At 41.8% G+C, this 72089-nt stretch overlaps 1 pseudogene; it reads left to right on the top strand.

The window, feature by feature from the left end:
* The first annotated feature begins 29070 nt into the window (after positions 1-29070).
* Positions 29071-67901, top strand: LOC130021295 (60S ribosomal protein L5-like; annotated as a pseudogene).
* The last annotated feature ends 4188 nt before the right edge of the window (positions 67902-72089 follow it).

Here is a 72089-nt window from a genome sequence, read left to right as displayed (position 1 = left end):
AACTGGTGTTGGCAAGGATGTGGCGAGAAAGGGACCCTCCTTCACTGCTGGTGGGAATGCCGACTGGTTCAGCCCTTTTGGAAAACAGTATGGATGATTCTCAAAAAATTAGAAATTGAGCTCCCATTTGACCCAGCAATACCACTCCTGGCAATATATCCTGGAGAGGCAAAAAAGTATAGTCCAAATGACACCTGCAATTGTACATTCATTGCTGCACTGTTCACAATAGCCAAAATCTGGAAAAAACCCGAGTGCCCCAGAACAGATGACCAGTTAAAGAAACTTTGGTACATCTACACAATGGAATACTATGCAGCAGTTAGAAAGGATGAAGTCATGAAATCTGCAAACAAGTGGTTCTACATGGAAAATATGCAAGTGAAATGAGTCAGAAAGAGAGGGACAGACATAGAAAGACTGCACTCATCTGGGGAATATAAAGTAACAGATTGGGAGATGAACACCCAAGAATACTTGAGATAAGTACCAGGAGGTCTGCTCCATGGCTTGGAAGCCGGCTGCACATGCTGGGGGAAAACGCAGCTCAGATAGAGAAGAGAACACCAAGTAAAGGATGTTTAGAGGACTCCCTCGGAATGTGAGATGTATGCTGAATGTAGACAATAGATGGAACACGATAGCCACTCAATACCTCTATTGCAAACTACAATACCTTAAAGGAAAGAGTGAGCAAAAGGGAATGCCCTGCCACAGCGGTAGGATGGGATATGTGTGTGTGTGTGTGTGTGTGTGTGTGTGTGTGTGTTTGGGGGGGGGTAGGAGGGCTACTAGGATCATTGGTGGTGGAGAATGGGCACTTGGTGGAGGGATGGGTATTTGATCATTGTATAACTGAAACCCAAGCACGAAAGTATACAATTGTACCTCATGGTGTCTCACTAATAAAAAAATATATGAGAGAGGAGAGGGAGAGATAAAAAAAGTAGAGAGGGGCCAAAGTGATAGTACAGTGGGTAGGCCATTTGCCTTGCACGAGACAAGCATAGCTTCAATCCCCAGCACTCCATCTTGTCCCCTGAGTATACCAGGAGTGATCCCTGAGCACAAAGCCAGGAGTAAGCCCTGAGAACTGCTGGTTGGGGCCCCCAAACAAAAAAAAAAATAAAATAAATGAGAGGTATGTAACTTTACTTCTCTGAAAGAAAGAGAAGCAAAGCTACACACTCTGAGTGGGGATGCTGCTGAGTCCTTGTAAAGTAAAAGGATTTGATGGGGGTGGTGCCCTAGAGGTGGGTTGGAACAAGTTATCTCCCAGGCATTTTCTGTTCTTCAATTGTTCCTCAGGGATTATAGCCTAGAGCTTGGGTTATTCTTTCTTCTATTGTAACTTTTATCCATTTGGATGGTACAGGCTTCAAAACTCTAATGTTTCTTCACTAGCAGTGGTTAAAAAAATTATTTCCAAGTACTATGTGAAGTCACATGAGTGACTTACAAAAGGCACTGTGTCAAGACAGGCCATTCCGGGGACCAGATTCAGGATCTATAAGCAGAACAGAGGTGACTGACCTGTAGATGGTACCAGTTTCCCCTAATAATATGGAAGAATCAAAGACAAAGAATGCTAGTGTGGATATATAGCAATGTGGTTGTGTTTAGGATGGAAGTTACTGATTGCTGATTACTGATTCATTTGTAGAATCCATGTTAATTTTATTTTAATGTACATTGCTCAGTTTGTGGTAATGAATGATGCGAGCTTAGGTAATGTGAAAAGAAATTAATTCCTAAAAGGAGAAAATGTGGAGAAAGTTTGTACAGGATACACTTTTATTTTTACTGTCACTCTAATAAATCATTACACATGCCGCTGTTACTGATTCAATGGAGTAGCCATGGAATAGTACCACCACCCTCTCCAACAAGATGATAACAAACTTAGTTATTTGAAACAACACACATTTGGTGATTGGGCATTAGCGCGAAGACTGGAACACATGACTTGGAGCATATGACTTGCATGAACGAGGCCTGTGTTTGATCCCTGGCAAACAGAGTGTGGCCCTGGTGACTCCTGAGCATTGTGGAGCTGACTCTGGTGGCTTCCAGCACAGCGGGTCTAAGCAATGAACCATCTGATCTGCTGACCTCGTATCACAGGGACTGGAGCCCAACCCCCGCCCCCGAGAGGCAATGCCTGGGAATTTACCAAAACTAAGAAAAGAAGAAAGAAAATGAAAATGAAAAGCAAATTTGTTGTGCTGTATTTCTGTAGAGGTCAGAATTGAGCGTCACATGTTTGTAGAATCAAGGTCCCCATTTTCTTGCTGGATCTTGACCGAGAGTCCTTCTCAACCTTTAATGTTGTTTGGCTCCCATCTTCCATCTTCAAAGCCAGCAATGACTTTGGATTTCTCACTTAAAGTCCTCTAACCTCCTTTTCTGCCTCAGCTCTTTCATGGTATTGCTATTGTTTCCTAAAGTTATTTTATCCTTAATTTCTTTCTCTTTTTCTTTCTTTCTTTCTTTCTTTCTTTCTTTCTTTCTTTCTTTCTTTCTTTCTTTCTTTCTTTCTTTCTTTCTTTCTTCACTTTTTGGGTCACAACTGGCGGTGCACAGGGGTTACTCCTGGCTCTGCACTCAGGAATTACTCTTGGTGGTGCTCAGGGGATCGTATGGGATGCTGGGAATCGAACCCGGGTTGGCTGCGTGCAAGGCAAATTCCCTACTCGCTGTGCTATTGCTCCAGCCCCTACAGTTATTTTTAAAATAACGACTGACATATGTTTCTGGATATATTTTAGACTTACATGATGACTTGACTTACATACATTGTAAATAGTCACAACATTTATCTCATATAGGTAGCATGAAATAAGGAAGAAAGAAAAGGAAAAAATATTTGCCTTAAATGGTTAGAATTTCTCTCTTATTTATTTAATTTATTTAAGTTTTATTTAAGATTCCACATATAAATGAAATCATATAGTATTAATCATCACATGTTTTACTTCCCTCAAGTACTAGTAATGTTATCTAAGATGATAGGGGTTTCTCATTTTTAATGACTAGACAATATTATGTATTCTTTGACCACAATTCCTAATGTAAGAGCACTTACATTGTTTCCATTGTTTGGCTATTGTAAATAAAGCTACGATAATGGCACAGGTATCTTTTTTTGTTTTTGTTTTTGTGCCTCACCTGGCAATGCTCAGAGGTTATTCCTGACTTGTGCTCAGGGATCACTCCTGGTGATCGGCTAGGGAGAGCTGGTTATTGAACCTGTGTCAGCCTCATACAAGGCAAGCACTCTATCCACTCTAGCCCCAATTTATTTTTATTTATTTATGATATATATAATAAATGTGTTTTAAGGTTTGGTCACACATGTTGATGCTCAGGGGTTACTCCTGGGTCTGCACTCAGGAATGACTTCTGGCAGTGTTCAGGGGACCATATGGGATGCTGGAGATCGAATCTGGGTTGGCTGTGTTCAAGGCAAGCACCTTACCTGTACTATCTCTAGCTCCTTTATTTTTGATATCATTCTAATATAATCATATCTCATGGTAGCATTTTATTGTGCTTTTAATTAGCATTTCTAATAGTTTGTGAAGTTGATGATCTTTTTATCTACTCATTGGTCTTTCATATATATTCTTTGCAGATATATCTATCTATTCAGGTTCCTTCCATGTTTTAAAATTGGTTTATTTGCCATTGAATCATTTGGACTTTTAAAACATGCTTTAGATATTGACCCCTTATATGACATGATTTGCAGATATTTTTCCCTGTTCCACAGTTCGTCTTTTCACTATGTTTAGTTTCTTTTTCTGTATAGAAGATTTTCAGTTTGATGTAGATTCACATGTTTATTTCTTATTTTATTATTTGTTCTTTAGATGTCATATAAAAATCATTACCAAGGCACATGTCAAGTAAATTTGTTCCTCTATTTTCTTCTAGGAGTTTCATGGTTTCAGATCTTACATTTAAACCTATAATCCATTTTTGTAGCAGTTTTTGTGGGTAGTATAAGAAGTAGATCTAGGTTCTGTCTTTTAAATGTGAGCATCTAATTTTCTTTGATAGTTAAAAATTTTTTATTTTTTTATGAAGCAGGGGATCAAATCCAGGGCCCACAAAAGGAAGGAAATTGCTCTGTCTCTGAGATATATCCCTAGCATAATATCAAGTTTTCTCAGTGATTTTCTTTTTTATTAAAGAGGTTTTCTTTTCTCCACTGCATATACTCCAGTATTAGTTACCGGTCTATGTTTGAATTTATTTCTTAGCTTTTGATTCTGTTCTATTAACTTACCAATTTTTATGCCACTGCCAACATTTTTATACTTTTTTAAAAAAAATTTATTTTTAAAAATTTTGGGCTCACCAACTGTTCTAGATATGCTCAGGGGTTACTCCTGACTGGACTTGGGGTTCCTTTGGGGATTTTTATACCCATTTTTATGCCACTGCCAATATTTTTATACTTTTTTTTTAGATTTTATTTTAAAAAATTTTGGGCCCACCAACTGTTCTATGCTCAGGGGTCACTCCTGACTGGACTTGGGGTTCCTTTGGGATAGAACTCAGGCTTGCTGTGTGTGGGGGCAGGAGACTCTGAGATCTCCAAAGCCTGCTCGGATCGGGGCAGAGCATCCTCCACCCAGATCCTCCATCTTCCAGTAGGCAGGGGTCAAACCCACCAACTTGCCCCCTGGTGCCATGTAATCCCTTCAACGGCCAAGACCCAGAGACTAGAAAACCCAACTTCTGGAAGAGAATAATGCAGAGTCTCCTGCCCCCGTGCCTGGCTGTCCTCACTGGGACCCCTTGCAGGGGAGCGGGTTGAGTTTCCCTCCCCACCCCGAGCAGAGCTCTGGCAGCCGAAGACCTCAAGGACCAGCCACACAACCATGCTGAGACCACTCTCCACACGCATGAAGGTACTGGCAGAGGAACAAAGGCATGCAGGTCCCGGGGCTGAGATCTCCAAGCCTGGTTGGATTGGGGCTGAGCATCCTCCACCCAGATCCTCCATCTTCCAGTTGGCAGGGGTCACACCCACCAACTGGCCACCTGGTGCCGTGTAATCCCTTCAACGGCCAAGACCCAGAGACTATAAAACCCAGCTCCCAGAAGTGCAGGGCCGCATTTGTGGCCGCGCGATATCTTATTATCTTATTCTTACTTTGGACAACCTGGCAGGGTATGGAATGTAACCTGCCCACACGGCAGAGTCTGGCAAACTCCCCGTGGCGTACCCAATATGCCAAATACCAGTAACAATGATGGGTCTCATTCTCCTAACCCTGAAAGAGTCTTGAATATGGCACTTTTTAAAATCTCAGGGCTAGGACGAAGGAGCCTGCTTGAGGCAATTGACGAACAATAGGATGATCATGATTGTGATCGTGACCCCTGCCCTAATATTTTGATGACTATAGCTTTACAGTATTGCTTAAAATCAGAAATGTAATGTCTCCTGAATTTTTGTTCCTCTTGAAAATTCTTGGCAATCTTTGTGAGTCCATTTAAATTTTAAGAGATTTCTTTTTCACTTCAGCAAAAATGTCATATTTTTGATAGGAATGGCATTAAATTCTAGATAATGTTGGTAATAATATCTTATAGTTTTCATTTTTGGATTCTACCTGGCTGTGTTCAGGGCTCACTTCTGGCTCTCTGCTCAGTGATCATATCTGCCAGTGTTCAGCGGATTATCTTTGATGCTGGAACTTGAACCTGGGTTGGCCATGTGCATGACAGATGTCTTACCTATTGTACTATTTCTCCAGCCTCGCTATTAATATTTTATTAAAATTAATTCTTGTAATCCAAGAACACAGAGTGCCTTTCCATTTATTTGTGTTTCTTTGATTATTTCCATCTATGTTTTTATTTTTTTTTAAATTTTTATTGGTGAATCACCGTGAGTACAGTTACAGACTTACAAACTTTTGTGCTTGTGTTTCAGTCATACAATGCTCAAGTACCCATCCCTCCACCAGTGCCCATTCCACACCACCAATGATCCCAGTATCCCTCCCAACCCCCACCACATACCCCGACCCCATCCCACCTCTGTGGCAGGGCATTTCCTTTTCTCTCTCTCCTTTTGGGTATTGTGGTTTGCAATAGAGGTATTGAGTGACCATCGTGTTTGATCTATAGTCTACTTTCAGTGCGCATCTCCCATCCCAAGTGGGTCCTTCAACCACATTTTATCTGGTGTTCCCTTCTCTATCTGAGCTGCCTTTTCCTCCAGCATGTGAGGCCAGATTCCTAGCCATGGAGCAAACCTCCTGGTACTTATCTCTGTTTTTCTTGGGTGTTAGTTTTCCATTCTGTTACTTTATATTCCACAGATGAGTGCAATCTTTCTATGTCTCTCTCTCTCTCTTTGACTCTTAGCATGATACTTTCTATGTTAATCCAGTTAATATGCAAAGGTCATGACTTCAGCAGCACAGTATTCCATTGTGTAGATGCACCAAAGTTTCTTTAACCAATCATCTGTTCTTGGGCACTTGGGTGTTTTCCAGTTTCTGGCTATTATAAACAGTGCTGCAGTGAACATACGGGTGCAGATGTCATTTTGACTATACTTTTTTTAAAAAAAATTTTTATTAGTGAGACACAGTTGTAGACTTACAAATTTTTGTGCTTGGGTTTCAACTATGCAATGATCAAATACCCATCCCTCCACCAGTGCCCATTTCCCACAACCACGGTTCCCAGTATCCCTCCCACCTCCCATCTCCCCCCCCCCCCCCCCCCCCATCCCATCCTGCCTCTGTGGCAGGGCATTCCCTTTTGTTCTCTCTCTCTCCTATTCGGTGTTGTGGTTTGCAAAAGAGGCAATGGGTAGCAGTCATGTTTGGTCTATTGTCTACTTTCAGCATGCTTCTCCCATCCTGGGAGGATCCTTCCAACACCCTTTATTTGGTGCTCCCTTCTCTTTCTGAGCTCCCTTTTTCCCTAGCATGTGTGGCTGGCCTCCAAGCCATGGAGCAAAATTCCTGGTACTAATCTCGGGCTGGAGCGATAGCACAGCGGGTAGGGCGTTCGCCTTACAAGCGGCCAACATGGCCGACCCGAGTTCGATTCCTCCGCCCCTCTCGGAGAGCCCGGCAAGCTACCGAGAGTATTCGATATGCCAGACACAGTAACAACAAAGTCTCCAATGGAGACGTTACTGGGCCCGCTCGAGCAATCTCGGCTATTCTTGGGTGTTAGTCTCCTATTTTGTTACTTTATGTTCCCCAGATGAATGCAATCTTTCTCTGTCTATCCCTCTCTTTCTGAGTCATCTCGCTTAACATGATACTTTCCATGTAGTACCACTTGTATGTAAATTTCATGACTTCGTCTTTTCTAACAGCTACATAGTACTCCATTGTGTAAAGGTACCAAAGTTTCTTTAACCATCGACTATACTTTTTTGCCTCTCCTGGATATATTCCCAGGAGTGGTATTGTTGGGTCAAATGGGAGCTCAATTTCCATCTATGTTTTTAAACGAAATTAAAATCACTTTATTTTGAGGCTTTCCAAGTGGTGCTCAGGGGTTCTGGGGGATTTTCCTGATGATTCCCAACCAACTGGGCAGTATGGTTGATGTTAGGCCCATAAGATATGGTGCTGCTTGGACTATGAGGTGTTGGGAACCATCAAGACCATTCCAGCATTGCTGGGGGTAGGTGACATGTGGGACAGGGGACCTAACTGGGGTCAGGTCTATGCAAGGCAAGGATTCTAACCTCTGTGGTATCTCCCCAACCCCTCATCTATATTATTCCTGAAAGGTGGGGGGAGTGTTAGGGAGAGGGGGGGAGAAAGAGAGAGTGGGAGGGAGGGAGAGTTAGTTCTGTCTTTTTCCTCCTTTTGAAAAAACTTGTGTGATTATATTGGAACCATCTGGATTTCCCAGGATAGTCCATTTAAAAGTCAGTTAACATTGGTAACCTTAATTCTTTTTTGCAAAATTCCTTCAGAGTAGTACTGAGATCACCATATATTTGAATAAGCAAGTGTTGAAATTTTGAGGTGGGGGCATCTCTTTAGAACTTTGCCTGCTACAATGAGTAAATGGGATCATTAGAGCTTCCTCTTCAATGGATCTTCATGGGCATTTTAGAAGCTCTCATGGTTATTCAAGAACTTTGGAAATTCTGCTAATAGAATTGGAGAACGATAGTAGATCTGAAAGACAGTGAAAGAATACGAAAAAAAGAAAGAAAGAGCACATGAGAGAGAGCTTTCTTGGAGTGAGGCAGGAATTCTTACCATGACTCTGCATTGGTATTTTTAGCAAAGATGCATCCAAGAAGACTTCATATATTGGATTGGCCTTTCATCCCCCTGATGCCAGGGATTGCACCTTGCACTTTAAATCATGTGCTTTACTGTTGAGCCACATCCCCAGCCCCTAGGATATGTTTGGTTGGTTTGTTGATCTGTTCAGGAGGTGTCAGAGATGTTAGAGGCTGACTTCTCTCTCACCCCCTTTGTGTCAAGATCTCAGATAAGCTCTCTAAAAAGAAAATTACGTTAAAATGAAGTTATTAATGTCAGCTCTATTCCAAATGACTAACACTGTCCTCCCGTTGTTCATCGATTTGCTCGAGCGGGCCCAGTAACGTCTCCATTGTGAGACTTCTCGTTACTGTGTTTGGCATATCGAATATGTCATGGGTAGCTTGCCAAGCTGTCTGAGAAGGGCGGAGGAATCAAATCCGGCTCAGCCGGGCTGGCTGTGAGCAAGGCAGACACCCTACCGCTGTGCTATCACTCCAGTTCAAATGACTAAAGTTCTAAGAAAAAAGGGGTGGAACAGAAACATGTATAAAAGGAAGCTCATGTGAAAGCACAGAACAAAGCTAGCCATCTGCAAGCCCACGAGAGGGACCTCAGAAGGAACTGACTCTTGTTGACTCTTTGATACATCTGGTCTCCAGAATTGTGAATTTATGTTGCTTAAGCCACATAGTCTGTGGTACCCTGTTCTGGCAGCCCAGCACACTAGTAGAGAAGATTTCAGTTTCCTATTGGGGGCTGAAAGTCCTGGCAGAGAAAATCTGGTAGTTCCTCTTGCAGCAAATACCTTTCTTCCTTTGGTGGCTACCGGGGTTGCAAACATGGCCTTGAGGAGAGCTCTGTGGAAGCTGCTCACAGCTGCTCTGTCTTCCTGATGGTGGGCTCTGGCCCTTCCCACCCCACACATCCCTCACCAGTGTCTGGGGGGAGGGTTGTGAGGGCAGATGCTGACAGCTGAGTGGAAAATTGGAGCCCCTGTCCTGACTTTTCTCAGGGCCTACCCAGCGGAGGAAGGAGCACGAACAACTTGCTCTGCACATTCTATCCTCTTGGTTCCCCTTTCTTTGTGGCCCTGAAGTCTGTGTCTCAGTCTGCAGGAAGACTGTGCCACACATAGCGTTCAATTATAAACGCTGGCTTGGGGCAGGTATGGTGGAGCAACCCTGTATTCCTGAAACAGTCATATTAGTGTTGCTATAAATCATGGTGCTCACATTCAAAAGAAGGAAAAGAAAACCAAGAGCACAGGGTTAGAAGGTTAGGTTCTTGTACCAATATTGTAAAGAATTAAAAAGTTGACCTTGAGCATATTACTACTTCTCTTCATCTGTAAAATAAGACAATTGCAGCCCATAATTCACTCATTTTGTGGGTCTAGTAGGTATGGTATTATTGAGTATACTATAGAACCTTAGAAATACTGTCTTAGAATGGGAAGTTCAAGTTCTACTCAGTACATATGGAGAACTTTGTAATTTTATGGCTGGGGCACTTCTATTACTGAATTTCATTTAGCTCTTTTATTTTGGCTAAAAAGAAAGATTTTGCAATCAATTTTATTTGGATAAGATCAAAGTTCAACTCAGGAAATCCCAAAGATTGGCCATTAATTTGTTTTCTATTTTTAACTTCACTTCATTTTGGAGAATAATATTTTTCTTTGTGTTTGAGTGAGACTATAGAAACAGAATTTAGCAATGGAAACATGCTTCTTAAAAGTCCCACATTGCCTTAATGAGTACCTACCCTGGAGGGTATGGCCAAGTTCAAAACGTGGAACTCTGAGAATGTAAAATTTTCATCTGCTGTTAATTATTGCTGTATGCATCCAATTTCCTGAAGTCAGATGGTTTGTGTTAGAACATTGTATTTTCATGTCCAGTAAATATTTGTATGCACACGCCCTGAATGTGTAGAATAAACAGAATGATTTTCAACTTCCTGTAAATTAAACTTTTTTAAAAAATACTCAAGGTGGAAAAAAAAATCCCATCTAGGCAAATGATGAGATTCAGTTTGTATTCCTTTTCTTTAGGACTTATGTTAGAAAAAAATGATGGTGTGTATGTAGCACAGGGATTGGATATGAAATTCAGTGTCCTTGCGTGGGCTTTTCATGAGCTTTAGTCTGTTTTAATTACTAGAGTGGGAAAATATTTTTTTGATAAAAATCCAACCCAATTTATTAGTTTGGCAGACCATTTTACCCTGCTGGAAATTAAGCAAAATGTGTAATTTTGGACATCAAAAATGTTTTACCATGAATGTCTTTGAAAAGTTTCTTGGATGAGCTATACTTTGTAAATTTGAAATGCTCATTGACCCAAATATGTCATTTGTAGTTCCAGCTCTTCTAACTCCTTGTTTTTTTGTGTAATTAAATGGGTCTGACAGATTTTCAGGAAAGATTTAAGAGAAAGCTGTGATTTCCAGGGAATTAGAAAATGGACATTTGAAAAATAAAAAAAAATACATTAACAACAGTGTAACTAGGGGAAAAATAGAAGAACAGAGACATGAAGATGAACTAGCAATTTACTGCAACAGAAGTAAAAAAGGCAAAATGAAAAATTTTTACCAGTATTCCAACTGCTGTTGGTAGGTATGCAAGGTCTGAAGGCAGAGGAGTTGAACTTGTTCATAAGGTACTAAAATGAAACTTTTACCGGGAGTCCCATAGAGGTGTATGTGTGTGTGTGTGTGTGTGTGTATGTGTGTGTGTGTGTGTGTGTGTGTGTGTGTGTAAGAGAGAAACGGAAAAGCAGACAGAGAGAGAGAATGAGAAAGAGAAGAAATAGAAAAGAGGATTGTTTGGAAGGATGTGTATAGGAGGAAGTAATATGTGCAAAATAGAGTGAAAATGTCTTAATTTCAGCGCCAAATTTATTGGTGTGAGGTGAAAGGAAAAGTTGGTCGTTTTCCTTAAAGCAACTGAGAATGTTTTCATGGGGAGGAGCCATGAAAAGTGAATGAGTAGTTTTTAGATAGATAAATGTAAATTAAAAATATTAATGCCAGAACCTAAAACTGAGCCCAATAGGCATTGTGCTAAGCTTTTGCAAATATCACATCTCAAAAGAAATATATTTCTCCAGGGATCAAATCCAGCATTTTCTACATGCTAGGATTAAGCCATATACATACAAAACATAACCACTGAGCTATATCTCCAGCCCCACAAGTTATAGCCTCTGTTAAACCTGATAAAGCATCTAAGAGGGGGACAGTGTGTAGCTCATTGGTAAAGCTCTTGCCTTGCATGTGTGATATCCTGAGTTAAACCTCTGGTGCTATAAACAAATCATGACAATAAAAATCTAAGATGTACACAAAAGAGCCTCACACATGTGAGGTATGCATTCTACTACTGCCCACACCCCCAGTCAGGATTTATTTATTTTAAAATTTATTTTTGGGGGCTGGAGCGATAGCACAGTGGGTAGGGCGTTTGCTGTGCAGGCAGCCAAGATGGCCGATACAGGTTCGATTCCCAGCATCCCATATGGTCTCCTGAGCACCGCCAGGAGTGATTCCTGAGTGCATGAGCCAGGAGTAACCCCTGAGCATTGCCGGGTGTGACCCAAAAAGCAAAAAAAAATTATTTTTATTGAAGTAACATTGGTTTGAAACATTACATATGTTCCATCTATAGATTGCAATTGGGTATCATTATATACTATATTACCATTGCCATTTAAAGTCTAGTTTCCATCTATCACCATATAATGGATTTGTGTACCTGATTTACCCACCCCCTCTTTCCCTGTCTCCCTCTGGTAATCGTCATTTTGTTATTTCACTCTAAAACTTTGCTTTTAGTGTTTTTCTTTATTACTTACAAGTGAGTGAAATCATGTGTCTTTCTCTTTCAACAACACTGATGCTGTTGGTGGGCAGGGTAAGAGAATTTGGTAGACAAAACAGAGGCAAGCATTAAATACTTGGAACAGACTATTATTGAACAGAAGTGAGAAACACCAACGTTAGATTGCTAAAGAATATCTGGATTTAAAGGAGAATACTGATTTAAAGGTCAATCAGGAGGAGGGACTTAAAATTTAAAACTTGGAAAGGTCTTTCAGATCATCCTGGACCCCAAAGGAGAGACCTTCAGTTGGAACGAATGATCAAGAGGAAGAGACCAGTGTATAGCATAAACTCAGAGAAAAGGTCATTGGATCAGATCAGTGCTTCTCAAGCTTTTTAACATCAGGACCTTTTACTGATTAAGTCTCAGACTTAGTCTCAGCTTGGGCTGTTATGCATTTTAATAGGTGGGGTGACTTAAACTACAGAGATTTATTGCTCTCGTGTTTGGATGCGGGAAAAACAAGATCAAAGTCACAGTACATTTTGTTTCTGGGGAGAGCATGTTTCCTCTGTGTCCCTAGTGTTTGTTTTGTGACCTTACATGGCAGAGATCAATAGAAATATGTAAGATAATTTATATATATAAATAAAGTACACACAAATGTATATGCATATAGAGAATAAGGATAAAAAAGAGAAGAGTGGTAGAATGTTGGGTGTGAGAGAAGGGAAAAGGCAAAGGAGAAAGTGGTTGGCAGAGCAGAGGGAGAACCAGCTTTGGTTTCTTTCACATAAGAACACTAATCTCATTATAGGGTCTTACCCTCACTGGTTTTACTTAAACCTAGAAACACAAACACATGCTGTAGAGACCATATAGGTAGATGAAGCCACATTAGAGTAGAGTGAAATGAGGTTCACCCCTGGGTTATCCAGTAAGAACTTTCCTTCTATCTTCCCACTCCCGACTCTGAAGGACTTGTTCCGAAAGGAAAGAGTGGGTGAGGAGTGTATATGCCCCAGAATAAGAATTGGAGACATTCTCCTTCCGTGTGGGGCTGGAGCGATAGCACAGTGGTAGGGCGTTTGCCTTGCGCACAGCCCGGCAGAGCCGGGTTCGATTCCTCCGCCCCTCTTGGAGAGCCCGGCAAGCAAGAGAGAGTATCTCGTCGGCATGGCAAAGCAAATTGATGAACGACGGGGGAACAGTGCTACAGTGCTCCTTCCGTGGACCAGGGTGAAACTAAGAATAGAGAAACTATCATAACCTCTTCCTGACCAAGTGCCCAAGCCTCAACATGAAGGTGAAGTCTTGGAACTTTCAACTGAAATGGACTTTCAATAATTTTAAATGACCTCCGAGTATAAAATCTGTCCAAAATTTTATTTAGAGAAGGAGAGGAGGGGAGTATGGTTGAAGTTAGGAAATTGAGAAAAAAATAAGACAGTTTTATATTGTCTGACTAAATATGTGTTAAGGAACCAGGTATAATTTGTTCAGACAGGTTCTCTGAGCTTGTGAGAGCCCTGTGAGCAGTAACAATGCCTTAATCATTTGGGTCCTGGGCATCAGTGAAAGGTGAGTTATGTATAATGGGAGCCCCATGGGTTGCTGCACTGTATTGCATCGATCTGTTTCTGGCTCGGTGTCAAGGGTGTATAGATTCTTTTAGACTTAACCTTTAGTAACAGACCCAAGAATGACACAGTGAAAGACAAGTAGAGCTTACAGATAATTATATATTAAACTCATGATTTTGAATATTTCCCTTTGTGGACGCAATGATAGTAAAAATCAGAAGAAAGAGTACAAGCGTGTGGAGCCAAGATGGGAAACACACACAAATAGCCTGGTGAAAGCATCATACTTTAAGAAGCAATTGGGATGGCAAGGCAGGAAGGAGAAGAAAATTAAGATAATGATTAAGAAAGTCAGGATTCACTCCGTTTTTTTTTTTTCACATAAAAAGGAGAGATGGCATATAAAGCAAATGAGGGCTGGAGTGATAGCACAGTGGTAGGGCGTTTGCCTTGCACGAGGCCAACTTGGTAGACCTGAGTTCGATTTCTCTGCCCCTCTCGAAGAGCCCGGCAAGCTACCGAGAATATCTTGCCTGCACGGCAGAGCCTGGCAAGCTACCCATGACGTATTCGATATGCCAGACACAGTAACAGCAAGTCTCACAACAGAGAGTTACTGGGCCCGCTTGAGCAAATTGATGAACAATGGGAGGACAGTGCAGAAGTTTCAGAATGGGTTTATACTTTACACATGGTCTTTTTAATGAAGTTTACTTGAGAATTGTACTGCAAGTATTTATAAAAAAACTCGGAATGATGGCTATTATTTATTTATTTATTTATTTATTAGGACATGCCTGGTTATTCCTGGTTTTGTGCTCAGGGATCATGCATGTGGTGCTCTCGGGACCAGAAGGGATACCAAGGATCAAACCTGAGTAACGCAGGCAACTTACCTGCTGCACTATCTCTCCAGGCCCAATATATATTTATAATTTTTGGGGTAATTTTTTGGATGACCTCCAATACCTAGTAATGCCCAGACCTATTCCAGACTCTGTACTTGGGGATCACTCTTGGTGGCGATTGTACCAGGCTTGGCCACATGCAGACTCCCTAACTCCTTTACTATCTCTCTTGCACTGGGAAGATAGTTCTTGGAGTGGAGGAGTAGGGTTGGGTCACATCCAGTGATGCTCAGGGGTTACTCCTGACTTTGCACTAAGGGGTCATGACTGATAGTGCTCAGGGGACCACAGGGGATGCTGGGTATCAAACCTAAATTAACTGCATGCAAGGCATGCACCTTACCTACTATACTATCTCTCTGGACCCTGGAGAGATAGTCTTAAAGTGGCCTTCTTGTTGCAGTAAATCATCAGACATTTAGATAAGGAGAGCTAGAAATTCTGTGGTAAACAACTTTTCAAATGTGATATTTCTAAACCTAATGACCAATTAGGAAATCCTGATTCAATTGGCCAGCCTTCTCTATTCTCCAGACTTTGTGGAAAACTAAACTAATGGTGGCATGGAATAGTACTTAACCTCTAGGCTGAGGACAAGGGCTGAGATGTTGGAGTTGGGAGATATATTTACTATTGCATAATGTGGGGACATAACTGTGACCGGATTTGTGCCTCATTTTCTGCTTTCTGCACTAGAAGGATTGATAACAGCTTGATTCACATCTCGGTGCAGTAGACTATGATAGTGGCAGACTTTAAATTGAGCCAGCGATTAAAGGCAAGAGACAACATTATCAGTTAGGAACACTTTCACTCAGGTCTGTAGATGTCAGATAAAATACGAGATGCTAAGTTTTAACTTTAGGTAGAAAACAAAATCTTTTAAGTATATTTCATGCAATTTTGGGGGCATTCTAACACTGAAAACTTTATCATTTAAATGGATCAAATACTTTTTTTGTCAGGCCCCAAACGATAAAATCCAAGGAAGGAAAATAGTGTTCAATAGAACACTTCACATACTGGCTTTAGTGAAGTCTTTGGGGAATTCAGTCCCAAGGACAAGGGCAACAAAAGCAAAAAGAAACAAAAGGACTCTGTCAAACTAAAAAGTTTCTGCATAGTGAAAGAAACTGTCATCTAAACAAAAAGACATCCCATAGAATAGGACAAAATATCTACATGTCATCCATGTGACAGAGGGTTAATATCAAGAACCTATATAACCTTGCAATAAAACCCAAACAATTCTTCACCAATGGGCAGAAGAGCTGATTAGACACTTCACCGAAAAAGACATAGATGGTCAACAAGTATAAGAAACACGCCCCACCGAGGTCGCCAGCTGCCCCCCACGAGCGGCTCTCCGGCACGGCCACGGCCCCGGAGGCACAAGGACTTAGCACAGAGAACCAGCCGCTTGGAGCAGAAAGCAAATGGACTTGTGTTGATCCGCACCACCAAGCCTGCCCAGAGGGGGAAGGGCGTTGACCGGCCCGCCCGCTCCTCTCTGGAAAGAAAGATGGCGGCCGCACGGGAGCCTTGTGGAAAGCGGGTTTGAGCCGGACTCGGGGGAGCGGCGGGGACCTCATGGGAAGGGGGGCTTTGTGGGCCGTCCCCCACGCCCCACCGAGGTCGCCAGCTGCCCCCCACGAGCGGCTCTCCGGCACGGCCACGGCCCCGGAGGCACAAGGACTTAGCACAGAGAACCAGCCGCTTGGAGCAGAAAGCAAATGGACTTGTGTTGATCCGCGCCACCAAGCCTGCCCAGAGGGGGAAGGGCGTTGACCGGCCCGCCCGCTCCTCTCTGGAAAGAAAGATGGCGGCCGCACGGGAGCCTTGTGGAAAGCGGGTTTGAGCCGGACTCGGGGGAGCGGCGGGGACCTCATGGGAAGGGGGGCTTTGTGGGCCGTCCCCCACGCCCCACCGAGGTCGCCAGCTGCCCCCCACGAGCGGCTCTCCGGCACGGCCACGGCCCCGGAGGCACAAGGACTTAGCACAGAGAACCAGCCGCTTGGAGCAGAAAGCAAATGGACTTGTGTTGATCCGCGCCACCAAGCCTGCCCAGAGGGGGAAGGGTGTTGACCGGCCCGCCCGCTCCTCTCTGGAAAGAAAGATGGCGGCCGCACGGGAGCCTTGTGGAAAGCGGGTTTGAGCCGGACTCGGGGGAGCGGCGGGGACCTCATGGGAAGGGGGGCTTTGTGGGCCGTCCCCCACGCCCCACCGAGGTCGCCAGCTGCCCCCCACGAGCGGTTCTCCGGCACGGCCACGACTCCAGGGCACAGAAACCAATCTCTTAACTAGCTAACTTTTAATAGAAATTCTTCCAGGGTCAATAAGTAAAGTAGCAGAAATTCAAAACCGCGCGGCCGCTATCGCGGCTGCGCGACATCATTTTATTCTTAAACCAAGTTGTAGAAAGCAAATCATTTCACAACGCTGTTTCAGCATGTCTGATTGGGGGGGGGGGGGTGGGTCGTAAACTCTAAACAATAATTGTGCATCTTCTATCGAAATAATCTATCTAGTCAAAGTAGATAGAGTATTAACTAGAACTCATCTGCCTCACAAAGAATTGGGAGGGGTGGGAGGTGGGGGTCTATTGGGGTTCGGGGTTAAAAATGAGTATTGGTAAAGGGAAATGTGTTTGGTATCTACATGACTGAGACCTAAACCCGAATGCTCTGTAACTTTTCCCACAGTGATTCAATAAATAAATAAATTATAAAAAAAAAAAAAAAAAAAAAAAAGAAACAAATTCTTGTCATAACTTACTATCAGGGAAATGGTATTCCTCATCAGAAGGATCAGAAACACAAAGTCCCGTTAAAGGTGTGGAGAAATAGGAAACTTGTGTGCTGCTGTTTTAATGATATTAAAAATAAACCCACTTTGAGACCCAGCACTTCATGGTTCTGGTGTCAATTTAAAGTTGATAAAAATTAATTTGAAAAGATATATGCACACCTAAGTTCATTGTACTTCAATATACCATACTCAAGATGCAGAAATAATATGAGTACCCAGTGAAAGAGAAGTGAATAGAGAAGACATGTCATCTATACACAATGGAATACTACTTAACTATAAGAAAAGATAAAATCTTGCCATTTGGGAAAACATACATGAAACAGAAAGGAGGGTTCAGAAAGAACGAAGTATATCAGAGAGAGAAAAATAAATACTGGAAAATTTCACTCATGTGGCATAAAAAAAGTGAAAGAATCAGAGAGATGGCTCAATAGGCTACTTTGCACATGGGAGGACTGGGTTCAATTCCTATCACCATGTGATCCTCTGACCACTACTGGGAGCGACATCGAGAAAAGAGCCAGGAGCAGTCCCGGAGTACCACTGGGTGTGAACTGAAGACTAAAACAGCAGAAGAAAATAAAAGAAATGGACTAAAGAACCAAAGTAAACCAATACAAATCCTTAGAGCTTTACTGCAGAACTATGAGAGGGATCTGGGGAATGTGGAGTAGCTGCATGGACTGTGGTGGATGGATAATGATGGATAATGATAGTTTGGTATAGACATATATTTGAAGAGGTATGAAAGTATGCCATTAAAAATATTTAAGGCCAACATTACCTTGGCAAAATGTGTTAAAAATGTACAATATTTTGATGTTTATCTGAAATTCATACTTTAGGATATCCTACATTTTAATTTTCTAAGTCTGACAATTTTTCTTAGAGTGAATTTCAGCACTGAAAACTCTTCTCTTTTTGAAAGCCAGGATCTGGTTAACAATGATAGGACAATGATCTTAACGTTGACTAATTGGGTTAGTCTTGAGAGCTACTACGTGAACAAAGTGAACGAAGCTGTATTGGGGAGAAATCAACTTAGAACTGCAGAATTGCATACATGAAGAGAATGTCTCGCTGACTTTGCTTACACTAAAGTAACTTATATATATATACAAGTGTGTGTATATGTACTATGAAATTTTGCATTTTGCCTCTTTTTCTCCTTCCTTTTTTGCTGACTTTGCTTATACTGATATAACATTATACACACATATACATATATACAATGAAATTTCTTCTTTTGTCCCCTTTTCCCTTCAATGTCAGGAATTGAACAGTACCTTGCACATGTAAGGCAGGTACTCAAGTGCTGAGCTGCATCACTGGCTTATGTTTATCCATTCTAAAATCTGCATTTCGGTTGTTTTAGGTCCATTCACATTGCATGTATCCATCACCACAATCCTTCTTCCCTTTCTCTCTCTCTCTCCCTCTCTCTTTCTGAAGCTCTGAACTCATTAAACAAGTCCCCTCTTGCTACCTAACCTCCAGTCTCTGCAATTCTACTTTTTCTCTTTATGGAGCTTGACTTATCCAGGTACGCCAAATAAATTTCAATCATACACTGTTTTACCTTTAGTTTCTGTTTTACTTCACTTAATGGAATATCTTCAAGTTTAATCCATGTTGGAGTATATGAGAATTTCCTTTTCAGGGCTAATGATGGCTGTGTATATAACACATTTTGTATTTCTATTTAATGTGCTGACAGATAAAAGGATTGGATCCTTTCCATGTTGCAGCGCCTGAGTACTGCTTCTAGGAACTGTGGTGTACAAATATCCATTTAGGCCTCTGCTTTCAATTTTTTGGGGGCTTGAAACTCAAAATAAAATTGCTAGCTCCTATGGTAAATCTATGTTTAAAATTTTAAAGATCATGGAACCATAGTAGCTTCACCATATTACATATCTACCAGTGGTACATAAGGGTCCCAATTTCTCCCCAATCTGGCAAACCTCCTCCTTTCCCTCCTCCTCATTCTCCTTCTTCCCTCCTCTCCCAAGTGCTTTGTATATATTTTGGTTGCAGTCCTCATATGGGGTGGGGAGGCCCCCTTTGGTAGATGTGGTACTTGCTCATAGCTGGCTTCAGGGAGGCGGAAATTGCTTGTGGTGCTCAGGACTGAGCTTTGAGCAGAGTGGGCCAGGCTGGGTGGGCCAGGCTCAGCCTCACACTTACACTGTAGTGGCCTTAGCCACTGAGCCATCTCAGGGATGCTGACATAGTTTTTATTTATTTAATTATTTACATTTAATCACTATGAGATACACTGTGGCATAATTAAAATTTTCTTTTTAATGAATCACCATGAGATGCAGTTACAGACTTAAAACTTTTGTGATTTCATTTCAGTCCTACAATGATTGGGTACCCATCCCTCCACCAGTGCCCATTCTCCACCACCAATATTCCCAGTATCCTTCCCACCACCTTCACTCCTTCCCTCCCCCTGCCTCTGTGGCAGGCACATTCTCTCTTACTCTCTCTCTCTCTGCCTCTCTCTCTCTGCCTCTCTCTCTCTCTCTCTCTCTCTCTCTCTCTCTCTCTCTCCCTTCCTCCCTTCCTCCCTTTGGGTGTTATGGCTTGCAATACAGGTACAAAGTGGTCATCATGTTTGATCCATAGTCTACTTTCAGCATGCAAGTGACATAATAATTCTTTTTGGCAACTTTGTAACTTTTATTCACTATAAAAATTATTTTTAAATAACCATTGTTATTTTAATAGGTTATTGAATCTCTTTGCTTTTAAGCTATCATTTAATTTTTTACGTGTGTATTTTATTTACTTATTAATTATTTTTTAATGAATCACCATGAGGAACAGTTGCAGACTTACAGACTTTTGTATTACATTTCAGTCATATAATGACTGAGTACCCATCCCTCCATCAGTGCCTATTCCCCACCACCAATGATCCCAGTATCCCTCCTGCCACCCTCAACTGTCCTCCTGCTCCCTGCCTCTGTGTCAAGCACATTCCCCTTTACTCTCTCTCTCCTTTTGGGTGTTATGGTTTTCAATACTGGTACTAAGTGGCCATCATGTCTGGTCCATAGTCTACTTTCAGCATGCAAGTGACATAATTTTTAAAGATGACTTTTGCTTCTCTCAGTTTAGAGTAGTTTATCCTTTCTCACTGTTAATTCACAGAGGCCTTTAACACTGATATAAAATTATATATTTATAGTATAAAATATATCTAAGAAATTATGTAATGAATTTCTTAATGGAAATTAAATTAATTGCTTAATTCTTTGTCCCGGAGCAGAGCCCCGACAGCCGAAGACCTCCAGAACCAGCCACAACCATGCTGAGACTACTCTCCACTGGCATGAAAGAACTGGCCAAGGAACACAGGCATGCAGGTCCTGACGCTGAGATCTCCAAGCCTGCTCGGATCAGGGCTGAGCATCCTCCACCCAGATCCTCCATCTTCCAGTAGGCAGGGGTCACACCAACTGCCCCTCCGGTGCCAGGTAATCCCATGAATGGCCAAGACCCAGAGACTATAAAACCCAGCTCCTGGAAGAGAACAGCACAGAGTCTCCTGCCCCCATGCTTGGCTGTCCTTGCCTGGGCCCCTTGGAGGGGGGTTGGTTGAGTTTTCTTCCCCAACCCGAGCAGAGCCCTGGCAGCCGAAGACCTCCAGAACCAGCCACAACCATGCTGAGACCACTCTCTACACGCATGAAGGAACCCCCAAGGAACACAGGCATGCGGGTCCCTGGGCTGAGATCTCCAAGCCTTGTCGGATCGGGGCTGAGCATCCTCCACCCAGATCCTCCATCTTCCAGTAGGCAGGGGTCACACCCACCAACTGCCCCCGGCACCAGATAATCCCATGAACGGCCAAGACCCAGAGACTATAAAACTCAGCTCCCGGAAGTGCGCGGCCGCATTTGCAGCCTTGCAATATCTTATTATCTCGTTCTTAATTTGGACAACCTGGCAGTCTACCGAATATAACCTGCCCACACAGCAGAGTCTGGCAAACTCCCTGTGGCATACCCAATATGCCAAATACCAATAACAATGATGGGCCTCATTCTCCTAACCCTGAAAGAGCCTTGAATATGGCACTTTTTAAAATCTCAGGGTAGGATGAAGAAGATGTTACTGGTGCCTGCTTGAGGTAATCGACGAACAACAGGATGATCGTGATGGTGATAGTGAATTCTTTGTCCCACGTTGCTGCTGTTGGGATGACTAGGGGGTCACTCAGGCTTGACTGTGGTGCTTGTACATGCTTTAGCTGTAGAGCTTGCCTGTGTGCTCATGGCGTCATGCTCCTAACACGGAGCTCGCTGGTGCTGGGAACCCCAACTGCTGAGGGGCTGAGACCATGTTGGGCACAGGTGGGCAACTCTTGAGACCCAATTGGTGACCTCAGGTTTTCAAGGCAGGTGTTTTTTGCCACTGAGCCATCTCCCTGGCCCCCCAAAGGGGCTTTTAGGTTGGCTATGCAGGTACTATCCAAGAAGTTATAGAAAGGTTTCCAACAATAATAATGCTTAGTACAACAATAATATGTTGTACTAATCATATACCCACCGCTCTTTGTTAATTTAATTTTTGTTTCTTTTTTGGTGGGGCACACCCAGCAGTGCTAAGGGCTTACTTCTGGCTCTGTGTTCAGAAATCACTTTTGACATTACTTAGCTCATATGGGATGCTGGGCATTGAACCCAAGTCATCTGCAGGTAAGACAGGTGCCTTACTGCTGTACCGTTTGACCCTTCAATGAATGAACTTATGTTTTCACTTTGCTTGTTTTTGGGTCACACCCAGCAGTGCTTGAGGCTCCTCCCCATACTGTGCCTGGAGATCACTCTGCAAGGTAAGTGCTTAAGCCCCATACTATCTCCCCTGCTTCCAGTGGATATAGCATGAGTTTCCTTGCCCAGGTTTTAGTTCCTTGAATGAGAACGAGATAATAAGATATTGTGCGGCTGCAAATGTGGCCGCGCACTTCCGGGAGCTGAGTTTTATAGTCTCTGGGTCTTGGCCATTGATTGAAAAAGCACTCACAATCAAATGTCAGCATTCTGATTTTAATTCATCTTTTCTAGATCAATTCCAAGGGATCTGGATTAATTCTAGGAAACTGTACCTGGCATCTTTTCTTAGATGTTACTTCCTAAAATATTCTGAATTTTCTGTAATAATACTCACCATGTTGGTATCAGAGAAAGCAGTGAGCTGAATTGAAGTTTGAAATAGAGTTTGCTTTCTCCCAAATCTAATTATTAGCCGCCTCTCAGAAAATAGAAAGTGGCTGTTTCCATGGCAACAGAGGCCTTAAAGCAAGAAAGCATCCAGTTTCCTGATGTTTGCAGCCAGCTCTACATCGATTTGACTTGCTGGTGGAGGGAAGCAAGACCAGGGCCAAATATAAACTCCCTGGCAGAGGGCTTTCACTTCATAGCACTCCTTTCTCCATAGTTACTCAAAACAATTCTCTCTGGGGCTGTCAATCTCATCCTCCAGCTCCCACCTGCTTCCATCTCCCCGTGCGATCCCCCCTACCTTCCCCCCCCCCCCCACCCACACTCCCTCTGGGGCCCATTCCTAACATCCGGATTGTACATGTTTCTGTACCTATTCATATTGATGTGTATTACTCATCTCATTGTCAGTGCAGCCTGATGCTCTTCACAATTGTCAGTGAATCATTCAAGGTGTACTTTTAGCTCAGAATAGAAAAATACCACAGGAAGGATTTTTCAATCGAGACTACTATTGTATGAGTTTTGAGAAAGAATTCTTTTGATTATTTTTAAATCACAGGTCACATTTTTCTTAACTGTTTTTTTAAATTTTATTTTAAAAATATTCTCATGGATGAACTCTTCTGTAAGGAAGAGTTTTTTTTTTTGAAGTAAGCATTTTGAACAGCTGCTTACAGGTTCTTAGTTATAAATGTCATGTTATTTTTAGCACCCTCAGTCCCACTAAAAATCCAATCTTATTTAAATAATATATGGAGATGGGTTCATCCTGAACTTTATGTCTTAATGTCACAATCAGATAGTGGTCTGAGTAAATGACTACTCAGAACACATGGTTAATTTTATTATTGAATCAGTCATGCTTTATGCTAGAATGATGTGTCAGGAGTATGTCTAATAAGTACTTGATAAATAGCAATAAATAGTACAGGGCCATCAAAAAATCATCAGTGACATTATCTTTTTTTCCAGAAATGTTAATTCTCCAGTATCTACAAACATGATAAGCATGAGTATGTTATGAAGAATTTATCCTCCTGTATACATTAAAGTTAATAGATACAAAGTGAAATGCTGTAAATTATGAATAGTCATAATTAAAGTTACATAGTTGAGACTCTGCTTATTTCTTCACATTCTTTTTTTGGTGTCTACCACCTTCTCTCACCTGGAAAATCTCTTAGTGCACATCTATTTATGATTTATGATGGTCCTGAAGGACCATTCTGGGTCTGAGTTCCGGGCCATGGAACCACTGGTATAAGACATTGTTGATGAGCTAATAGATACCGATTCTGAGAAAGAAACCTTATATATTAAACATGAGAGGAAAGTGAGCCCTGGTGTAGAAATACAGTCTCTCCAAGTACTGAGCAGAACTTAATATAGTTACTGGGAATGCACAGACGGTTCTGATTACTGCTAACAGAAGTGGTGACACAGATACTGATTGACTCCTAGACCAAAGCAGGGTTGCTTGCACACACTCAAGATTTCATCTATATTCGTGTAAACAAGTTTATTTTGGCCTCACAGCTCCTGATGGAATTTCAAATAGCAAGATTTCTCAGGACTCTGTCTTTGATGTTGATATGATTTAAAAAGAAAGATTCATAGGGTATGTCCTTGATGCTTGCTAGCAGAGCCACTTTATAGGGAACAAGTTTTGGGTGGAAGTACTAAGCAGGTGGAAATGTACTGAAAATGGATTCTGGAATCTGGTCTCACAAAAGCACTGGTGCAGGAGAATGAAGGAGAGAATGTTTGTGCTGCTGGGGGACAGGGCCTTTACAGTTACCTCCAAGCTTAGCAGGGCAGAGGACAGAAAATATAGAGTACCCTTCCCCCTCTTCCCCTACCCGGCCACACTTGTCAGTGCTGGTGTTGGGGAAAACCACATGGTGTTGGGGATCTGATAAAGGGTTCCCACATGAATATGCCAAACATTCAAGTCATTTTCCCAGTCCTGAGCAAGGACTTCTATATATTTGCCAAATAGCGGGTAGGGCGTTCGCCTTACAAGCGGCCAACATGGCCGACCCGAGTTCGATTCCTCCGCCCCTCTCGGAGAGCCCGGCAAGCTACCGAGAGTATTCGATATGCCAGACACAGTAACAACAAAGTCTCCAATGGAGACGTTACTGGGCCCGCTCGAGCAAATCGACGATCAACGGGAGGGCCTTTACTTACTTTTCTTTAATAAAGGGATATAAAGAAGGGAGAATAAATGAAGGAACAAATAAGGGAGAAAGATTAATCTTCCCAAGAGAAAATAAGAACTCAGGTTTCCTGGCCTGAATACTTGTCTTCACTATGTCATGCGTAGACTCTTGGAAATGGGCACTTTCCTAGCTTTGGTTTTGGCTGTGCTCTGGGCTTAGTTCTGACTCAGTATTCAGGGATCATTCCTGGTGGGGCTCCGGGACCTGGAGACAGAACCTGGGTCAGTTGCATGCAAGGTAAGAGCCCTTCCGGTTCTACTATCACTCTTAGCCCTGGAAATTGCCACTTTCAGTATAATAACTTGTAAGGAAAGTGGATCCTCTATACTACTGCTTCTTTCGTTGTTGACTGGTATTGCTCTTTTGTTTTTCTTGTCACGAGTGTTTGAGGGTCGGCTATGGTCCTGAGATGACTACTCTCACCTGAAACCTCCACGGTCCCTGGTCTCCAGAACATTTTAGTAACTGATAAAAGCCAAATTTTGTTTTCCTGGTAGGTGTGGGAATGGTATGGGGGGACGGGAAGGGGACTGGGGAGAATGGAGCCCTGTTTCTACCAACAAGGGAGTTGGCAGAAAAGGCTCTAGGTTGAGGTGTGAACCTTGAAGAGATGTGAAATTGTATCCTTAAGATGATCTGGTCATGAAAACTAATATTGTCTTAATAAAAGAAGAACAGCTGTAGGTCTGTTCACAGGAACGTTTTTGGGGCCAACATTTTCATGGGAAGCAATTTTGGCACAGAACAAATTAGCTGTAGGGCAATTCTGCTTTTCAAAAAGATAAAAACCATGAAAAATATAAGGGATACTAATTAAAGGATACAATGAGACCTTTTTTTTTTTTTTAATATATAAATCATGTAGCCATTTCTGTTTATTTTTGTCAGGGAACCATAGGAGGAGCTCGTTTCTTCTTCTGCCTCCATTTCTAATATTGAGAGTTCCGTTCTGTACAGATGGCCTTGCAGGAAAAAATATTATATTTTGATTATCTAACAAATGATGATTAATGCTTTTGAAGACTGCTGTAAATTACCAGCTGCCCCTTTGCCATACCTGAAATTCTTTTTGTTGTTGTTGTTGTTTGTTTCGGGGGTCACACCTGGTGATGCTCAGGGGTTACTTCTGGCTCTGCACTCAGGAATTACTCCTGACGGTGCTCAGGGGGACCATATGGGATGCCTGGGGTAAAACCTGGGTCAGACACATGTGAGGCAAGTGCCCTACATTCTGTATTATCTTCGCAGTTCCTGGAGTTTTGATTTTGAGCTGTGAGATGATGATTGTGCACACAAATATTTGCAAATTGCAATAATTTTCTTGTCTAGAATGCCATATGTCTTTACACTCTATATCACACTTTAGCAAGGTTCAGAAAGCTTGGTGGTGGCTGCTTGTTGGAGCTGAGGTGGTGCTGAGCTGGCCTGTGGGTGGAGGGGTAGGTAGAACTCAGGGCCGCTCAAGGGCTAGTTGTGTGCTCTATTACTCACACTCTCTCCAGTGCCCTTCTAGTAGGTCTTTTTGGGATTTAGTTTAGTTTAGTTTAGTTTAGATTGGGGAACACACCCTTCAGTACCTGGGTACTAGTCTTGACTCCGTATGCCGGGCTGCTCCTGCTCCTGTTGGTGCTGGGGGACCGGGCACTGCCCGGATAGGACCAGGGCTTCCTGCATGGGAAGCTTGAGCTCCAACTTGTTGGCGACTCTCTCACCCTTCCAGTCAGTTTCATCATCATATTTTTACCGCTGTGTTTGTTGAAACCAAACAGTCAAAATCAAACTGTAAGTCAAATGATTTTATCTTTTATGGCAAAATTGCCTGATGGCCAACTGGTTATGCTGCCAAACAATTCTTCTCAAGCAAAGATTGTAGGGGGAAGCGCTTGCAGCAGAGGAATCTACCAGACTCAGCCCTGAGTGAAAACACCATCCCCCTCTTTAACCTATTGTACAAACTTACCTGTGCTAGCTGCTTCACAAATGTCATAGAGAGTGTCACCTTCAGCCTCTTTTTAGCAAGGACATTCCCTGGGTGACTCAGCAAGGCCTCGGGTGGCCACATGGCTCACCTGTCCTCATAGGCTTGCAGAGGGCAGACCAGGTCCCAGCCAGGACTGTCTCCAGATGCTTTTCTCCCTGTCCTGCAGCCTGTACTCCTGCCCTCTCCCAAGAGGTTCCTGGGGATTCTACTCAACAAGACTCCTGAGGTCATGTTCCCTGGATGCAGAAAGGGACAGGGGATGGGCAGGTGGGATCTAGCAAGGCCTCTCTTGGATTTGGATTTGGAGTTCCACTGTGAATGTGACTTGTGAGTGCTCCCAGGAGTGCTCTCTGGGGTCCCCACCCCCTCCTACAACGTGGGACCTGCACAGAGTAAGAGGAGATCTGAGGGCTCACTCTTTTATTGCCCTTCTTTCCTTGTTTTACAAAAAATTATGAACTTGAAAACCTGATTTTCAACATGGTCCTCATTAGAACTGCATTGTCACTTCCAAAAGAATTTGTGAGGAAGGTGGGGCATCTTGGTGTATAGATTTTAAAAAAAAGTGCTGTAAAGAAAGGGAATTTAATAATAGCATCTGTTTGGTGGTGATTTGGTAGTGTTGATCAAAATGAACAATAAACAGGAATTTTGTATTGAGGAATTAATGAAAAGGCTAAAGCTAGGGTACTTGTCTTGCACATGGCTGAACCAGATGTAATCCCTGGCACCACATATGGTCCTCGAAGCACTTCCAGGAGTGATCCCTGAGTGCAGAGTCAGGAGTAAACCCTGAGCACTGGTGGGTGTGGACCAACCTTTACCTCAAATGAAAATTAAGATAAATATATTTATACCTCTGTTAGGATGTTTATGGCAGCATTGTTTATTACAGACTGAAAGTATAGAAGAGGTTGAATTAATCAGTATATAAATATATCATGGCTATAAACCATACCAGGGCCAGTGAAAAGAAGTAGTTAGATCCAAATATGCTGGTGGAAAAAGATCTGAAATATAATATGCACTATAGCACTATCATCTCGTTGTTCATTGATTTACTCTAGCGGGCACCAGTAACATCTCCATTGTGAGACTTGTTATTGTTTTTGGCATATCGAATATACCACAGGGAGCTTGCCAGGCTCTGCCATGCGGGTGGGATACTCTAGGTAGCTTTCTGCGCTCTCCGAGAGGGATGGAGGAATTGAACTTGGGTTGGACACGTGCAAGGCAATCGCCCTACCTGCTGTTGGGAGGATCCTCCCAGGATGGGAGAAGTATGTTGAAAGTAGACTATAGACCAAACATGATTGCCACTCAATGCCTCTTTTGCAAACCACAGCACCCAAAAGGAGAGAGAGAACAAAAGGGAATGCCCTACCACAAAGGCAGGGTGGGGTGAGGGGATGGGGAGTGGGAGGGGTATGGGACCCGTGGTGGTGGAAAATGGGCACTGGTGGAGGGTTGGGTATTTGATCATTGTATAATTGAAACCCAAGCACAGAATTTGTAAGTCTACAACTGTACCTCATGGTGTCTCAATATAAAAAAAAAAACCCAAAAAATGCCCTACCTGCTGTGCTATTGCTCCAGTCCAGAAATATAATATATAAAAAAAATATGAATCAAGGGATGCAAATACTGCGAATGACAGAGCAGCATTCAGAACAATATTATAAAGCCATTGGAAAACATTTGGAAATATGTGCACCAAACAGATTTCAGTGATTGACTTTGCAACCAGTGGGAAAATCAAGGGTACATTTGGCCACCCTTGCAGGTGCCCCCACAGAGCCATAAGTGGTCTCTGCTATCTTGCCCTATTCTGTATCTCTTTTTGCTTGTTTGTTTTTTAGCAACACCCAGCTGTGCTCATGGTTCTGTACTCAGGGATCACTCCAGGCAAGATTTAGGGAACCATATAAGATGCTGGGGTTCACACCTGAGTCAGCTGCATGCAAGGCAAGCGCCCTACCTTCTGTACTGTTTCTCCAGCATCTATTAAGTATCTCTTTATGGGACACAGTGGCTACTTCTGAGAGGTTTTTAACAATCCCTTTTGGGAGAGTGGTAGAGAAAAGCTGAAAATATCACCGAAGGAACAGATTGATGTGGATATCACAGAATGAGAGAGTAGGGTTTTTGATTTGAGTAACATTTAGTTTAAGATTTGGGGTTTGGAGATCTGTGTCAAGCCATGGATGGTGGTCTCTGTTCTTTGCGATGAAGTTTGTTAAAGTTGTGAAGAATGAGACATACTTCAAGAGATGCCAAGTGAAATTTAGAAGATGGCGAGAGGGTAAAGCTGTTTACTATGCTCAGAAACATTTGGTAATCCAGGATAAAAATAAATACAACACACCAAAATAGAGGATGATAGTTTGTGTCACTGACAGAGACATCATTTGCCAGTTCTTTATGCTCGTGTAGGAGATAGTATAGTTTGTGCAGCACATGCTCATGAAGTGGAGGTAGTGGAGGTCTGCCGGTGAGGTATTTATCTGTCACCAGTAGGGTTGTTCGGGGCTGGAGCGATAGCACAGCGGGTAGGGCATTTGCCTTGCACGCAGCCGACCCGGGTTCGATCCCTAGCATCCCATATGGTCCCCCAAGCACTGCCAGGAGCAATTCCTGAGTTCATGAGCCAGGAGTAATCCCTGTGCATCACTGGGTGTGACCCAAAAAGCAAAAAAAAAAAAAAAACCAGTAGGGTTGTTCTTCTGTGTGTAATCCCTGGGTCGCCTGCGGTTGGTGGAAGCAGACAGGGCAGGGTAGGGTGGGGCTCCTGGTTTTAATCCCTTGGTCATCTGTGTATGAGAATGCTATTTGGGTCTCCCAAAGAGGAATCAAAAGAGCTATACTTGGGGTATCACGCTTCACTTAAATGAGAGAAAGAATCTGGAGCTCCGACCTCTGTCGATGGTCGACAATTAGGGACACTGTCTCATTTGCCAAGTCATCGAAAATCAGATGGGCTGGACACGTAATGAAATTTGGAGACAACCACTGGACCAGAGCCATTACCGACTAGATTCCACAGGATGTCAAAAGATCATGTGGCTGCCCACCTATGAGATGGTCAGACTTCTTCATCAAGACCTTGAACGATTGGTTTGACGCTCTTTGTGTTCCTACAATGAGCAGATACCATTGGGCTACACCAGCACGTGACAGGGATGAATGGAGAGGTTACTGGCATCCACTCAAGAAAATCGATGAGTAACGGGATGTCAAGTGATCAAATGATGCTCGTGAACTTCCAAAGTATAATGTGAATGTTGGCCTGACAAATTATGCTACAGTGTATTGTACTGAACTTCTGCTGGCCTGCTGCCTTCTCAATAAATTTGACATGGACAAGATTTATCAAGGCCAAGTGGATGTCACTGAAGATGAATATAATGTCGAAAGCATTGATGGACAACCTGGTGCCTTCACCAGCTATTGGGATATAGAACTTGCCAGAACTACCACCACTGGAAACAAAACTTTTGGGGCCCTGAAAGGATAAAATATGGAGACTTATTTATTCCTCAGAGTATTAAATGATTCCCTGGTTTTGATTCAGAAAGTAAGGAATTTAATGCTCAAGTTCATCGGAAACATATTATGGCGTAGAAAGTTGCAGAGTACATGCATCACCTAATAGAAGAAGATGAAGATGTCTAGGAGAAACAATTTTCTCAATAGATAAAGAAAAACATAACTTCAGATATGATGGAGCAGATGTATAAGAAAGCTCATGTGGCTATATGGCCAGCCCTGTTTATGAGAAGAAACCTAAGAGAGGTTAAAAAGAAGAGGTGGAACTGTCCAAAAAATGTCTTTTTCCCAAAAGGAAGATTGGGTAACCCAGAAGAAAGCAAGTTTCCTCAGAGTTCAGGATTGGACTGCTGAGAGCCAAAATCAAATCATGACTTTTTATGGAGGTTTTGCAAAGTCTGTAATAAATCTATTGACCAAGTATTTAAAAAAATGGGGTTCCAAAACATGTATTTGACTATGGCTTTTACACAGTTATGTGACTGAGAAAATCACACAGTAGTTTAATCTTCCGTTACCTTATTTATAAACTGAGAATAATCGAGGTGACTGCCTTCTCAGGGAGCTGAGATGAGATGGGTAACACTTGCCGAATGCTTGTCATGTTTCAAGGTAATGACTGATGGCTCAGTGAAGTTCAGTGGCCACGATTATTCAGACTTGACTGTATTTCTTTTTCAGGGTCACGTTTGAACACCCACAATCCTCTTTCAGCCCATCTGAAATCTTCTTTTGTGAAGGCTTTATTTGCGTGCCTTTATTTTTGATTCAGGTCTTATTCACATTTTCTGTTTTCAATCTGTCATCTCCGCTCCAGTGTGCCAAGCCTCCTACACGGTGATTTGGAAAGGAACCAAGAACAAACCAAAATGCTTCACACAGCTTCTTAGGTTTTCCTTAAATTGAGTTATGACTGATCATTTCTTTTTTGCAAAGAAGTTGGGTTAAAAAAACCCTTTATTTTTTGGTTCCTTTAGTAGCATAACTTTTTCAATTGGCATTGGGTGAGTGATGCATTGGACTTAAATGTTTTCTTGCATTTGGACCTGGGGGAATTTATCTGCTTTTGTGCTTGTGTCACTAGATAACTTTTCATAAGCCTGTGCAGGATTGCTAGATATTAATTTAATAGTAAATTAAATTCTGTCTCTTTCATCATATTTGGTCAGTTTATCTATTTATTCAATAAATGCTGAATCATGTTGATCAGGAATTCCACAATGGTCCTAGGATGTGGTGGCAGAAATCAGTAGAGCCAAACCGTTGTTTGATGAAACCTTGGGAGTTTCATCAAAGAGAAACAGAGACATTAAAGATGAGTTCTGGTGGAGTTCATACCCAGCTCAATCGGCTTAATCAGTGGCTGAATATATAGCAGTACTCCTACATTAAAAAAGAACAAGATGAGTTCTGAGTGTAGCAGTGCTGTGCTAAGTGCCCAGGGCCAGGGAGCTTCTAATTCAGTCTGTAGTAGGGACCTGGAGAGCCTTCCTGAAGAAAGTGATACCCATGTGCAATCTGAGAGAGCGATGAGTCAGTGAGAAGCAAAACATGCCAGGCAGAAACAGATTCTAAGATTTGGAAGGGGGAAGATCTTGGCACATCCAAAGAAGTGATATAAAGCTAATGCTTGGAGAGGAGGCAGGAAGGGTGTTGAGAGCTGAGGTAGAGCTGCAGCTTTGTGAAGGACTCATTCTTTCCAGGAGTTACTTTGATTAGTTTCTGATGATAAGATTCTGGACTTCTCAACGATGCTGACAGTATGTTTGGGCCTCAGTGAACTCAGCAATACTTTACTACTCCTTGGTGATGATTAAAATCTTGACTCAGGCCAAAAAAAAAGAGTTTTAGCATGACATATTCAAGTTTAAGGTAAGAAGATGGAACAAATATTAGCGAATGTTTCATTACATTGAGGAAGAAGTTGGAACTAGAGAATCCTCTTTTTTTGGGTCACACCCAGCTATGCACAGGGGTTACTCCTGGCTCTATACTCAGGAGTTGCTCCTGTTAGTGCTCGGGGGACCATATGGGATGCTGAGAATCGAACCCAGGTTGGCTGTGTGCAAGGCAAATGCCCTACCTGTTGTGCTATAGCTCCAGCCCCGAGAATTCTTTTTTGAACAGTCTCTATTCTCCTTTGTCAGTTTTCCTTTTTTATTATATCCCCCTCCCCCCAATTTTATCTACAGATTTTCATATAGAGGAAACAAAATGAAATCAAGGTAGATACTGTTCCATACTATTAAGCTCACAGTAACCGCCTGCTTCAGTGATTAATCCATTTCTTTCATAAGTTGCATTTGGAATTGTCTAGTAAGGAATGGTAAGGAGTCATGGTTTCCAAGGTCCAACTTTCATGGCATTGAAAAATAGAAAGAAATGCTTGCCTTTTATGTAAAATTTTAAACCTTCATTAGGTAAAATCCCTAAACTTTTAGAATAACATGATTCAGAACAATCAAACCATTTAAATATATTATATAATATAGTGTAATAAAGGTAAAGGCCCTCCCGTTGATCGTCGATTTGCTCGAGCGGGCCCAGTAACGTCCCCATTGGAGACTTTGTTGTTACTGTGTTTGGCATATCGAATACTCTCGGTAGCTTGCCGGGCTCTCCGAGAGGGGCGGAGGAATCGAACTCGGGTCGGCCATGTTGGCCGCTTGTAAGGCGAACACCCTACCGCATAGAGTTTCTGCTCTACATTTGAAATTTTAAACTAATTATGCCTAAAGAAGCTCATCATATATTTTTCCTACTGTACACAAGAACTAGAGCAAGGTCTTTCTTAGAAAGAAAGCGTCTGATTCACAGGTACCCAGTACTAGTCTTCAAAGGGAATCATTATTCTAGATTAGCCTAGATTTCTTGCTAATTCTTCAGTATATATGCAGTTCTCCCAGATATTTTGAGTCCTTTAAATCACAGTCTTGCATCTTTAGGGGAGTTGTGAAAACCCATATGAGATCTTTTTTCCCTAAGTATAATGGAAAAGTCTAAATTGTATCCTAACATCACAATTGGCTTAGAGAATTCTTTGGATTTTGTATTTCTTTCTTTGGGGCAGAGTAGTGAGTACTTGTGAAAAACTATTTTGAGAGAATAGCAGATGGCTTGGTGGTTAAAAGTACCTACCATATAAGCACGAGGCTATAAAGTCCATCACCAGAGTTGCTTTTGTGATGGACTTTATAGTCTCGTCAAGTGTGTTCCAGGCACTTCTGCTATTTGGTACTCTTGGTTTGGGACTCTTGGTGACTGCAACAAAGTGTGTGATGGCAGTTGCACAGGAGGATGTGTGAGTCTCACAGCTAATGTGTGAACCCCCAGTAAGCACTGGAACTAAAGATTTTCAAGTACTGTATCCAGGAAGTGTGACCCTGGCAAACACATGGGTGAGCAACATGGGGACCTCTGTTAAGTACCACAATCACGTGTGTTAATACCACAGATAAATGAGTGCAGTTCCCAGTGAGCAATCTACCTCTAAGGGTGCAACTCACCCCCACTTCCCCACCACCAATCACCCATGAGCGAATATGTGAATATCACAATCCTTTTGTGTGGTCCTGGTTATTGTAATAACGAAAGCAACAAAGGGAAAGGTAAGAGAGGGGAAGTTATAACAGACAGTGGTAAAAGGATTTTTATCTTTTTTGGTGTATGTGGTACTGGGGATTGAACGCAGGACCTCTCACGTGCAAATTTTGTGCTCACTGAGTTTCAATCCTGAAGAATCTGTAATGTTCAAAACCAATCTGTGATAGAACTGGCTATTTGAAAGCTTTGTAACTTGTTGATTATAGTTTTTTTCCCCTAATATTAAACTGAGGTTGGGTTAGGATGACACGACCAGGAATATTTATGCAATGAAAGTGCTTTCTATAAAAACTGTGAAGTTTGCTAAAGAAAGATGCATAAATCACAGCATATTCTTGGCAGCCCAGAAAAGTATTATTTGAGTATGCGGGGGGGGGGGGGGGAGTGTTGAGATAAATTAGAATGAAAATGATGAGAGGCAAGCCAAGTAAATGGGAATGCAGTCAAGAGCCTTTATTTTGATGAGAGAACAGTAGAGTTGGAAACTAGGTATGAACATCCCCACGGAAAACTTGAAACTCAACTTTTATTGAAATTAAAATGGACTAGAAAAAAATTCCAGAGGCGGGAGCGATAGTACTCGGGTAGGGTGTTTGCCTTGCACATGGCTTACCCGGGTTCGATTCCCAGCATCCCATATGGTCCCCCGAGCACCACCAGGGGTAATTCCTGAGTGCAAAATCCAGGAGTAACCCCTGTGCATCACCGGGTGTGACCCAAAAAGCAAAAAAAAAAAAAAAAAAAAAAGAAAATTCCAGTGAAAATAAGCATAAATGAATGACATGATATCTGGTATATAGTGGGGGGGGTCAAGAAGAGAGGGTAATTTACAGTGAGAGGAAGGGCCTGAGTGGAAGATAAATGTGGTGCATAATTAAAAATGACTAGGGGGTTTCTAACAATAGTGTTGTGCTAAAGTGACAAGCACAGGGGATGTTATATGCCTGTTTCATCATATTAAACTTTGACCTCTATGAGAAATAAACACCTTGAAGGTAAATTAAGACTATGCCTATACATACTAGACTATCTGACAGGCATCATCTCAGACTCTCCTTAATATGTATACCTATATGGTGACCAGTGGAGCTTCCCTTCAACCCTGTCTACTCTGAAAACTAGGACAGAGTTCCAGCAGTGTGACAACAGATAGCATGTCCTCCATCATGGGAGATGAGATGTTCTTGTAGCAGTGTTAGCCTGGCCACATCACTGTCCAGAGTAACTCTTTGGCCTTTCAAGTTCAAGCAATGAGGCTGATTTTCAGTTGACATACAGAATGTCCCTACTTCAGAAGACTCATGTCCCATGGAAACCAACACTTCTTGTAACAAGTCCAAACATGTGTTTATGGTGTATTTATGCTGAATCCAGATACAACTTACCGATTTGAAATTTTTTCTTTTTTTTTTTAATTTCTCAAAAACCACCTGAATTGGCAACATGCAATTTTTTAAAACTAAGGTTAATCAGGAGACAAGCGATAAAATTAACTGTAGGTCAAATTCTGATATAAAAGGCAAATGACATCTTATCATCTCATTCCTACTTTAGACAAACTGGCAGGCTCCCGAATGTAACCTGCCCACACGGCAGAGTCTGGCAAACTCCCCGTGGCGTACCCAATATGCCAAATACCAGTAACAATGAAGGGTCTCATTCTCCTAACTCTGAAAGAGCTTGAATATGGCACTTTTTAAAAAAAAATCTCAGGGCTAGGACGAAGAGACGTTACTGAGGCCTGCTCGAGGCAATCGACGAATAACAGGATGGTTGTGATTGTGATTGTGATTTTGTTAACCCTTTATTTGCAGATACTAAGAGTCTCTAAAGGGAACAGTGATATTGGACCTTGTTGAGAGAACCATGAGGGAAGGTTTGGGAGTTACTGGCCCAGTGCAGCTATGACAGATTACTCTTATGTAAGGGTTCATCATGGTAGGAGAGATTATCCTGTCACATCTTCCCTTCTTCTCCTAGGTTAACCTTGTTAATTATAACACATCAGGTAGGATATATTTCCCTCCTGCTCTTCTTGAGTTAGGGGCTCCTTTTAAAGGGGTTTAATACCACCCTTATAATTAGTGTTTTGTTTTCTGTTCTCTCTGCACTTGTTTCATTTTTATATTCCCAGCACCTACATGGTAGCTTCTCAATAAATAATCAACAAATTAAATTAAACTATACTGTGGGTTTTAAAAAATATAACTGAATTTCACAGGAATTGGACAAGGAGATGAAGGAGGGAGGCTCACTCTTTTTTTTTTTATTGAATCACAGTGAGATACAGTTACAAAGCTTTCATGTTTGAGTTTCAGTCATACAATGGTTGAACACCCATTCTTCCACTAGTGCACATACGTTTTCCACCAACAATGTTCCTCCCACCCCGCTTCCTATCCCAACCATCCCCCTGCCTCTATAGCAGACAATTTCTCCCATACTCTCTCTCTTCTTTTGAACATCATGGTTTGCAATATAGATACTGAGAGGTTATCGTGTTTAGTCCTTTATCTACTTTCAACACACATCTCTCTTCCCGAATGATTCCTCCAACCATCATCGACTTACTGATCCCTTCTCTATTCCAGCTGCCTTCTCCCCCAGCTCATGAGGCAGGCTTCCAACTATGGAGCAATCTTCCTGACCCTTGTGTCTATTGTCCTTGGGTGTCAGTCTCATATTATGTTATTTTATATTCCACAAATGAGTGCAGTCTTTCTATGTCTGTCCCTCTCTTTCTGACTCATTTCACATTTCATTTCAATGAGTATCACACATTGTCGTGATACTCTCCACGACAATCCACTTATGAGAAAATTTCATGACTTCATCTTTCCTAACAGCTGCATAGTATTCCATTGTGTAGGTGTACCAAAATTTCTTTAGCCAGTCTTCTGTTCTCAGGCACTTGGGTTGTTTACAGATTCTGGCTATTGTGAACAGTGCTGCAATAAACATATAGGTGCAGATATCATTTCTACTGTGCTTCTTTTGCACCCTCGGGATATATTCCCAGAAGTGATATTGCGAGTTCATATGAAAGCTCAATTTCTAGTTATTGAAGGAATGCCCATATTGTTTTCCGAAAAGGCTGAACAGGTCGGCATTCCCACCAACAAAGAAAGAATGTCCCTTCCTCCCCACATCTGTGGGGAGGCTCACTCTTAAGCTAGACTGATAAAGAAAGATAATAGAAGTTGAGGACTCTTGCAAATGTATAGGGGTGTGTGTGTGTGTGTGTGTGTGTGTGTGTGTGCGTTAGAGAAATAAAACATCAAAAAATCAGTTAGGTTTTTTTCATTTAGATCCTCCTTTGATGTTCTTTCAGAAGCTAAGATGCAATTATATTTTTAATCGCTATAAAATTTTTTTGGCTTTGGGACCATTTCTAGTTGGTGCTCAGGGTTTATTTTTAGTTCTGTGCTCAGAGGTCACTACTAGCTGAGATCAGCAGGCCATATGCATTGCTGTGGTGTGGAAGGCAATTGTTTTATCTGCTGAACTTTCTTTTCAGCCCACATTATCATATTTTTATTTCTATACTTTTTGCTTTTTTTGTATCACACTTGACTATGCTCAGGAGTTAACTCCTGGCTCTGCACTCAGGAATCACTCTTGGCAGTGCTTGGGGGACCCTATAGGATGCCAGAGCTCAAACCTGGGTCTGCCACGTGCAAGGCGAATGTCTTACCTGCTGTGCTATTTCTCCAGTGCCCCACCTTATTTTTGATTTCCACATTATCAATGAGGAATTCTCTGATTCCTGATATATTTAAGTTGCAACCATCTATAACCCAACTTTCTATTCTTTTTCTTTTTTCTTTCTTTCTCATAACTCCTACTACCCTGTGCCATAATGTACATATATATATATATAATATTTACTTTCCTGCACCTTGCTTCTATAGAATGAAACTTTATCAGGGAAAGAAACTGTGTTTATTCTTACCTAGAATATGAATTATTATGTAATAGCTATCCCAAAATATATATTAAATGGGTGAATGATGATGGAATTGATCTTAAGCATAACCTGTGATGAGACCAAATAATATGAGAGCTCAGGGTTTTAAAATTTATAGTAAGAATATTCTAATTTCTATTTAATTTATATAACATGTAAAATGTTTAATTCAACAACTCCAGATGAAATATGCATAAGCATTATGATTTGAAAATGTGTGAAATATAAATATACAGAATATTGCTTTGTTTACTGAAACCAACTTAGTATAAACGATCCTGTCAGGCTGCTTTGCACGTATCACCATAGTTCTGGTCCATTTGGAACTTACACGTGTGTGTGAAGCAAGCTGAAGAATGCAAATTCTCTGAAACTAAAGTACTGAAACTGGTACCCATGTGTTGAGCCCCTCACAAGTCTGCACAGCTCCACTTTATTTTTATTAATTATTCTTCCTAAAAGCTTGTGAAGTGCCTGCCCAATTCTTGTGCCCAGTTTTAGTTAAGGTAATAGAGGAACAAAGCAAAACAGTGGGTAAGATTTTCTCTCTGAATACTGAAAAAAATTATCAATGTTTTTACAAAAGGATTCTGTATTAAAAAGGAATTCTGGTTTTATGTATGAAAATTCTAGTTCTTGAAATAACTTTGTTGTTTCTATGGGAGGGGGCAGCATGCTGAGCATTTTTATATCGAGATAATTTTGTTGAAAACATTGAGAATAGAGAGAGAATTTATAGAAATGGGTGCATAAGCTGTTTCTTACCTGTTTTCTTTCTGCTGAATTTTTAGTTTAGGTTGAATGGTCTCACTTTCAGCTATTCTGTAACTTCTCCCCTTTGTCTGCCATTTTATATGCCTGTTTAGTGTTTCTATCCTCCTTTCTTTTGTTCAGATAAATTTTTTGAGTGCCTACCATGCCAGTCACATTTCAGTGTTATTTATATTCATTGAAAATCCATGACAATCATATTCTGGTCAGAAGACTTAGACACTGTTGGAGATAAACTAATCAGATATAGTTATCCCCATAAAAAATCCAAGAGGGAAGTCACCTACAAATTTTCAGAATATTTTATGCATGTGACACATATTTGGTAATGTTTTTGGAGGGAAAAAGATGGCAAGGGATCTAGATTGGTCACCCTACATGGTTACATGATTTAGGCATTGCATAGTTCTTGTGGGCACCACTTACAGATGGCAATGAAAATTTGGTCTGTTGGAGCTGGTTCTCTCAAAAGCAGACTTTAAGGCAAAAAAGCAAATACTATATCTGTAAAGTACAGAGAAAGATAGTAGGGAATCAGGAGAAGGTATATGGAAGGAAAGGCAATAATATAGATTGTTTATAATACCAGCCCACAAAGCGGGTAATTAGAGTGTCGAGCTGTGGGAAAAACTCTGGGAAACTGTGTAAGCGCATAATTCATAATAATCCTTGTTTTCAGGGAACAAATTCCTGGGGGTTGAAATAGCCACACCTTGAAGGTATTGGTTTAAGTAAACTTTTAAGTGCACCTGGAAGACTTGTGGGCAAACAATATCTGAAACTAGAGATACAGATGCAAACACTTGGATGGTTTTCGGACCATGATAAAATATCCCAGGGGTATTTGTAGTGCTTGGAGAGCATCTGTGATAACATCCTAGCTTTACAGGGCTGGATGTGACAAAACAGGTATCTTTCTATCCAATGAAAAACAATGGAATTCTTAAATCTGATGTAGAATAAGCAGTATACAGAGTGATTAAGTACTCTTAGAATTGAACACTCCCATCGTTGCCTCCTGTGTAGTTCACCTGTATAGTTTAATCAAATTTTCCAATCTCTCTATGTCTCAAACTCTTTATTTGTAGAAGGGACACAATAGAGATGGTTGTGAGGATTAAATTACATAATATGAATAAAGCACTTAAACAATACAGACTGTTTAAGGTCAGAGATGAATGACTTTTGGCCCTTACAGCATTTTTATTACTTGACCAAACTTAACATAACGTGATACAGTTTGGAACATAGAGAAGGCATTCAGCACACTCTGAGAAATCAGAATGGCTTCCTGGAGAGAGGTGATTCAAGTCTCTGGTAAGAGGGGCTGGCTGGAGTCTCCCCAGTTGCAGGGAGCAGTATGCCCCATGTAGAAGAATGTGTTCCTAACTCCTCTTCCCCTCATTCACTATATATGGGAGCCAGGTTGAGGAGTGAACTTACCTCACCAGTAGCTTTAGCACAATGAGACTAGGAAATGCTCGGTAGCTGAGTCGTGTTGTCTATCTCTGTATTGTATCTAAACTCAATGACTACAGGCTAGTACCTCATCTGATCCAAGTCTTCTCATCAGAAAAATGAGGGAGCCCATGTGATGCTAACGGATTCTGGCTCTATGCCAAGTTTGCGTATTTAGGAGCTTTGGTTTGTGGGCAGAGTGTGGTGGTTGGGTAGCTGCGGGACATCATGATTTAGAGGGTTTTCCAAGTGTAAGGAATATCTGCTTCTCTCTGATGCCTTCCATGTGGACTTCTCAGGTTCTGCTCATTCCCCCTCAATTTTTGCCAGCTTCTTAGTGCAGAGACTGCCAGGGATCATTTCTACAATAAACCTGTCTTAGAATTTGCCTTTTGTGAAGTATATTGTTTAGGGATATATTATTTTTTCTTCTTTTTTTTAGAGATATATTCTTGCTCACACAGTTTCCATTAGAACATGCTGGGATTTGACTGGCAGCCTTTCAGCCCCGACTTAATTTAGAATACAACAGGAATCCCTCTTTGGCTTGCTCCAAATGTGGAGGGAGCAATCATGCTACCCATCAATAGATCTGGGGTCTTGGATGTGGTCTTTCATTTGATATAAAACTAGCTTTTTGGTAGTTGAGAAACAAGACATCCGTCAAAGATCATATGAGAGAATATGACTTTCACTTCTGTGATCCTTTTCCATTGAATGGTGACATTTAAGGGCTGAGTTAGAGAGAGGAAACCAATCTACTTACTTCTCTGCCCAAGATAAGCATGAGAGCAAATGAATTTAAACACATACTAATTGGTCACATGGCTATGTTAAACCTCCCATAAGTCATCTTACTTTTCCATCTCCGTTGGCTATTTGCAAATACGCCATCCTGTCTCATCACATCATTTCCCTCTTCTGTCTTTTATCTTCATCAGAGAAATAATTAAACTACTGATCAGCTAAGAGTTAGTTAATTTAGATTTAATTTTGAATAGTATCTTAAATGAGCTGGGAGTTTGTTCTCAGGAATGGGCAGCTCAGGGTATTATGAGTGAGGTGTGCCACAGGTCTGCTTCTCTTAGCTTATGAATAACTGGATTCTTCACAGCAGCATGTGATCCTGGACACCAGAATAGAACTGTTGGGCTATTTCCTTATTTTGAAACAACATAATAAAGTAATATATTGCATTTATAGCGTATATATATAAATATGATATTTACTTCATGGGGTTTGTGAAACATACAAAATTGAATTCAAGAACACTGAAAAGGTTCTGCAAGCCAGAAAGGAATTATTTTTCACATTTTAAAATCCATTTACTTGTGATGAAAATGAACAAATAAAAGGCCACAGCAAGTGCATTTTGAATTGCTTAGAAAATGAAGCAATGTGGTGACAGAAACTAGTCCAGGGACAAATGTGGGGTTTCACTTTGTGGAACTAGGCAGAAAATTTCAAAGACAAGTCGTTTATAAGTTTTCCAATCGCACTTGGAAAATGATGTACACCATTAAAAAGGATTTTCTTTTGGTATTTCAGCATTATTAGCCTTGGTTCCACTCCTTAACAGCAGAGACACTCATAACAAATGAGTGGTAATGGAATCTTCAAAGAATTTTTACATCAGAAAGATTTTATTTGAGTCAGGGGAGAGGGCCTTTTGAATAGCCAAACCTATTTGCCTAATAAGGAAATACTTTATGGCACATGATGCAGTGCTCTGGGAAAATAATCAGCATTCTTTTTCTCTCGATTTTTATAGATCCTGATGTAATAGGAATAGACTGCAGTAAATATTGCATATAATTATTTATTAGACTTATAAAAACCTTCTATTGCCAAAGCCCCTGGGTGTCATAGACAAAGTTGGACTATTGGTAAATAAAAGCAGACTCAGCAAACCCAGTTGCAAAGGTTGTCTGTGGAGGGACTCGGTAGAGACCTTGGCTCTTGGAAAGCAAAGTCTCTGGGGAAATGTTGATCAATTCAGGAAGTAATCGCCTCTTCTTTGTTCTCTATTGTTAGGCACCAGACTTTGATGGAAGGAGGAAGCCTCTGTAATTTTCATGTTCATAGTGTTCAGGACTTGACCATATTGGTCATTAAGATGCCAGTTCACCACACCGAGGACCTGACCCCACAAAACTCCTCAAGTGTATGCTTGTTTCTCTTTCCCATGGAAGTTGTAGGAGTGACCCCTATTTAAAATCAATGTCCTCATCTGACATTATCTTTGAAAGCTTACTATGTTTGTAAATCTGGGGCATATATTTGGTCCTTAATGGAACCAAAACATTATTGGTGTTCCATTTTAGATAAGGTCCCTCTTATATTCAAAGAAAATAGTTTCTTTTCAATTTTTACTAATCTCCAGTTAAAATTTTTTGAAATAAAATATTCCAGTCTTCACAAATAGGTATTTAATTAGACATCCAATTAAAAATTTTTGGAACCAATTAATCATTACAGTCTTGACATTTAGGTATTGAATTAGGCAAACCCTATCTAATCTTTTATCTCTTTCTTTGGTAGTGTTGTGGTGGAATATCATCTATCTGAAACTCTATTATTTACAGTATTATAAATAAAATTTTTTATGTAAAAAATGGAAAAATCCCACACTGATTCTTTGAACTTAAAAAAGATAAATTGGGGCTAGAGTGATAGCACAGCGGTAGGGCGTTTGCCTTGCACGCAGCCAACATGGCCGACCCGAGTTCGATTCCTCCGCCCCTCTTGGAGAGCCCGGCAAGCTACCGACAGTATCTCGCCTGCACGGCAGAGCCTGGCAAGCTCCCCGTGACGTATTCGATATGCCAAACACAGTAACAACAAAGTCTCCAATGGAGACGTTACTGGGCCCGCTTGAGCAAATCGATGAACAACGGGAGGACAGTGTGATATATAAAAAATAGAAAAAATCCCACACTGATTCTTTGAACTTGAAAAAGATAAGTTGGAGCTGGAGCGATATCACAGCAGGTAGGGCATTTGACTTGCACTTGGCCGAACCTGAGTTCGATCCCCAGCATCCCATATGTCCCCTGGGCACCACCAGGAGTAATTTCTGAGTGCAGAGCCAGGAATAACTTCTGTGCATCTCCGGGTGTGACCCCCCAAAAAACACCCCCCAAAACACAAACAAACTAAACAAAACAAGACAAAAAGATCGATTTTTCTACTTTTGGCCACTAAGTTCCACCCATTGCCATTAAAGTGATTATATTTTCTTCCCTATGCAGACATATTTTGTAAAATAAAAATATATTGAAATGGGAAAACCTGAAAAAGTATGATTCAGTAAAGAAATTCAAATGAACTCATAAAATACAACAATTTGATTAAATTACTTCTCTTGTTAGTCAGTTCTCTACACATATAAAATATGAAATAAAAATTCCTTTTGCTTAGAAATTTAAAATAACTCTTCAAAAGATTTAAAGTTTCCAGTGATGACTTCTGATTTGACTTACTCCTGATAGCATTGAAAATAAGACTATCCCCCAAATATATGGCCACTTTATCTTTGACAAAGGCGCAAGAAATGTGAAGTGGAACAAGGAAAGCCTCTTCAACAGGCGGTGCTGGGAAAACTGAATGGCTACCTGCAAAAAAAATGAACTCTGACCTCTGTCTAATGCCAGGCACAAACGTCAGATCAAAGTGTATTAAAAACCTCAATATCAGACATGAATCCATAAGATACATAGAGGAAAATGTGAGCAGAACCCTCCATGACATTGAAGCTAAAAGCATCTTTAAGGATGAAACAGCACTGGCCATGCAAGTGTAAGCAAATATAAACAAATGGGACTACATCAAACTAAGAAGCTTCTGCTCTTCAAAGAAACAGTGACCAAAGTACAGAAAGAGCCCACAGAATGGGAAAGAATATTTATCCAATACCCATCTGATAAGTGATTAATATCCAGGATATACAAGACACTAGTAGAATTGTACAAGAAAAAAAACCTCCAACCCCATCAAAAAGTGGGGAGAATAAATGAACAGAAGTTTCCTCAAAAAAGAAATACAAATGGCCAAAAGGCAAATGAAAAAAATGCTCCACATCGCTAGCCATCAGGGAGATGCAAATCAAAACAACAATGAGATATCATCTCACATCACAAATACTGACACACATTCAAAGGACAAAAGCAATCAGTGCTGGCATGGATGTGGGGGAAAAGGGATGCTTTTTCACTGTTGGTGGGAATGCCCACTGGTCCAGCCTTTCTGGAAAACAATATGGACAGTCCTTCAAAAATTAGAAATTGAGCTTCCATATGACCCTGCAATACCACTTCTGGGAATATATCACAAGGATGCAAAAAAGTACAGTAGAAATGACATCTGTACTTATATGTTCATTGCAACACTGTTCACAATATCTGGAAACAACACAAGTGCCCTGGAACAGGTGACTGGTTAAAGAAACTTTGGTACATCTACACAATGAAATACTATGCAGCTGTTAGGAGAGATAAAGTCATGAATTTTGCTTAAAAGTGGATAGACATGGAGAGTATCATGCTAAGTGAGATGAGTCAGAAAGAGAGGGACAGACATAGAAAGACTGCACTCATTTGTAGAGTATAGAATAACACAACATGGGTAGGGCATTTGCCTTGCACGCAGCCAGCCTGGCCGAGCCAGGTTCGATTCCTCTGCCCCTCTTGGAGAGCCCGGCAAGCTGCAGAGAGTATCTTGCCCGCAAGGCAAAGCCTGGCAAGCTACCCGTGATGTATTCAATATGCCAAACACAGTAACAAGTCTCAAAATGGAGATGTTACTGGGCCCGCTCGAGCAAATCGATGAACAACGGGAGGACAGTGACAGACAGACAGAGGCTGACACCCAAGGACAGTAGATACAAGGGCCAGGAGGATTGCCCCACAGCTGGAAGCCTGTCTCATGAACGGAGAGGAGAAGGCAGATGGAATAGAGAAGGGATCACTAAGAAAATGATGACTGGAGGAATCAGTCAGGATGGGAGATGTGTGCAGAAAGTAGATAATGGACCAAACATGATGACCTCTCAGTGTCTGTATTGCAAACTATAATGCCCCAAAGTAGAGAGAGTATGGGGAATATTGTCTGTCATGGAGGCAGGGGGAGGGTGGGGAAGAGGGGTATACTAGGGAGATTAGTGGTGGGGAATGGGGGAATATGCACTGGTGGAGGGATGGGTGTTTGATCATTGTGTGATTGTAATCCGAACATGAAAGCTTGTAACTTTCTCATGGTGATTAAATAAAATTAAAAAAAGAAAAGAAAAGAAGACTATCAGAAGAGTACTTTTACAATGCTTCATTTAAATTTCTTGTATCTTCAATTTTTCCTCCTCCTCCTCCTCCTTCTCCTCCTTCTCCTCCTTCTCCCTCCTCCTCCCCTCCCCCTCCCCTCTCCCTCCCCTCCCCCTCCCCTCCCCTCCCTTCCCCCTCCCCACCCCTCCCCCTCTCCCTCCCCCTCTCCCTCCCCCCTCCCCTCCTCCTCCTCCTCCTCCTCCTCCTCCTCCTCCTCCTCCTCCTCCTCCTCCTCCTCCTCCTCCTCCTCCTCCTCCTCCTCCTCCTCCTCCTTCTTCTTCTTCTTCTTCTTCTTCTTCTTCTTCTTCTTCTCACACCAGGTGGTACTTAGGATCTACTACTGCCTCTTTGCTCAGAGGACCTAACTCAGGTTGATGGTGTGCAAGGCAGATGCCCTATCTGCTATCCTTGCCCTGGCCCCTTGGATCATCAATCTGAAGCATAGAGAGAAAAAGCAGACCATCAGCTTCTTTGTAAATCACATTTTTCCTTTTGATTTTTCGAGACAGTATAATTTAGTGCACTCTGATGCTACTTTACATGGTATATAGGCTTAAAATTTATGTCTCACGTTTCCGAGACTATCAAGAGTGATAGCACAGCAGGTAGGGTGTTGATCTTGCACACGGCTGACCTGGGTCCCATTCTTCTGTCCCTCTCGGAGATCCAGGTAAGCTACTTAGAGTATCCTGCCCACACAGCAGAGCCTGGCAAGCTCCCCATGGCATATTCGATATGCCAAAAACTGTAACAACAAGTCTCACAATGAAGACCTTACTCGTGCCTGCTCAAACAAATTGATGAACAATGGGAGGACAGTGCTACAGTGCTATCAGGAGCATAATTTTATTTGTTTTAGTGGTTCAACAAAAGAATTAGAAAATATAAGTTTGTAAAAACCTCTGTAATTTATAAATAACTTATCTTCATCTCCCAATTCTTTCTGTAACAAGACCAAGAGAATCACTCTTTCCCAGATATGGAAATGAGTGGTAATTTGGAGCTGGAAGAGGTTGTTTCCAGTCACACTCACAGAATAGCAAATCTGTGCCAATAATTAACTTTCCTATGTCTTAAATTCATGTTGTTCACCTATTGTACTCAAATTAATGAAAGTTCTATTTCAATAGATCCATGGGAACATTTGAGTCATTTCTGATAAAGATCAACATTCACCTTCAGAATTTCTCTGGTCAACTCTTGTTCTTATGCATTTATTGCTTATCACCCAGTCTGGTGTTTCTATCGCTTTTTTTTTCTGAGAAAATCCAGGCACATTCCATGCACTCAAGGCTAATCAGTTCCGATAGCAGAGAAGCAAGGATTGGAATAACATGGAGGTTATTGGGCACTTGTCCAAGGACAGTGGGGCAATAACCTGTTCATTCCTGAAATTTATGAAACTAATAGGGGGCTTAGTAATCTGCCACCTTTTCCATAAGGGTAATTTGACTAGTTTTCTTTCACCTTTTCCCTGCTGCTGATTGAGCTATTATTCCTTTGATGCAAACTTCTTAAAAGGGCATTAGAGCTTGTTTTAGGTAATTCTAGTACTTTTCTTCTCAATTTGTCCACCTGGGATTATTTCTGATCTCCCCTCTAGATTGTTCTAAGGCCACCTCCACTGTTTAGATCCTCATATGTTGGCTTACATTTCTTTCTCCTTAACCTTGGCAGTCCTCTATGAAACTTGCTTTCCTTCATGTTCCTGCTCTGAATCTCCAATACGATTTGCTTTAGAAAAAATTCTGACTAGAAGGAAGAAAATCGAGAGTTGAAGGAAGAAGAAGAGAAAAGGGAGTAATAGGGGAGCAGGGATCAGGGGCCTCAGTATATTGGTGATGTTGAGGAGTGGTACAGCTGTATATAAACCACAGGCACGACAACACTGAAAACATGAGATTCAAACTACAACCAACAAACTGTAAAATATGCGTGTCAAGGTGGCAGGCTGGGGGTGCTGGAGGGAACTTGGGAACTCCAGTGGAGGGAAGTTGGCATTGGTGCTAAACATTGTATGTCTAAAACTCAACAATCACTAACTTTGTAAGTCACAGTTCCTTAATTAAATAAAAATTTTAAAAAGTCTCTGGTCCCATTTGATATTTCTGGTTTATAACAATGAAACTCTAACTCTAATCCATGATTTTTCTTCATAGTGTATTTTCCTGCATAGTGTGTTTTATGTTTTCTATTTCTGACCCCAATTTTGAATGACTTCCTCCAAATCTATAGCTAAAACAATGCCTAATTTCCTTGATTTCTGCCTCAAATCTCCAGACACCTCGGCACATTTCTGGGTGACTGACCACCATCTCTAACTTTTGTTTAAAGGTAGACTCGTCCTATTTCCTTTCAGATTATTCACAGTGTTAGTGGGATCATTGTTCCATTCATTCATGATCACTATTTTGTGTTAGTTTTGGATCCTTTTTTTAAATCTTATCTCTTAATATAATACCAAATTCTTCTTTCCTAACATCTCTCAAACTCACACCCCATTCTTCTCTTCTTAATACTGATATTACAATTTAGACTGCCTTGTCACAATAACTTAAAGGGTCATTTTTGGGTTTCTATATCATTCTAAGTGTCGTTGCCCCTGACTAGTTATTTTTAAAATTTATTTTATAGTTTCTCTATTCTTTGAATTGCCACCCGTTCATCATAGATTGAACGATACACTTCTTCATACAATTTAAAAAGTGAAGAGTTACATATAACTCAAAACAGACACTAGTTTTGTTCTTTCTCAGAAACCAAAGACTCCCCAAGTTTTAATGGGGTCTCAGCTTCTTGACGCCCTCCCCTATTTGGATTGAGCACAGGTGGCCAAGCAAGAAAAATCATCTGTTAATCTTATCTCCCTGTATTGTGGTTTCTCTGGGCTGGCTCTTTTGGTTGGAAGAAATAGCTCCTAAAATGAGGTTTGATAAATGTTCTCTCCAGGGTTGTGGTTGTTCTGTATTAGACATGAATGTATGCACTTCCCAGGCTCCCAGACATGCTTTACAAAATTCTTTATTGTTTCTCCCTTCTGGAGAGCGATAAGGTATAACATTTCTTATTGATTTTGGAACTGTTTCTACAATGCAAACAAACACCTATCTGAGAAGCCTTGAACTAATCACAGAAAAATGTGATGATGTGGGCCCTGGAGTGTAAGAATTTCCAAAGCTATAGGTCTGTGGAGAGTTTTCTTTTTATTATTCAGGGGTCTGTTAAAAATAGTTCTCTCCATGGAAAAGGAACAATGTACAGCAGGATATTGAAATTCTTCCTGCATTAATTCTCTTGGAAGTTTAACATTAAAAAAACCCCTTGCCTACTCCATCTCTTTGTTGGGGAATCAAGACCTACACTCCTTGGTTTGCTGAGTGTTAAAAATGACACCTCTTACGCAAATAGCTCTCAGAGAATTTGGAAGCCCAGCATAGGTATTGCTGGGTCCAAGGCACAGAGCTTGTTGGTGACAGAGCCTGGACAGCACCCCAGCTGTGGAGGACTTTCTCACTGGCTGAGTGCTTCCTTCCTGTTGGAGCAAAGAGACTGTAGTGGGTCCACTCTCTGACTTATGTGACCTGGGCCAGCAGGACAAATGGAAGCCTAGGCAGATATCCTATATCTAAAGAGTGACTGTTATAAGTTAAGTTATGGGTGACAAATAAAATGCTCAATGTTTCTGTCTTGACAAATGTTTTAATAACTGGAGGGTCAAGTTGCATGCTTCAAAATCTTTAGAGTTCTTGTTTTAAGGCTATAGGTGAGAGAACTGGATCTCAGTCATTCTGTATTCTCCTCAGGATCAACTCCAGCAGCACCGAGAGGGGCTCTGGGTGCCCAAACACTAGTTCTGTCTGCTCCCCACTTCAAATACCTGTAAAAGGTAAAGGTAAAGGCCCTCCCGTTGATCGTCGATTTGCTCGAGTGGGCCCAGTAACGTCTCCATTGGAGACTTTGTTGTTACTGTGTCTGGCATATCCAATACTCTCGGTAGCTTGCCGGGCTCTCCGAGAGGGGCGGAGGAATCGAACTCGGGTCGGCCATGTTGGCCGCTTGTAAGGCGAACGCCCTACCGCTGTGCTATTGCTGGAGTGATAGCACAGCTGGAGTGATAGCACAGCGGGTAGGGCGTTCGCCTTACAAGCGGCCAACATGGCCGACCCGAGTTCGATTCCTCCGCCCCTCTCGGAGAGCCCGGCAAGCTACCGAGAGTATTCGATATGCCAGACACAGTAACAACAAAGTCTCCAATGGAGACGTCACTGGGCCCGCTCGAGCAAATCGACGATCAACGGGAGGGCCTTTACCTTTACCTTTCAAATACCTGTACTCTGGAGAATCTCATGTGGCAGATTACCACTGTGAATTTCCTGCTCAGTAACACAGTTCTGGGAGGAGCAACACAGGTCTAGCAAGCAATCTGGGCAGCAGGCAGTGGGTAAGGCTTAATAGCAAGCACCGAGGGTTGGGGGGGATGAGGAAGAACCCCAGGAGCTGCACTGGAGTCCACAAAAGTTCTTGGAAATATTCTTTGGTTGTGCTTTCCACTCTGGCTTCACGTCTTCTGGTAGAGGTGGCTCTCATCTGGTGCAAAGAACACACATTTGCCAATGACAAGCCTTTAATGTTGGTGGAAGAACTCCATTTAAACTACTATCCCTCTCCTGCTGGCCTGAAAGGACCCTTTTGGGATTTATTTATTTATTTATTTTGGCCTCATGATTCTGAGTCCATGTCACTCTACATACAAATAAATTCCACCTTTGACAATCTCTCTTTTGTGATTTAGAACCAGTTCTAAGATATAAATTCCGCCTTTTGTTTTTACTTTTTGTTTGTTTGGGGGCCACATCCAAAAATGCTTGGGGGTCAAGGCCAGGCCGGGCCTTGGAGCTTATTCTTGGCTGCACTGGTGATGGAAGCTGAGGCTCCTGTATGCAGACTGGCTCCTTCCAGAGTACACACTGTCTGCAGAATGAAGATGGAGGGTTCTTGGGCTTCTTGTGGGTTTTCTCTCTTGCTTCTCAGTTCTTTTCTCCTCTCACATCTATTTTGTCTCCCCCTTCCTTCCCTGCCTGCTTTCGTACTTTGAAAATAGCTTTCACTATATTTTGGCTTCTTTCTTAAGCCATGAAAATTCTCTTTCCTTCAGAGCAGTTCTGTTAAGTGGATGAAAGACTTTTAGTTGGATTTTTAAAAAATTTTTATTAGTGAAACACCATGAGGTACAGTTGTAGACTTACAAATTTTTGTGCTTGGGTTTCAGTTACACAATGATTGAGTACCAATCCCTCCACCAGTGTTCATTCCCCACCTCCAATGCTCCCAGCATCCCTCCCACCCTCCACCCCCTAATCCCACCCCACCCCTGTGGAAGGACATTCCCTTTTGTTCTCTCTCTCCTTTTGGGTGCTGTGGTTTTCAAAAGAGGCATTGAGTGGCAATCATGTTCGGTTTTTCAGCCTACTTTCAGCATGAGAGAGAGATAGTTGGATTATTTTGAAGAAACACTTGACAAGTGACGGACATCTTGATACTGTTCTTCGCTACCCTTTCCTCCATTCTCTCTCCTCAGAATCAGCTGTTGGTAAAGGTAAAGGTAAAGGCCCTCCCGTTGATCGTCGATTTGCTCGAGCGGGCCCAGTAACGTCTCCATTGGAGACTTTGTTGTTAAAGACAACTAATTGGTCAAACATGGTAGGTCTGCCTGGAATGAAAGACTAATTTCTTCCCCAAAACAAGAGACTAATTTCTTCCTGAGTAACTGTAGTTATGGAGGTGGGTGTTTGGAAGGGCTGTCAGAGTAACGGAAACCTGCAAATCGGCCTCTGTACCTGCCCCCAAATAGAGCAAGTTCTCATCTTCAGTCCTGAGAGTCACTTTGTTGAAAGAGAGGGTGATGGTAATAAATTAGGCTCAGTTTGTGTAAATCAGGATTGATGTTGATGTAGGCAGGAAGTTAAATTGCCCTTCAGAAGCTTCTTTGGATACTGAGCACTAAATGTTGAGTGCCTTGCATGGTCCTGATATTTTATATGCCACAGATAAGTGAGAGCATTTGATATTTGTCTTTCTTCTTCAAATTTGTGTCACTTAACATTATGTCCTCTAGTTCCACCCAAGTTGCAGTGAATTACATGATTTTATCCTTCTTTGCAGCTGCATGGTATTCCATTGATTATAAACATACCACACCTTTATTACCCAGTCATCTGTTGTTGGACACCTGTGCTAATTATATATCCTAGCTATTGTTCTGAAGGGATATCACAGTGGGTAGGGTGTTTGTATTGCATGCAGCCAACCCAGGTTCAATTCCTCTGTCCCTCTCGGAGAGCCTGGCAAGCTACCGAGAGTATCCCACCGACATGGCAGAGCCTCCTGGCAAGCTCCCTGTGATGTATTCGATATGCCAAAAACAGTAGCAACAAGTCTCACAATGGAGATGTCACTGGTGCCCGCTTGAGCAAATCGATGAACAACAGGAGAACAGTGCTACAGTGCCACAGCTATTGTTCTAAGTGCTGCAATAAATAATGAAGGGGGTGGATTATGGGGAATGACTGCTGGTGGGAATGTTTTCTAAAACAGTTATGTTTTCTAAAACATAACTATATCTCTCTATGTCTCTCTATATCTAACAATGAAGACCCTGTAAAGGTGTCAGAGGAAATATTCCAAGAGCTTGCCCATGACCCATCAGAGAAGAGGGCAGTGGGAAGATCTTCTTCTTGGGTCTCTTGGTGAGCCTGTAGTCTGGATGTGGCCGCTACCTGTACCTGATGCTCTGCTTGTGGGCCAGTGCCACCCTCACTTGTTAACACCCTACAAAATTTGTGCATGGCTTTTATTTCCCTATGCTGGTTGTTTTTTAGATCTTCAGGTTTCTTAGAGAAATGCCTCAAAATGGCCTCAATGCTTTTCTTTGGGGTCAATCTGTGGAGAGGTGTTGAACACATCCCTGCATGCCCCTCCACCCCCAGCCCATCTCCCTAGGTTGGGGGAATGATGATGGTGATGTGGAGATGGGCTAGCCCAAGGGCTGCAGTGGTGTGGAAGTTTGCCTTTTAATTTGCTGACACAATTGGGCCTGTCTTTATTCTGTTGCTCTTCCATATCAGTTGTAAATTCTGCTGAAATTCACTGTCTGAATGAAGAGGACACATATTTTTCCCTGGGAGTAATATATTTTGTAAACTTGGTGACGTCACATTAAATTTGTTTTTGTTTTGCATTGGTTCAGTGATTTCCCCTAACCTGCCTCCTTCCAGTCACATGGCTTCATTGTGTGTCTTAAACAGCTGTTCTCGCTCCCTTTAGGGAAGTCACTGAGTAAGCCCTATGAGATGAGTGATGGAGTTGCCCCAGAAGTGTGCTAGAAAGTTGCACCAGTCTTGCTGGTCGGGAGGACCCAAGTCGGCTGGGGGATTCATCTGCCTGAGATTGGTGAAGGAGGACTTTGGGAACTGCAAGGAATGGGACATGAGTTTTACCCAGAGCTTCCAGATACCTGGCTGCTTGAGTATTTGTTTCCTCTCTCCCCCAACACCTTGGGGCTTGTTGTTTGTCACAGTTCAAAGCTGGTTTAAAAATATTGCTCAACCTTTCTTGTTTATTCCACCGAAGTGACTCCTGGATCTGTGGGATAAGAACTCTCCAAGCAGAGCTGTAAATATTGAATGAGTCTTTTTTTAGTTACATAAATAACTTTCCTGTGTCGTGTGTGTACATGCATAGAAAACTCATCCAAAAGATATTCCAGCCCCCCTGGCTATTGCCAGGTTGTCTCTTAAATAACCATGGCAGGAGTTTTGGAAAGATGCTCTGGAGATTTAGTGTCCTCAGCATACAAAAACTGTTGGTGGAGCTCCTCCGTGATACTGAAGGCCATGAATTCACATCCCAAAATAAACCCTCTGATTCTTTTTTTTTATGTAGGAATACTGCTATTTATTCAGCCACTGATTAGCTGATTGAATTGGGCATGAACTCCACCTTACTTTTTTCTTCATAATTTTATTTTTTTCTTATATTTATTTATTGAATCGCTGTGAGAAAAGTTACTAAGATTTCAGGCTTAAGTCTTGGTCATACAACAATCAAACAACTTTCCCTTCACCACTACTCGTTTTTCACCACCAAGAACCCCAATATACCCCCCATCCCTCCCAATGCCTGTGAGGCAGATGATTTCTACTTAATTCTTCTCTACATTGATTACATTCATTATTTCGACAAAAGACGCACCATTATTGTTTAGAATTTCCCCCCAAACAATCAGAATTGCTAAAAAGGCATTGTGAAATACTTTGTTTTCTATAGCTGGTTATGAGAATCATATAATGTCGTGTGACCGCTATTGTGGCCATGTGATTTTGGATTTCTGCCAAGAGCCAGATAATTATGAGATTGGTTTCTGTGCGTCTGGTGTTATGGCTGTGCCGGAGAGCCACTTGTGGGGGGCAACTCGTGACCTTGGTAGGGCATGAAGGATGAGCAGGCACTGCCCCCTTCCCATGAGAATGCAGTTGCTCCGTCACTGCCGGCTCATACCTGGCTTTCCAATAAACTCTGAGGCGGCAGCCACCTTGCTGCCAGGGGGAAAAAGGTGGAAGGGAGCAACACGCTTTCCCTCCTGGGGAGGCATGGCGCCGTCGTTTAACACATGGTCCATTTACTTTTCTGCCACCAGCTGCTGGGCTCTGGACTAAGTCCCTTTGCCTCTGGAGCCATGGCTGTGCCAGAGAGCCGCTTGTTGGGGGCAACTCGTGACCTCGGTAGGGCGTGCAGGATGAGTTGGAACCTCCTTCTTTCCCATGAGACTGCAGTTGCCCTGTCACTGCCGGCTCATACCTGGCTTTCCAATAAGCTCTGAGGCATAGCCAATATGTTACTGGGAGCTTGCCAGGCTTTGCTGTGCTGGCGAGATACTCTCAGCCATCTTGCATATGGTCCAGATGCATTTCTGCCAAAAGCCGCTGGGTTTTGAGATTTGTTTCTGAGTCTCTGGGATCATGGCCGTTAATCAGCTTGATTAGGAGCCAGAGAGGCCGTTTGTAGGTGGTGACTTGGAGTCTCGTTGGGGTGGGGAGGAAAGGGCCGGTTCCACCTCCATCTGGTGAGGGCCCATGTGTCTCATCACTGCAGGCCCAAACCTGACTGTCCAGTGGCCTCTGGGGGCTGGTGGTCACTGGGCCACCAGGGGGAACAGGCCAAGGCATGAAACCTATTCCCACCTGGAGTGGCCCAGCGCCAGTAATCTACTGAAGGAACAGGATGCATTTCTGCCCAAAGCCTTTGGGTTCCAAGATTCGTTTCTGAGTCTCTGGGATCGTGGCCATGCAGCAGTTTGATCAGGAACCAGAGAGGCCATGCCTCCAAGTATATAGCTTAACCAGAGGTGGTTTGTGGGTGTGTCTCCCACATACCTAACTTTTGGCTGTTTACTTTCTTGGTAAACTTTGCCCCAGTTTTGGGGGTCTGGCCAAAGGCACAGCAGCAATTTTGGGGTATCTGAAAGTCTGATGGTGCCATCAGGCTGCTGATGTACTCACATCACAGGTACAGATTGACCTGCTGGCGGCACCATACTCCCTTAATCCTCTGATTCTTAACCCCCTCCCCACACTTACTCATGTCTTGATTCTCAGGCAGTCACACAGTCACAGGTTGCTGTGCAGAGGTCACTGCTGCCGTATTATCTGTTTGACCTCCTTACATTTGGGAAGCTTCTGCTGGGTTTATCTGTCATTGTGTAATAAAACCCCCAGGCTCAATTGCTTAGAACAACAACTATCATTTAGTTTGCTCATGCATTTTGCATTTGGCCAAGATTTGGTAGTGATAGTTTTCTTGCTCATTCAGTGGAATCTCGGTGCTTTGAGGTAACTTGCTGGCTATAAGAATCATCTGAAGATTCACTCCGAGGTCTGGTGTTGGAGGCTGTCTGTGTCTGGGATGATAGGTGGAGCTGACAGCCAGAACACCTACATCTGACCTTGCCTTGTGACTGCTCTCTATTCTCACAGCTTGTGACTGGCTTCCTAGAGTGAGAGAGCCTCCCAATGAAATGAGGCAGAGGCAAAAACAAAACAAAACAAAAAACCCCCAAACAAACAAAACAAAAAACACGGCATTTGCAAAATCTAGCTGTGGATATCATTTGCAACCATATGCTCTTGGGTTGAGGCCAGTGTTGTTCAATTCCTGAAAATTTTTTCGTTAACGTTAAAATTTCTTTATGCTTTTTGGGGCCACAGCTGATGATGATTAGGGATCACTCCTGGCTATTTCTGGGCATGATATATGGTGTTGGGGACTGAACTCAGCTTGGCCTTGTGCAAGGGTAGGCACTTACTCTTCTATCTCTCTGGGCTTTAACTTAAAAAAATTCAGAAAGGCTCTGACTTATGATGGTTCAACTTATGATATTTTGACTTTTTGGGAGTGTAAATGCAATATCCATATAGTAGCACTGTAGCACTGTCCTCCTGTTGTTCATTGATTTGCTTGAGTGGGCACCAGTAATGTCTCACAACAAATTGTGAGATTTGTTGTTACTGTTTTTGGCATAGCCAATATGTCACTGGGAGCTTGCCAGGCTTTGCTGTGCTGGCAAGATACTCTCAGTAGCTTGCCGGGATCTCTGAGAGGGTTGGAAGAATCAAACCCAGGTTGACTGTATGCAAGGCAAACGCCCTCCCCGCTGTGCTATCGTTCCAGCCCATTCATATGTTATATTATAATATATGTACAGTATAAGCTAATGAGAATCTTAGATTATTCTGTTTTCCACATTCCGTACAGTATACACTAAATAAATGATTTCACCCTCTACTATAAAATAGATTTTGTGTTAGATAATTTTGCCTTACATTACATTTTCAACTTTTGATGGATTTATTGGGACATGACATCATTTTAAGTCCAGGAAGATGTATACTTTGAATTCACTTGTTCTGGTATCTTCTGAAAGAATAATTATTCATATATTTGGAGAACAGTTGTTACCCTGCACGTAATTTTTTCTTCGATATTTTTCCTTTACCTTCATTATATTTACATATATATAGTCCGTCCTTCCTTCTTTCCTTCCTTCCTTCCTTCCTTCCTTCCTTCCTTCCTTCCTTGCTTCCTTCCTTCCTTTCTTCCTCCCTCCTCACCCCCATCTCTCCCCATCACTCATCTTCACATCCTCCTGCAAAGCAGAACCAACCTCTGTAGGATACATGCAAAGAAAGTTTATTTCCACTGAGTTATATCCCTGGGACCAAATATAAGTTAATTTTATGCATTATTAGTTCTGTGCTCTCAAATTTTAGTTTTTAGAGTTTTATTTAAAACTTACTATAAATCTACTAGCTTAAAAATTGAAATTGATTTTCTTTAGCTTTGCAGGCTTCTTTATAAGGATGTTTTTTGGAGGGGGAGGGTAGCTGCACAGTTTTTATTCCTTTCTAATTAATTAGTATGAAAGTGATAGCAACAGCAGATAGGGCATTTGCCTTGCACTCGGCTGACCTGGGTTCGATTCCTCTGCCTCTCTTGGAGAGCCCAGTAAGCTTCCAAGAGTATCTCACCCGCACTGCAAAGCCTGGCAAGCTACCCATGACATATTTGATATGCAAAAAATAGTAACAACAAGTCTCACAGCTTGTTGTGAGATGTTACTGGTGCCCGCTCGAGCAAATCAATGAACAGTGGGAGGACAGTGCTACTAAAATGCTACTAATGAATTAGAGCATTTCAGGAGTTGGGGATGTTGGCACCTCTGTATTCATTTCGCCATTTCCTCTCCAAATCTTGGCCTGAATAATTTAGGAATTACAAAATGAAAGCAGGTAGTTGTTTGTTGAGGGGCCTGCTGTGTGTATTGTAGTTGATTGAGTAGCTCTATGTAATACTTCCTTATCTTTACCCTCCATGTTCTATTAAGACAATAAAAACTCCTTCAGGCATTGCCAAATAGTCTCTGGGACACCTATCCCCAGAACACTGTTTGAGAGCTTCAATATCATTTCCTATTTATGTTATTATCAAGCCTATATCTATATATGTATATATATATTCCAGAGTTGGAAGAGTGGTCAAGAAGTTAATCTGTTCAGTCCCTTCATCTGGCAGGCAAAATATTCTTTGTGCTTAAACACATAGTTTGATGATGAAGGTGGAGAGCAAGAAGCAACTGAGACCTGCTCAAGGCTGCCTTGGTTGGGTGTTTGCCTTTTGACACTTTCCCTAGATGCTTCTTAGTCTCAGTTCATTAGCTGATAAAATCTGTTCACATAGGAGTCTTGGTTGCAGAATTCCTCTCATCTTCTTTCTTTGGAGAGAGGAGACAATCTCAAGAATGACTTCATTGACAATACTTACCTGTGGGTGCTTTTGCTCTTGGAGGGGTGATGTCATCTGTCAGTTCCTTGTTGGTTCTGCTTTGCAGGAGGGAGTGAGAATGAGTGATGGGGAGAGAGAAACATGGACATTAGCAATTATTTCTGTGATGCTCCCTGGTTCTCATCAATGTCAGGGAGGAGCTGGCTTTGAAGACCTGAGAGGTGGGGGGGGGGAATGTTGCTTCACTTAAATCCCAGGGTGTTTAAGAGAGAGGACACAGCTCCCAGGCAAGGAAATCTTGGCTGGAATATTGAGTGTGGAGTGAGCAAAGATTTGTAATGGCGAGACATAAAAATAATACAAGGTCTAGAGCTCAAGCTCTGTGTGATGGCTGAAATTATGGCTCGTTGGAAATTGCCTAGTGAGCATCCAGGTGTTCAAATCTCAAGAGGGTCATTAAAGGCTTCATTTAGCTCGGGGGCCAGGGAGAGCTTGCAGGGAGATGCACTCCCTGGGAAACGGAAGCAGCTCAGTGTTGTCAGTGCCTACATCCCTGCCTGCAACTTCCTTCCCCTGGGAAGCCAAATGACTTATCATACACATTTGGAATGTGCTGAAGAGAGAGCAATGCAATAAACCAATCCTTCCTTTATTCCCATGGATCTCGTTTCTCAGCAGTATCTGCCAACATGGTTCCCACTTCTTGGGTGAGAGGTGACGCCACCTTACATGGTTCATTGACTGCTAGAAGCAGAACACAGAGACCCAGCTGCCCTCTGCCACGTGTTTTTCTTGGGGGTGTGTAGTTTGTCCCTAGAGAGGTCAGCATGCTAACAGAGTCAGTTGCTTTTGCCACCAGGCTCTGGGCTCTTGTCTTTATGTCACAGAAAATAATGTCCAGATAAGACAGGTGGTGAACCGAAACAATTTTATTTCAGAAACAGAAGAGGAGAGAGAAAAGAAACCCTATGGCATAAAAGAAAGGAATGACATCCCAAGTTGTGATGTGGGTAATTCCAGAATAGAATGAGCTCCCCTGGCTTTGGCAATGTTAGTTTTATAGGGTTTTTTCAAATTTTTTTGTCTTGGGGATTTCTGTGTAGAGACAAAGGTATTGCCAGGGCCCGGACAAGGGAAGAGCATTTTAAACTTTTGGTGGTCTTCTTGCAACTCTTTCATGGTCCTATACTCCTACTGAAGATTTTTTTTCCTCGCAGGGAGCAGAGACCTCTCTGGGATCTTATCAGACTTCAGTTCCTGCATCTCCAAAGGGCGCTCAATTTTGATGCTTTGGAAGGGCTGGTGAGAGATTAGTAATACATTTTTAAAAAAATATCTTTTGTGTGTGTGTGTGTGTGTGGTCACATGCGGCAATACTTGGGAGTCACTCCTGTTGATATTTTTGAGGATCATGTGGTGCCAAGGATCAAACCTAGATCTCCTGTATGCAAGGCTTGTGCTCAGCCTGTTGAACTACCTCTTTGACTCTTATCTTGGTTTCATAACTTCCCCAAACTCATTGCCAGCGGCCCACTATCAATCTGCCCTTCCCCATCACCCAGCAGTGTTCATGTCCACCTGCAGCCTCACCCCTAACAGAAGCTAAGGCAATGATTATTGACTCCCTAAATGTGTACAAGACTACACAGGTCATGAATCTGTTTGGAAAATATTCTTCACACCAGGAGCTTGCAGCTAGGAAATGTTCAGGTAGATGAGAAAGCCAAGACTAATTTCTAGCACAGCAGTAACTCAAATCAGCAAGACAGCCTGTGCTGAATTCCTGCGTCTGGCTCAGGAGGTGCTGAGAGCTGCCCTTACAGTCACTCCACACCTGTTAGTCAGGCTGGGAAGGAAAGGTGGTAACAACCACTTTCTGCTGCATCTCAGCTGATGCTCTCAAGATCTTGAAAGGAGGATGTCATTAGTGCTCTCATTTAGTTGACGAGGAGGCAGAGGCTGGGAGGAAGAGAATGCCATGAACAATTTCTATATCCAAGCACTGTAATCAGAATTTATAAGGCAACATTTCAGCATATTATCATCAGGATTTTTACTACTTTAATTTTACAGTCAAGGAGAGAGATGCTTAAGACCAAGATGAATGACTTCCCAAGACCATGTGGTCAGTGTGTGAGTTCAAGTCTCTTCCATTAGCATCACATAAATATGATATGGAAAGTAAAGAGCAGGGGGACAGTTGTAGCAAGGCGAGTAGCATAGACAAAGAGTTTGTAATTTGTGTAGAAAGATACATGGTATGTTTGGCAGAAGATCCCAAAGCCTGTAGTGATGACCCAGACAAACTTTCTATGCAGAAAGGGTAAGTGTGAGATGTAACAGGACACAGAGTTTTCTCTGTTGAATAAATATCCAGCAGGGATGCATGATATGGAAGGAGAGAGTTCATAAAGTAGTCAGATCAGGTAGGAAAGTAACCAAGAATGAACAAAGGCCATACAAAGCGTTGATTGCACTGGCCAAAGAAGAATAATCATGTTTCAATGGAGACATCAGGATTTAAGGTACCACCACTGGGGAAAGGAATGGTGATGGACAGAAACAGATAAATTCCAAGAAGTTATTTTTTATCTTTTAATTTAAAAGCACCAATTGATGAGCTGCTCTTGGAGGATCAGCCATCAATACTGCTTGGAATACTTATATTAAAGCTATTCTATCAGCTTTGCTATATTGAAAAGGAAATAAAGCCCTGGGGACAGTGAAGTTACTTTCCAGGATGTCTAGTTCCACAATGTAAGAACATTTGGTTCATCCAGGTTAGGTTGGTGGCCTCAAAGCACCTCAGGATTGCGTTTTATGAATCTGAGGGACCAAAGTTCCCAGCAAGAGCCAGGGATATGGCTCAGTAGTGGAGTACTTGCCTTGCATGTGTGAGGCTCTGCTTTAATTGCTGGCATGCACACATACAAATCAAAACAAAATAAAAAAAACCCCAAACTCAAACAAGCAGCAAAGTAGCCCTTAGCCATTTATTTATATGAGGTCTTAAAATGACTCTATCTACTACTTGGATTATAGGGAAATGGGAGCAGGTGTATGAGTAACCCCTGTGTCCTCCTGCTCACCCACTCATCCTGTACTTATTCACAGAGTCCCTAAAGTCTTATTATGTTCTTGTTTTTGTTTATGGGCCAAACCTGGAAGTTCTGTGAGATGACTCTGGGTTCTGGGCTCAGGTATCACTTGGGGTGAGGCTTGGGGGATCATATGGGATTCCCAGCTCAGCTGCATGCAAAGCAAGTGCCCTATCTGTTGTACCTGCTCTGGCCCCACACCTAGAGTTTTCTATCAGCTCTTCTAACCCTAGGCACACAGCAGAAAGAGGTAAAAGGCAAATAAAATATCCTTTCTAGAACCTGCTCCCTGCATCACTTGGGCCACGAGGAGGATTGCCAGGCGTTGCGCCCTGGGTGTGAGCCCATCCCTGGCAGTCACCCTACCGCGGTGGGAGAGCCCATGCCGAACACGGCCTGCTCTTCTCTTCATCTGCACGTACTGACCCGAAATTCAAGTTCTGTCACAGAGTGTCTGCCTCAGAGTGCAGTGTTCCTGCATGTTGGGGCCTTTTCAGAGGGACCCTGTGAAAGCTCAGTCAGGATTGCAACTTAGGGCTCACACACGAGGCCATTGCTGACCACTGAGCTCTAGCCCTGATGCTGGAGAGAAGCTGTGGTAGAAGAGGTCTTGTTGCCCCCCAAACTTTGCTACTCCTGATGTTGGAAAGTCTCTTTTCTTCCCTCTTTTGCAGGATACTACTGGGACCTGAGTCTTATTTCTGTGAATATTTCTGTGAATATTCTGCAAAAGAATATCCAACAGACTTGGGACATGATTTTCTTGGAGAAGCTTAAACCACTAAAGTTTATATAAAGTGTTCTTTATACCTTCCTCACATGGAGTTTAGTTTGGAGGAAGCTTGCTGAGTTCAGATAAAGCATTTTATTCTTTACATATTTATTATCTTTGCCATGTTCTATTTTAGTGGACATGGAAAATAAGACTTTAGCTTGGAGGGCCAACTTTTTAAAAAAAATCTACAATAGCTCCAGTTCTCAGTTATTGTTTTTTTCTTTTTTAAAAAAAGATTCTTGGCTCAGTTGGGGCTTAGGCCCTTTTTGACTGGTCTTGTTTGCACATTGGAAGAGAGAGACACCCCCTGGGGTTCATCTCCTAGAAGGAAGGAAAAGCTTCTCCTTGTCCTGCTTCCACTGTTCAGCAGGTTTCTCTTGGCCAGGGCTCCTGCCTGCTTGTGCTGAGACAGATGCTCCCATTATGCTGGGAGCCAAGAGCCGAGTTAACTCCTGCTGTTTCCGAAGCCCCCATGTAGCTTCCCAGCCTAGTTTTTAGTTCTCAGGCTTCAGGAAACGCTCCTTCGAGTACCCCATCCTCTGTCCTCTCTGTGGTTGGGTGAGAGGAACTAGCCCTGGTTTCATGGTGAAAGGCCTGCTTGTAACCTCAGCTCCTCTATTTCCGAGCATCCTGGACAGGTTGCTTTAGTTCCTTGACTTAGGTTTTCTGCTCTAACAAAGGAACAATGTCACTTCCTCAGGGGATGGATGTGAAGCCCAGTGTGCCAGTGTGACAATGGATGCAAATAGCAGGTAAGTGGCACACACACTCTGTTCATGTTTGGGCTCACTAGAGTCTGCTCTGATCCAGGATTTGGCTAATCCAGATGTTTGATGCTCTAACACTGCCAAGCCCTAAGGAGGGATTTGGGCCAATTGATGGATGGAGAAGGAAGGGGTCTGTGAAGAGAGGGCAGAGCAAGGAGTGGTTTGGAGCTTGATAAGTCAACGGGAGGGCATTTTTTCTCTTTTCTTTTTTTTTCTTTTTTTTTTTTTAATTTTATTGAATCACTGTGAGAAAGTTACAAGCTTTCATGTTTGGGTTACAATCACACAATGATCAGCACCCATCCCTCCACCAGTGCACATTCCCCACCACCAGTCTCCCCAGTACACCCACACTCCTTTCCCACTCTCCCTCTGCCTCCACAGCAGACAATACTCCCCGTATTCTCTCTACTTTTGGGCATTATGGTTTGCAATACAGACACTGAGAGGTCATCATGTTTGGTCCATTATCTACTTTCGGCACACATCTCCCAATTCGATGTTGTTGAGTCTTGAATGGCTGTTGCGAATCTCTGTTGGGGTTCCAGGAAAGGTTCTGTGCACTTCCATATTATAAGTCAGGCTGAGTTTAATTTTTGAAAAGGTAGTGGAAGGTACATTGAATTAGGGAGAAAGAAGATATGACTTCCAAATTGGAGATTCTGGCAAAAGACTAGGTGAGGAATGAAGAGGATTTGAACTTGGGTGATAGCAATGCACTGACTCAGGGAAAAAAATATGAAGATATCATTTTTCATTCTGCTAAGAGTTTTTATTGGTTGCTTTCTGAGGGACACATGTATTCAGGGGCTACTGGCTTTGTGCTCAGGGTTTGTGCTTGGTGGTGTTTAAGAGAACTTGTGGTGCTGGGCACTGAATATAAACTTCTTGTGGGCAAACCATGTTTTGTATGTGCTCAGCCCATTAAGCTCTCTTTCTCGACCAGGATCTGAGTTTTATTCAGTCTCTGAGCATCACTGGAAGGGGATGATTAGAGCATTTAGACCAGTAGATATTTTCAGCAGTTTAGCTAAAACAAATCTTTTCGGTTATCAGGAGAGATTTTGGTAAACTGGGTGAATTTTGAGGCAGTCACAGATCAGCGCAAGGAATGAGGATAACATTGGGAAAGGAATGAATGATCTGCATATTTGAAGTAAGCCAATGAGATAGGTAATTTTCTTGATAGGTTTCCCTGTATATGGTTTTGTCACACCAAATTAGTCTAAGTGAGGCTTTCTGTGGAATGTAAAGACTTCAGACCATAGATCCAAAATAATCAAAATCTCAAGAAACACTCATTCCTATTGTGATACCGTGTTGTTTATTTTTTACAGAACAGTGGATGAAAAAATTTGCTTTACCCTGAATTTTTGCTTTGTTGTTTTTGGAATCCATGCTGGCTACAATGGATGAAGCGACAATTGCTAACCTCCAGCTCTGGTCAAAATAAGCAAAGTCTTGGAATTAGTGTTGGGAGTTCTCCAAGATATATTACCAAAGGAATCTTTTTTCTGTGACATGGATTCATGTTCCATTTTCTTATGACTAGCTGAACACTCTTTTTTGAGTGCTTTCTGAAAAGATGAGACTGATTAACAAGGATTTTGATAAATCAGTATTAAGGCAGTATACATGTTGCCAATACCTGTTCTGAGAGTTTAGGCAATCCATGTATGTTTGTTATCTTTACTTTTTGTGTCAGAGAAAACCTAGGACTCTTCAACATCAAGGCAGAAGTTGAGAATGCAGGGGTTGGAAATAACTAATTTGGATTTAGATTCTTTTTATGTTACGGATTATCTCTGAAGTCTTCTTGACATAGGTTATTAGTCACTGGTGGTGAAAGAGGCAGGAAATGATATGCTTCTTCTGCAGAAGCTGGGGTGTGGTGTGTTGCTGGCTTCTAGTCTCAGATATGGGACACCCATAAAAACTTTGCATTTGGACATTTCCTGTCAAGTTAAATTGTAGACCTCAAGGTGTGCCAAGTCTATTAACTGGTATGTTGTTCTTGGGACCAATGCCCTTTCAGACGCGGAGATCATAATCCTGTTTGCCTTTTGTTGCAAATATGGAGCCACGCTTGAATGACAAAGTTGATTTGAGGTAGTTCTGCCCACTTTGGTTGACACTGATGTGATGCTCACAGTAAGGAATAGGATCTCACAGTATCAACTTTTAGGAGGTATTTTTGTATTTAGAAAACTTTATTCTTCTAATTTACTACTTGTGTCCATTGACTCCTTCATCTATCATTGAAGGACCAGCAGGGAGAAAAACAAATGATTCAAGGGGAAATCATGAATAGTAGTCAAAGAAACATTTCTGACTCTGGATAACTGGTTCAGGTTTCCCATGACTCAGAATGCGACAGCTTCTGTTCTGGTCACAGGTTCCAAAAAAGTCCCAAAAAATATATCTCAGAGTGGCAAAAAGGTATAGTCGAAGTGACATCTGCAATTGTTTGTTCATTGCAGCACTCTTTACAATAGCCAGAATCTGGAAAAAACCTGAGTGCCCGAGAACAGATGACTGGTTAAAGAAACTTTGGTACATTTACACAATGGAGTACTATGTAGCTGTTAGAAAAGATGGAGTTATGAAATTTACATACAAGTGGTACTACATGGAAAGTATCATGTTAAGCGAAATGAGTCAGAAAGAGCGGGATAGACACAGAAAGATTGCATTCATCTGGGGAACATAAAGCAACAAAACGGGAGACTAACACCCAGGAATGGCTCAGATTAGTACCAGGAATTTTGCTCCATGACTTGAAGGCCAGCCACAAGTGCTAGGTGAAAAGGAAGCTCAGATAGAGAAGAGAGCACCAAATAAAGGGTGTTGTGAAGACCCTCCCAGGGTGGGAGAGACATGCTAAAAGTAGTCTATAGACCAAACATGATTGCCACTCAATGCCTCTCTGGCAAAACACAGTACCCAAAAGAAGAGAGAGAGAACAAGGGGGAATGCCCTGCCACAGTGGCAGGGTGGGACGGGGGGGGGCGGGGGATGGAGGGTGGGAGGGATGCTAGGACCCGTGGTGGGGGAGGATGGGCACTGGTGGAGGGATGGGTACTTGATCATTGTATAACTGAAACCCAAGCACAAAAATTTATAAGTCTATAAATGTACCTCATGGTGTTTCACTAATAAAAAAATGATTAAATAAACAAAACAAAACAAAACAAAAAAACAAAAAAGTACCAAAAGGGACTATCTTCCTATTTTGATCTTATTTCTCCTACATGCCAGGCATTTTAATCTCTTGAATTTCTCACAAGGTCAAGAAGTTAAGAGGAAAGAAAATAAATGAATGTTTGTAAGATAATATTGTTTAGCAAGCATTCTCCTAGATGCTTTGTTACCTTCTTTAATTCTAAGCTTGTTCCTATCAACTGTAGATATTTTTACATAATTTTAATAATTAGGTGAGACTGGGAAAAGTTGATCCAATTTTTCATGTTCATCCGATTTTAAGAAGTGAGGCTTATATATTAGAATCCAGTGTTTATTCATTAGAGTCCATTGGCTTATCACTGTGCTACTCCTGCCACTTTGTTTCTTAATATTTTTGGCTAGTAGGCTGAAGCTTCAGCATCTAGCTTCGTGTATTACCTGATATGCAGCTTTGAATGCATCTTTCTATACATTTCTCTATGTTTGAATTTCTGGTTTTGAAATAGGGATGGTAATTCTGATCTTCTTTATGACAACCAGGCAGTGTTAGAGTTTAATGTGAATAATGATAACTTCAGAAATATAAAATTTGTGTTTGATGTAAATTCACCAATAATGAGACAGGTTTGATTGAGTGCTTTTCTTTTCATTCCCCTGTCCCAGACACTATACTCACCAAGTGAAATAGGTCTAATTTCAGGCACAGGTAAAATATACATTTACTTTAGAGAACAAATAAATAGGAAAAAGACACTAGTGACTATATAAATATAAACATATACAAATCATAAAGAAACTGGTTAGACACAAATGCTCCTGTATTGAGAGCAGTAAAGTTACTCTTCGAAGACTGGAAAGAGAAAGGGAGTGCTTTGTTTAGAGAGCCTCTCAATGGGGAAAGTCACACATTCTTTTCTAATAAATAAAAAATTTGCTTGGAGGTCACAAGCAAGTTTGAATAAATGTTATTGGTAAGTGAGGAGCAGGTGAAGATGCATTCTTGATATAAAAAAGAAAATACCTGGTAATATGTCTTCTATGAGACTTTCTGGTTACTCCCAAAGGTGCTTTTAAAAATTTAATTCTAATCCTGGGTTACCAATCCTCTAAAGTTGTTTATTAAACCCATTTGATAGAAGTGTTGAAATAAAAATAAAGATACAAAAATAAAGAAGGAGCAATAGTGCTATAGTCTAGGGGTATTTTGTGATGTGTCACTTATTTTCTGTCTCTGATCTTTAGATAAGGAAGAAGAACCAGAGTTGAAGGTTATTTAGAATCCAATAAAGCATAAAGTGCCCAAATCCAGAATTAAGCCACTCACCACTGGCTATGACCCCAAAGAAAACAATATAAAACACAAAGGACCATGAAAAATCATGAAATGCCTGCCCAGACTCTGGCTGTAGAGGCAATGGTGGTGTTTTCTTTTTTTAATAGATAATAGAATAATTCTAACATGACATATATTGTAGTGTCCTCTCTCCTCTCAAATCTACCTATCAAATGTGGCACCATCCACAACATCCATCCTCAGTGCCACCTCCTCCTTAAAGCTTTTTGTCTCATTTTTCAGAGACTCATTGCTCCTTTTTTTCTGTTCTTTGGGAACTTAACACATTTAGTATAATTCCCAGTTACTTGCATAACTATTTTATCTATCTAATTAATGATCTCCATCAATGCAAAAGAGAATTTTATTTAGTTCCCATGGCACCAAGGGAAGAGGTACTAAACAGTGTTTGTGAAACTGAAGTCAAAGAACAATGGTTGAGTAATAGAAGTGTCCTGGCAACACGGACAATCAGAGATGGAGCCAACAGTTCTGGCTGACAAAGGGCAAGTATTGACTCTGACCATAATTTCAAAGATTTAATGCTATTTTTTGTTCAAGTCTTTCCATCCCTCTGAGCCAAGTGAGACAATATCACCCGTTCTCCTATACTTACAGGAGAAATGTAGTCACTTACTAAGTACCTACTATGAGCTCAGAGCTTCTTAATTTTTGGATATTTTGATTATAAGATGACATTAATTTTGAAAGAATATTTTGGAAAAACATAAAAATCATGTCAACTGTAAGATTAATTTTTTTGTCTTAATAATAGAATGCAGTATGAAGCTCAGCTATCCTATCCTTTGGACCACAAAGAAGTAGAACTAAACTATCAAAGCCTCCAAGAATATACACAAGTCAGCAGTTTGGAAGCTATTGATGATTTTACAGGAAATTCATAGTGCACACCTAAAGCAGGTGGTTTTCTAGTGCTCTTTGGGTGCGGTCTTTCTTCACTTAATCCATTTCTAAAGTGCTTTTCTAGTAGGCTCTCCTTCAATTCACTTTTTTGGGCCAGTTATATTAATTTAATTCTACCTCTCCTTCCTAGTTCCCCAGAGGTGAACTCTTTCAAAGAGTTATGCAGATTATTTTAGCTAATTTTTTTTTTATAATTTATTTCTTTATTGAATCACTGTGGGAAAAGTTACAGAGCTTTCGGGTTTAGGTCTCAGTCATGTAAATATCAAACACATTTCCCTTTACCAATACTTATTTTTAACCGCGAACCCCAATAGAACCCCACCTCCCACCCCTCCCAATTCCTGTGAGGCAGTTGAGTTCTAGTTAATACTCTATCTACTTTGACTAGATACATTGTTTTGATAGAAGATGCACAATTATTGTTTAGGGTTTACAACCCCCCCCCCCCATCAGACATGCTGAAACAGCGTTGTGAAATGATTTGCTTTCTACAACTTTGTTTAAGAATAAAATGATGTCGTGCGGCCGCAATAGCGGCTGCGCAGTTTTGGATTTCTGCTATTTTACTTATTAACCCTGGAAGAATTTCTATTAAAAGTTAGATAGTTAAGAGATTGGTTTCTGTGCTCTGGAGTCGTGGCCGTGCCGGAGAGCTGCTCGTGGGGGGCAGCTGGCGACCTCGGTCGGGCGTGAAGGGCGGCCCATTACGCCCCCCTTCCCATGAGGTCCCTGCCGCCCTCCCCCCCCCCCCCCCCGCGGTTCAAACCTGCTGTCCACAAGGCTCCGGTGCGGCCGCCATCTTTCTTTCCAGAGAGGAGCGGGAAAGTGGGTCCCCTCCTGGCAGGCATGCTGGCGCCTAGCTAAATTTTTTAATGCTAATTATTTTAGCTAAATTTCATCTGCTTCTCTTGGAGGGGGGGTCAAGCTTTTGCTGTGTCTGTTGCTGAAGCCAGGTGAAAGCCTTATCAGGTCTTAGTTCCTGTTTTCTGCAAAGTTGGCTTTTTGTAACTTCAGGGCTATTGATATTACTATTTCCCAGGAAATTCATTGCCATTGCCTTGAGAGAGGGGCTCCTTTCTATCTACCTACATGCCTACAACATTTGCATGCTGCGTTTATACCTAGCAGCCTTCAAGTTTTTCTTTGTAGTTGAATTTTGATAATTTGACAATGATGTGTCTCTGCAAATTCACTTTGTATTTGAAACTTTGGGTGTTTGTTCAGCTAACTCAATGTCTATTATTAGTTCTCTCCTTAGCTTTGGGAAATTCTCAGATGTTATTTTTTGTTTGTTTGTGTGCTTTTGGGCCACATATAGCAGTGCAAAGGGTTTACTCCTTGCTCCATGTTCAGGATCACTTCTGATGGGACTCAGAGAACCATATGTAGTAATGAGTTTGGTCACTGTCACTGTCACTGTCCTCCCGTTGTTCATCAATTTGTTCCAGCGGGCCCAGTAACGTCTCCATCGTGAGACTTTGTTGTTACTGTGTTTGGCATATCGAATACATCACGGGTAGCTTGCCAGGCTCTGCCATGCGGGCGAGATACTGTCGGTAGCTTGCCGGGCTCTCCGAGAGGGGCGGACGAATCGAACTCGGGTCGGCCATGTTGGCTGCGTGCAAGGTAAACGCCCTACCGCTGTGCTATCTCTCCTATTGGGGATCAAAGCCTGTTTGGCTGCCTGCAAGACAAGCAACCTTACCCATTGTACTATCTCTCCAGCCTCTTCTTTGAATATGGGTTCTACTTCCTTCTCTCTCAGTACACCTTCTGGAATGCCATTATATTATATTTACTCCTCTAATGGAGTCTGACCCTTCTCATAGTTTCTTCCCTCTTTCTCTTCTGTTAGGGTTTCTACTTTCCTTTTATGCTTCTTCTTCTTAGAGTTTGAGTCTATTTGCTATGCTTTCCATGTCATGTTGAATTTTATTGAACATGCTCTTCATACTCAGCAACTATAATTGGAATTTGAAAATATCTTTAACCTCTGGTGAAAAACAACTGTAAATTTTGGGTTTGCTTGTTATCTCAGGCCTGCTTTTCTGTTTTCAGTTCTGTAGCTTTGTTTTGTTATGATGGTTATTCCACTTTATATGTTACACGCTCCAATTCTGTGTCTTTGTCCTTTGAAGACTCATTTTCTTTAAGGATTCCCATATTATTTTTTACAATAGTTAACTGCTGAATTTTTCTACTTATGCATTTGGGTTAGATACTTTATTCTTCCTGCAGGTGGTGCTGTGGTTTTAGTGCTAGAATTTTGCTTTATCTGTCTATGTGGCTGTGGTGGGGGAGGGGGATGGTAATGAGATTGAGAATCAGGACAGATCACAGTATTGTTAATAAGGGAGTGGTACGGGAATAGCCCAAAGGGAGAGTTTCATGCTGTCCATCAACCTGCATGGACATTCCTCATCCTTGTCAGTGGCAAAAGTCTGTTTTACAATTTTTTCTTTCTGTGGATTGCAAGCAGATCTCTGATCTACACAATTTCCTTCAAATGGAGGAAGGAGATTCAGCTGCTGCTGCCTCAAAACTCCAGGACTTTATGTTTTGTCTGTATGGTTTTTGTTGTTGCTGTTGTTTCAGGACTGTTTCTATGAGTATCATAGTATTTTACTCCACTTGCGAGTTCACTGATGTTAATGAGTATTTATGAGGTGGATTCTCTCCACAGCCAGCAGGATCAAGACTGATAACAAAAATGGTGACTGATACCTGTCATGTGCAGATCCTCCCCTGATCCCACTCCTAGGTGTACCACAGTCATATATGGATGCAGGTATCTCTCAGGCAAGATGTGAGCTTCTGACAATCTCCTGAGACTTGTTGATTGCTGACAGTGCTTTGGTGGAGGAACATTATTTGCTGGTCTTTCTTCTAGCATTTACCAGGAAGTTTTCATTTTCTTAATGTGTTATTTTAAAAATATATTGAAATCTCTCCAGGACACTTTACATTTTTTTTTTTTTTAAATCTAGGTACTTGTACTATCTAGTGCACTCTTCCTGTATTGATGCTCTGAGGAATTCATTTTGCACACAGCATAATACATACAGGGAAGTAAGGCAGTTAGATTTTTAATTCAGGTTGGTCTGACTCTCAATCCTATAGTTTCCCTGCTGTATCTGTTTATGTGGATACAAGTACATGTCCTGTAGCATTCATCTTTGCTCATGCCAATCTCTGTACATAGAAAAATAAAGCCATTCATTTCTCAGGAGAGAGCAAGTTCTCAGCATTTCAATCACTTGTAAATACCAAACTCAGGATGTATTGAACCTGAAAAAGCTCTGAACTAGTGTTATGGAAGTAGGGATGGTCTGGGTTAGGAATAAATAGTGTTTTCTCTGAGCAACTTTTTAAGCCAGAGGAATGAGAATTGTTCTGGAAAAAAAATCTTTCAATGTGCAATCCAGGTCATTAGATGTGGGAGTTGGGGGTAAGAGGGGGCTCAGAAGCTTTAGAGACCTCACAGAGAGAAATACAGCCTTCTAAGTGTGGTTGATAACCACTGACTCCTATCTTTCTCCATCCTCGCTAAACCAGAGCCTGGCTGATGGAGGAGGCCACTCTTGATTCTATTACAGTGCACATTAAAAAAGGAGCCTACACTCGGAGCTTTATTGCATTCTTGAAACGGGAGTTGGGAAACAGGATTTTACAGAGCACTTCAGAAAACCTAATATTAACCTTACAAAGATGACATTGTTTAGGAAAGAAGACTATACTACCTTGTCTGTGTTCTCCTGACCTTTCAGAAGAGCCTGGGGGCTTTGAGGGGGAAGTGGAATGTTTGCTCTGATTGCTCTAAAAGCAGTTCTTGTATGCGGAGATTGATTTTTTTTCTTTTTAAAAGCATTGAGCTTGAGCTTTCTTTTTATTTCTTTGTTCCTGGGAGGTATTCCTTTTCTGTGATATGCCTTGTGGATCACTTAGACCTTAGGAAATAAGCATAGGTGTCAAGGGATCTGTTTTGCAGGTTTGGAATGAATCTGAGAATGGAGAAAAGAGCAGAGAGCAGTTGGGTTTGAAGCTCAAAAGAGAGGGCAAAAGCTGTCAAGGAAAGAAAGATGTGTCCTTAAGACCCCAGCTTGGTGCGAAGGGAAATTTGGATATTGTCTAGACCCTGATTTGTAGCAGCTTCCTGAATCTGCACC

The sequence above is a fragment of the Sorex fumeus genome, unplaced genomic scaffold (assembly GCF_029834395.1).
Source record: "Sorex fumeus unplaced genomic scaffold, SorFum_2.1 ptg000015l, whole genome shotgun sequence".
NCBI lineage: Eukaryota > Metazoa > Chordata > Mammalia > Eulipotyphla > Soricidae > Sorex > Sorex fumeus.
This window is presented reverse-complemented; position numbering and strand designations above follow the sequence as displayed.